Here is a 71,876-nt window from a genome sequence, read left to right as displayed (position 1 = left end):
TTGAAATTCAGAAATCAGACTATCCAACTATGTTGCCATTTCAAATATCCCTTGCTACACTTTGTCATTGAACTGATCACTGATTCTTCATACAATATCAGCTTCACAATAAATAAATCTAAAGTATATCTAATTTTGTTTATACAGTTATATAATTTCAGATAATTTCCCTTCCCAGATTTTACTTAAATTACTTTTGAATAAATTCATTTCATGCCAAGTACTTATCACCTTTACACAACCCATTTTTTTCTGTTCTTAACCTTAATTTTTGTTATAAATATATTTTGTGTGTAATTGTTGATAACTATTTCTTTGTATTATTTAGTAAAGATCCCTCTATTCTCATCAACTACACTGTATTTCTGTTCAACACTGGGGACAGGCGTAAAGCCAGCCATTACCTGGCTCAGTATGAAACTACAGTGGCAATTTTAAGAAGCACAGGAAAAGATGTTGATCAAGATGTTTGTAACTCTTTATATTTATTATATATTTTATTATCTTTAAAATAATAATTTTTTTTTTTAAAGTACATTGTTAGTAACATTTTTTGTGTTATATGTACAGAATTACATTTCAAATTAAATTGATTTCTGACACAACTATCGACAGTTGGCAGAGTTGGCAGCCAAGTTGGGTCCTGCCATCCAAGTTGGGAGACCCCTCACAGAACCCTCTCCTGCAACAGTACAGCCTTCTGCTCCAGCAGAAGATTATGTGTACAGTACAGTGAATAAACAAAGACTCTACACTGATACTTGTAAGCACATTGATACTTGTAGCATACTATGAAATTGTGATAAAAAGTTTGGAAACAAGGTCCAAGGGGCAGGTGAAGTAAAGGTCATTCAAAATGGCCAACTGTCTTTCATAACAATTCTAATTGATCTTATAGGGCTCTACCAGAAAAACTCAGTTTTTTTCACCCACCCAGTCTTATTAACTCTAAATAATATGATTGTAAAATTATTGCAATGAGTAGTATGCTAGTCTTTTTTTATGGTTACTGGTAGCTTGAGTGTAAATCTTATATGCGCTCTGGACCATCGAACAGTGGTCCCAGTTTTAATCCCTGCCCACTGCCCTGCAGGAACGTTGGGCTAGGATGTAATTATCTTTAAATCTAAACAATGTATTTTTTCAATGGGTGATCACTCTGAGTCTTTATCTGTATAAAGATGTTCCAGCTATGAAGGCTCTAATCAAACTGTCAACTATATCATTTATTCTTCTGTCTTGTTAAGTTCAAAGAAGAATTTCATTAATTATATATTGAATAAGAATTTACAATTTATAATCTTGTGACACAGAAAATTTCAGCTTCTAATAAATATATTTGACTAGCTATATTTCAAGTCACAATGATTCAATCCCCTCTTCAGATAAAGAAACTGGTGTTGAATATTTAGACGTAATTTGAATTTTGAATTGTTTGGAAATGTTTGCTTCTATCATTTTATTTTCTTATTGCTCATCTCCTTAGCTTACAGTGCTACAAATACAGAGGATTCAGGTCAGAGGTCGCAACAGAAAATAAAGCCATCTCTACCCTATGAAGAAGAGCCAGATGTGATGAGTGAGTCATCATTAATGCAGTCCACACAAGAGATTAGTCCAGACACAGAGTTGTACCCAACTTCAAAGTTAAATATGTACAGTGAGTTGAATTTCTTTTTTTGCACATGTTTTAAAACAAAATTGTATGATCCAATGATTGTTACTCCAGGTTCATTTGGTTTAGTTCCATTAATTTCAAAAAACTTTATACAATTGTCACTTTGAATGTACATTTGGCCTGACCAATTTTGTGAATATTATTGCTCAAATAAAGTCCTGACAACAAAATCTAGTGGCAAAACACCAACGAAATTAATGTCACATGACTATTTAGTGTTAACCAATCTTACTTACTTAGACTTAGGTCCTCCTGCGCCGTTCGGCACATTGGGCGGCAAGCTGTCTCCATAATGATCTGTCACTGGCAATGTCTGAAGCCTCCTCCCACCTGGTGTCCACTGTTCTGAGGTCCTCCATGAAGGTGTGTCGCCAGGTAATACGAGGACGTCCCTGTTTGCGCTTTCCTCGTTTTGGCTTCCATGTTATCGCAACTCTTGGTGTGCGTAATTCATTTTGACGTAGAACATGTCCCGCAAACCTCATGCGACGCTCAGTCACAACCTCACTAAGTGTTCGACTCCCAGTTCGGCATAGGATTTCCTTGTTTGAGGATTAAGTAGTGACCATACCCAATAAAAAACTGCCCATATGCCACACTTTGGGACTTGCCTTTATTTTGTCAAATTTAATTCAACATTTTCAAAAGCAATAAAATATTCTAGTTCACTTATTATATGTATTAGATATGTACATCATTCCTTGTTTCACCACTAACCTTCACATTGTTTTTTTTTATCTAAATGTTGGTGAAACTTGTTTGAAATGAAATAGTTGTATGATTGATTCAATTTCAGAAAATGAAATAAGGGAATCTGAGTCCAGTCATTCTTTGTCAGAAATACACCCAAGAAAACTGGTAAGCATTGACCAGGCTCCACTGCCACCAACACACCTGCCTGAAGATGATGACATACCAGAAGAATTGGAGAGTGCAGCTAGAAGAAACCACAGAGGCAAACTACCACCACTTGCCAGTTAGGTTTAATATACCAGTTTTGTTGTTCTTTTTGCCCCAAGTAGGCATAGCTGTCATTGAATAGGATTGTTGACTACTTCCTGGCAGGAACTACACCTTTGATTGCATAGATCTATCTATGAAGATAAGGTTGATCAAATCAACTCTATTTATATGTATTTCTCTTTATGTTGTTGGATAATAAGATCTGAAGTAATTCTTTAATTTCATATATCACTTGAAATCTATTCTTTGATTTCATACATCATAATTTAGTATAGATATTTAAAAAGTTTAAATTTGAAATAATATTGATTGTAAGGAAATGATCTCCAAAGAAGAAAGTTCAATGTTAATAAAGGATCCACGTGTCCTTCTAGTTTGATATATATATATATATATATATATATAATAAAAGTACTATTCAAATGTATGTCTTTGTAAAAAGATTTTTTTAAACAGATAGTCCTTATCTCTATGTAGTGTTCTCCTTGCAATGTGCATATTGATTCTTGTTTAGTAGGTTTCTGTCACGGCTTTAATTTGATATTTAGTTTGAAATTATCCACTATTAGTTTGAACATGATTTTAAACAAAATAGCTTTGCAAGATAAAATGTTTAATTCAGAGATTAATAAGTAAATGAGAATAAATATATACATTTTATCTACACTTTGCTAGTAATTCTAGAGAAGATATTTTTATTCCCATTTTCGTTTTTTGCATTAATTTTCTAGATGTATACAAATTTGACAAACTGTGATTGAAAAAAGTTTTTAATTTTAAATTTTTCTATTTATGACTACCTGGTTGTGAAATTTGTGCTTGAACTGTCACTTCAATGTTCCTGGGTTTGAAAATAATCTTCATTTAGTAAGGAAAGTCTGAGACATAAAAAAAATTGAAACAAGTTGAAACATTTGTTAAAAAATTGAGATCAAGACTTGTTGAATGAGGCTATAAGAAATGTATGTATGTATGATATTTTCTGTATGCATGATAGCATGTGAGCTTTTGAAAATTTTCTTTCAGTGTTAGAGAGTTTCTTAAAGAAGTTTGCTAGTCAACATTTATTTTGAAGGCACTTTATTTTGTTCATTAATCAATAAATAATTAGTTAGAAAGAAGTCAACAAATAGCCTACCACAGAAGTCAACAAACAGCCTACCACAGAAGTCAACAAACAGCCTACCACAGAAGTAAACAAACAGCCTACCACAGAAGTCAACAAACAGCCTACCACAGAAGTAAACAAACAGCCTACCACAGAAGTCAACAAACAGCCTACACTGTATGCTGGAGTTTCTTTTCATCCTCTTCATTGTACTCCATGAGAGTGAGGCCTTACAGGCTCAAGTCCTCTCTTCCTCTCTAAAAACCTTGCTACTGTGCAGACAGGACAATCTTTTCCTGCACTAGCCTATAAAAGCTTGTTCAGACCTAGTGTGGAGGCCAGTTTGGACACTTTTTATGCACCCAGACTGTGTTGTTTTTTTTGGAACTTATCCCAGAGCTGAAACCATTTCCATGTCTATCCTTTTGTTTGTTGCTGCACCATGATAAAAAGATCACAGCTGCTCCATGGGTGATGTTAGCTCTCCCAGAAACGCCAGATAGTCTGCATCAGTTTTGCCACTAAAACCTATTTAAGTAACCACTACATTCATCATCATCAAACTCCATTTGAGTGAGGGCTCGAGAGGCTTAAATCCTCTCTTGCAAAAGCCCTGGACAGAAACCCTGCTGTCTTGCGTAGTGCATACACGTCACGCCCACTACAGTAGATTTTTATTATGATTTAATATTTTAGTTCTATTCTTTTTGTACTACAAAAATACTTAATGTTAATTAATAGATTTATCTATGTTGCAACCATTGTTTTAATTATGGATTTTTATAATCTACAGATGAAAATCTTTGTGTTATGTGTAGTTATTTTTATTATATTATTAGCTTTGAAACCGTCCATTTCTTGATGCTTTTAGAAATACGATCAAATTATTTATTTGTTATTGATTAATTGGCTTTTGTACAAATCAAATTTAAAAAATGAAATATGTGTTGCCTCCCCTTATTTTGCTGGGTTAGTTTAAGCAATGTTTTACATAGCTAGAACTCTAAGACTTGTCATCTTAAATATATTTAAAAACAATACAGCAAAGAAAATTATCTATGCACGCCAAGGCAGAGAGGACAACCAATAACTATACTAATGGTCTGTTGTAAATTTCACCAAAAAACGTCTGTGTGGTCCTATCCCACAAACAGGGCCGGCCTTAAGAATTGCGGGCACAATTTAATGGATGCTTGCGAGGCCCCTCTTCTAATTTTTTTTTTTACAATAACAATTATTACTATTAATTAGATCATGACATCAACAATTATTATAAGTCATGCACAGGAAGCAACTCCATCGCAATAGGTACCTGTGGGTTAAAGTTACGTCAATCATACTATAGGCCTACACTAAATATGTTAACCCTTTAGATCTTACATCTTTAAAAGCCCGCGGCAAGTGCCATGACTGATGGTGATATGCTTAATGTAAAATGCAGGGCCCTGACAGGCGCGGGGCCCAATTGGAGCAATCTGCCTAAGGGCCGGCCCTGCCCGAAAAAGAGTTAAGTCTGTTATCAATAGTCATGTAATCGGGTCAGGAAGTGTTGCTGTGTTACATTTGGATTTCTTAATTGACTCTTTGTTTCTATTGCTTGAATAAAGAAATGCATAACTTAAATATTGTATCTGCTTTCTTTCTATACATTTAGATCATCCTGTTCTATGAATGTTTTTTGTTCTAGCCCCTAAAGTTTGGGTTACATCGCCCTCTCTCCCACTCCCTCCCTACTCTCTCTCTCTCCTCCCTTCCTTCTCCTCCAGTGGCAGGCTATGTGAGTAACCTAGGAGACCGTGACAATACAAACATGGACTTGGAATCATCTTCTTTGAAGTCACGTCTGTATGTTATAAGATAAGATACCGGGCCGGATTAACGACAGTGCAATAGTCTGACCTGGGTCTTCACTCTTAAAGAGGACCTCATCAAAAATATACCGGTATCGTTTTAAATATGTAAATGAAATATAAAGAAATGAGAATAAATGCACGAGTAGTTAGTTAGCTTCTTTCTCCACAAATATGGCGTACTTTTAGATCGAGTGATACATCTATTAGAAGTATTTCTAGTCGGGTGACCACCAACACGTGAAGGACAAAAGAAAAAAAGAGATACAATGTCTTGAAAAGGAAGACAACGCGAGAAAAGTACACTCACACATTTTGTAGCATTACAGTGAATCGTATGCTCTTCGATGTAGTTCAACTTTTTTTTTTCAATTTGTATATGAGAAGAATGTTTGTCATTGAATCAAGCAAAAGTCTGTCTCTTGTACACCAAGCGTGTTGACCAATGAAAACGCTTGTCTTCATACAGCCCGAAAATACACAAACTAAACTAAATCTCTTGATGAGCTCTGAGTAACAGGCTTCTTTGAAACAGCTTTGTAGAACCTCAAGAAGGTTGTCACAACACAATGGCTCATCTTTCTACTCTAAGTGAACTTCTAGAAGATATGATTATTTCTATGGTTTTATAAATTGGTAAACAACAGAGTAAAAGTCCAGTTTGCTGGACCGAGTACACTACCCCAAAAGGAGGACATTCAGACGTTTAGCATTAGTACACTGAAGCTTGAAGAGGCTGGGCCCTCCACAAAAATCCTGCCTAGACACTCCACGTATTAAAATCTGTTAGTCTATGTAGTTGAGACCAAAATGTAAGTTTTAATTTAAGATGTGCATAAATGTTAATGTATTGAGTTTGGTACTTCCTATTTTTCTGACATGTTTTAGAACAAAGCAAAGATTTTCTTCTTTCTGGCAGTTTCTTAGTTGATGTTTACATGGTAATTGCATTTGGGATGAACTCGAGATTTTGTTTGCCCGAGATAACTTATTTTTTATGTGAATTTTTACACCAAAATTGTTTTTCTTTCATGTCCCCACACATTTCTTATCCTGTTTTGAAAATGTTGGTGGGAGACCGAAGACGTCTGTAAGCAACAAGGACCAAGGTACCTGCGAAGTGTATTCTTAACATTTCTTCCCTTGTTTTGTAGAAAAACAAAACATTTATTCAAGTAAAAATAAGTTGTACTTTTGTAACTGTTGAAATCTGAGAAGCGATCAAGAGATGCACATGAGGTTGGCGAATATCTAGGCGCTACCTTAAGTTACGGACATATTCTCTTTTTTTTTTTTCTTTTTGCAAACCTTATATTAGCTCACTCAAACCGTCTGTCTATCTGTCTGTCTGGGTAGATTCGTTTACACTCTTTTTTTCCACCTGACTACCTTGGATCAAGTTGAAATGTCGCTCGATTATTTCTTGTCGATGGCAATACGTGAATCAATTTAGAAAAAAAAATTAGCTAATTATTTAGTGGTAATTAATTGATGTTGTTTTATATAGAAAAGATGGAGATATTACAATATTGAGATATGGCTCATTAGAACTGTGCCCTTCCCTTCACTCAATATAAGCTTGTTAATAGGAGCACAGGGCCGACCGTAGGCAGTTTGAGCTACTTCACTAGTAGAGACTTAGAGCTTGGCTGGTAGACATAGGGCCGACCGTAGGCAGTTTGAGCTACTCCACTAGTAGAGACTTAGAGCTTGGCTGGTAGACATAGGGCCTTAGAGTTCTGCTATGTTTGAGCTACTCCACTAGTAGAGACTTAGAGCTAGGCTGGTAGACATAGGGCCATAGAGTTCTTCCATGTTTGAGCTACTCCACTAGTAGACACTTAGAGCTAGGCTGGTAGACATAGGGCCATAGAGTTATTCCATGTTTGAGCTACTCCACTAGTAGAGACTTAGAGCTAGGCTGGTAGACACAGGGCCGACCGTAGGCAGTTTGAGCTACTCCACTAGTAGAGACTTAGAGCTTGGCTGGTAGACATAGGGCCTTAGAGTTATTCCATGTTTGAGCTACTCCACTAGTGGAGACTTAGAGCTAGGCTGGTAGACATAGGGCCGACCGTAGGCAGTTTGAGCTACTCCACTAGTGGAGACTTAGAGCTAGGCTGGTAGACATAGGGCCATAGAGTTCTTCCATGTTTGAGCTACTCCACTAGTAGAGACTTAGAGCTTGGCTGGTAGACACAGGGCCGACCGTAGGCAGTTTGAGCTACTCCACTAGTAGAGACTTAGAGCTTGGCTGGTAGACACAGGGCCGACCGTAGGCAGTTTGAGCTACTCCACTAGTAGAGACTTAGAGCTTGGCTGGTAGACACAGGGCCGACCGTAGGCAGTTTGAGCTACTCCACTAGTAGAGACTTAGAGCTTGGCTGGTAGACATAGGGCCTTAGAGTTCTGCCATGTTTGAGCTACTCCACTATTTGAGACTTAGAGCTAGGCTGGTAGACATGGGCCATAGAGTTCTTCCATGTTTGAGCTACTCCACTAGTAGAGACTTAGAGCTAGGCTGGTAGACACAGGGCCGACCGTAGGCAGTTTGAGCTACTCCACTAGTAGAGACTTAGAGCTTGGCTGGTAGACATAGGGCCTTAGAGTTCTGCCATGTTTGAGCTACTCCACTAGTAGAGACTTAGAGCTAGGCTGGTAGACACAGGGCCGACCGTAGGCAGTTTGAGCTACTCCACTAGTAGAGACTTAGAGCTTGGCTAGTAGACATAGGGCCTTAGAGTTCTGCCATGTTTGAGCTACTCCACTAGTAGAGACTTAGAGCTAGGCTGGTAGACACAGGGCCGACCGTAGGCAGTTTGAGCTACTCCACTAGTAGAGACTTAGAGCTTGGCTGGTAGACATAGGGCCTTAGAGTTCTGCCATGTTTGAGCTACTCCACTAGTAGAGACTTAGAGCTAGGCTGGTAGACACAGGGCCTTAGAGTTCTGCCATGTTTGAGCTACTCCACTAGTAGAGACTTAGAGCTAGGCTGGTAGACACAGGGCCTTAGAGTTCTGCTATGTTTTTAGCTACTTCACTAGTAGAGACTTAGAGCTAGGCTGGTAGACACAGGGCCTTAGAGTTCTGCCATGTTTGAGCTACTCCACTAGTAGAGACTTAGAGCTAGGCTGGTAGACATAGGGCCTTAGAGTTCTGCTATGTTTGAGCTACTCCACTAGTAGAGACATAGAGCTAGGCTGGTAGACATAGGGCCTTAGAGTTCTGCCATGTTTGAGCTACTCCACTATTTGAGACTTAGAGCTAGGCTGGTAGACACAGGGCCTTAGAGTTCTGCTATGTTTGAGCTACTCCACTAGTAGAGACTTAGAGCTAGGATGGTAGACACAGGGCCTTAGAGTTCTGCCATGTTTGAGCTACTCCACTAGTAGAGACTTAGAGCTAGGCTGGTAGACACAGGGCCGACCGTAGGCAGTTTGAGCTACTCCACTAGTAGAGACTTAGAGCTTGGCTGGTAGACATAGGGCCTTAGAGTTCTGCTATTTTTGAGCTACTCCACTAGTAGAGACTTAGAGCTAGGCTGGTAGACATAGGGCCATAGAGTTCTTCCATGTTTGAGCTACTCCACTAGTAGACACTTAGAGCTAGGCTGGTAGACATAGGGCCATAGAGTTATTCCATGTTTGAGCTACTCCACTAGTAGAGACTTAGAGCTAGGCTGGTAGACACAGGGCCGACCGTAGGCAGTTTGAGCTACTCCACTAGTAGAGACTTAGAGCTTGGCTGGTAGACATAGGGCCTTAGAGTTATTCCATGTTTGAGCTACTCCACTAGTGGAGACTTAGAGCTAGGCTGGTAGACATAGGGCCGACCGTAGGCAGTTTGAGCTACTCCACTAGTGGAGACTTAGAGCTAGGCTGGTAGACATAGGGCCATAGAGTTCTTCCATGTTTGAGCTACTCCACTAGTAGAGACTTAGAGCTTGGCTGGTAGACACAGGGCCGACCGTAGGCAGTTTGAGCTACTCCACTAGTAGAGACTTAGAGCTTGGCTGGTAGACACAGGGCCGACCGTAGGCAGTTTGAGCTACTCCACTAGTAGAGACTTAGAGCTAGGCTGGTAGACACAGGGCCGACCGTAGGCAGTTTGAGCTACTCCACTAGTAGAGACTTAGAGCTTGGCTGGTAGACATAGGGCCTTAGAGTTCTGCCATGTTTGAGCTACTCCACTAGTAGAGACTTAGAGCTAGGCTGGTAGACACAGGGCCGACCGTAGGCAGTTTGAGCTACTCCACTAGTAGAGACTTAGAGCTAGGCTGGTAGACACAGGGCCGACCGTAGGCAGTTTGAGCTACTCCACTAGTAGAGACTTAGAGCTTGGCTGGTAGACATAGGGCCTTAGAGTTCTGCCATGTTTGAGCTACTCCACTAGTAGAGACTTAGAGCTAGGCTGGTAGACACAGGGCCGACCGTAGGCAGTTTGAGCTACTCCACTAGTAGAGACTTAGAGCTTGGCTAGTAGACATAGGGCCTTAGAGTTCTGCCATGTTTGAGCTACTCCACTAGTAGAGACTTAGAGCTAGGCTGGTAGACACAGGGCCGACCGTAGGCAGTTTGAGCTACTCCACTAGTAGAGACTTGAGCTTGGCTGGTAGACATAGGGCCTTAGAGTTCTGCCATGTTTGAGCTACTCCACTAGTAGAGACTTAGAGCTAGGCTGGTAGACACAGGGCCGACCGTAGGCAGTTTGAGCTACTCCACTAGTAGAGACTTAGAGCTTGGCTGGTAGACATAGGGCCTTAGAGTTCTGCCATGTTTGAGCTACTCCACTAGTAGAGACTTAGAGCTAGGCTGGTAGACACAGGGCCGACCGTAGGCAGTTTGAGCTACTCCACTAGTAGAGACTTAGAGCTTGGCTGGTAGACATAGGGCCTTAGAGTTCTGCCATGTTTGAGCTACTCCACTAGTAGAGACTTAGAGCTAGGCTGGTAGACACAGGGCCTTAGAGTTCTGCTATGTTTTTAGCTACTTCACTAGTAGAGACTTAGAGCTAGGCTGGTAGACACAGGGCCTTAGAGTTCTGCCATGTTTGAGCTACTCCACTAGTAGAGACTTAGAGCTAGGCTGGTAGACATAGGGCCTTAGAGTTCTGCTATGTTTGAGCTAAACCACTAGTAGAGACATAGAGCTAGGCTGGTAGACACAGGGCCTTAGAGTTCTGCCATGTTTGAGCTACTCCACTAGTAGAGACTTAGAGCTAGGATGGTAGACACAGGGCCTTAGAGTTCTGCTATGTTTGACCTACTCCACTAGTAGAGACTTAGAACTAGGCTGGTAGAGGGCCTTAGAGTTCTGCCATGTTTGAGCTACTCCACTAGTAGAGACTTAGAGCTAGGCTGGTAGACACAGGGCCGACCGTAGGCAGTTTGAGCTACTCCACTAGTAGAGACTTAGAGCTTGGCTGGTAGACATAGGGCCTTAGAGTTCTGCTATGTTTGAGCTACTCCACTAGTAGAGACTTAGAGCTAGGCTGGTAGACATAGGGCCATAGAGTTCTTCCATGTTTGAGCTACTCCACTAGTAGACACTTAGAGCTTGGCTGGTAGACATAGGGCCTTAGAGTTCTGCCATGTTTGAGCTACTCCACTAGTAGAGACTTAGAGCTAGGCTGGTAGACACAGGGCCTTAGAGTTCTGCCATGTTTGAGCTACTCCACTAGTAGAGACTTAGAGCTAGGCTGGTAGACACAGGGCCTTAGAGTTCTGCTATGTTTTTAGCTACTTCACTAGTAGAGACTTAGAGCTAGGCTGGTAGACACAGGGCCTTAGAGTTCTGCCATGTTTGAGCTACTCCACTAGTAGAGACTTAGAGCTAGGCTGGTAGACATAGGGCCTTAGAGTTCTGCTATGTTTGAGCTACTCCACTAGTAGAGACATAGAGCTAGGCTGGTAGACACAGGGCCTTAGAGTTCTGCTATGTTTGAGCTACTCCACTAGTAGAGACTTAGAGCTAGGATGGTAGACACAGGGCCTTAGAGTTCTGCTATGTTTGACCTACTCCACTAGTAGAGACTTAGAACTAGGCTGGTAGAGGGCCTTAGAGTTCTGCCATGTTTGAGCTACTCCACTAGTAGAGACTTAGAGCTAGGCTGGTAGACACAGGGCCGACCGTAGGCAGTTTGAGCTACTCCACTAGTAGAGACTTAGAGCTTGGCTGGTAGACATAGGGCCTTAGAGTTCTGCTATGTTTGAGCTACTCCACTAGTAGAGACTTAGAGCTAGGCTGGTAGACATAGGGCCATAGAGTTCTTCCATGTTTGAGCTACTCCACTAGTAGACACTTAGAGCTAGGCTGGTAGACATAGGGCCATAGAGTTATTCCATGTTTGAGCTACTCCACTAGTAGAGACTTAGAGCTAGGCTGGTAGACACAGGGCCGACCGTAGGCAGTTTGAGCTACTCCACTAGTAGAGACTTAGAGCTTGGCTGGTAGACATAGGGCCGACCGTAGGCAGTTTGAGCTACTCCACTAGTAGAGACTTAGAGCTTGGCTGGTAGACATAGGGCCTTAGAGTTCTGCCATGTTTGAGCTACTCCACTATTTGAGACTTAGAGCTAGGCTGGTAGACATGGGCCATAGAATTCTTCCATGTTTGAGCTACTCCACTAGTAGAGACTTAGAGCTAGGCTGGTAGACACAGGGCCGACCGTAGGCAGTTTGAGCTACTCCACTAGTAGAGACTTAGAGCTTGGCTGGTAGACATAGGGCCTTAGAGTTCTGCCATGTTTGAGCTACTCCACTAGTAGAGACTTAGAGCTAGGCTGGTAGACACAGGGCCGACCGTAGGCAGTTTGAGCTACTCCACTAGTAGAGACTTAGAGCTTGGCTAGTAGACATAGAGCCTTAGAGTTCTGCCATGTTTGAGCTACTCCACTAGTAGAGACTTAGAGCTAGGCTGGTAGACACAGGGCCGACCGTAGGCAGTTTGAGCTACTCCACTAGTAGAGACTTGAGCTTGGCTGGTAGACATAGGGCCTTAGAGTTCTGCCATGTTTGAGCTACTCCACTAGTAGAGACTTAGAGCTAGGCTGGTAGACACAGGGCCGACCGTAGGCAGTTTGAGCTACTCCACTAGTAGAGACTTAGAGCTTGGCTGGTAGACATAGGGCCTTAGAGTTCTGCCATGTTTGAGCTACTCCACTAGTAGAGACTTAGAGCTAGGCTGGTAGACACAGGGCCGACCGTAGGCAGTTTGAGCTACTCCACTAGTAGAGACTTAGAGCTTGGCTGGTAGACATAGGGCCTTAGAGTTCTGCCATGTTTGAGCTACTCCACTAGTAGAGACTTAGAGCTAGGCTGGTAGACACAGGGCCTTAGAGTTCTGCCATGTTTGAGCTACTCCACTAGTAGAGACTTAGAGCTAGGCTGGTAGACACAGGGCCTTAGAGTTCTGCTATGTTTGAGCTACTCCACTAGTAGAGACTTAGAGCTAGGCTGGTAGACACAGGGCCTTAGAGTTCTGCTATGTTTTTAGCTACTTCACTAGTAGAGACTTAGAGCTAGGCTGGTAGACACAGGGCCTTAGAGTTCTGCCATGTTTGAGCTACTCCACTAGTAGAGACTTAGAGCTAGGCTGGTAGACATAGGGCCTTAGAGTTCTGCTATGTTTGAGCTACTCCACTAGTAGAGACATAGAGCTAGGCTGGTAGACACAGGGCCTTAGAGTTCTGCTATGTTTGAGCTACTCCACTAGTAGAGACTTAGAGCTAGGAAGGTAGACACAGGGCCTTAGAGTTCTGCCATGTTTGAGCTACTCCACTAGTAGAGACTTAGAGCTAGGCTGGTAGACACAGGGCCGACCGTAGGCAGTTTGAGCTACTCCACTAGTAGAGACTTAGAGCTTGGCTGGTAGACATAGGGCCTTAGAGTTCTGCTATTTTTGAGCTACTCCACTAGTAGAGACTTAGAGCTAGGCTGGTAGACATAGGGCCATAGAGTTCTTCCATGTTTGAGCTACTCCACTAGTAGACACTTAGAGCTAGGCTGGTAGACATAGGGCCATAGAGTTATTCCATGTTTGAGCTACTCCACTAGTAGAGACTTAGAGCTAGGCTGGTAGACACAGGGCCGACCGTAGGCAGTTTGAGCTACTCCACTAGTAGAGACTTAGAGCTTGGCTGGTAGACATAGGGCCTTAGAGTTATTCCATGTTTGAGCTACTCCACTAGTGGAGACTTAGAGCTAGGCTGGTAGACATAGGGCCGACCGTAGGCAGTTTGAGCTACTCCACTAGTGGAGACTTAGAGCTAGGCTGGTAGACATAGGGCCATAGAGTTCTTCCATGTTTGAGCTACTCCACTAGTAGAGACTTAGAGCTTGGCTGGTAGACACAGGGCCGACCGTAGGCAGTTTGAGCTACTCCACTAGTAGAGACTTAGAGCTTGGCTGGTAGACACAGGGCCGACCGTAGGCAGTTTGAGCTACTCCACTAGTAGAGACTTAGAGCTTGGCTGGTAGACACAGTGCCGACCGTAGGCAGTTTGAGCTACTCCACTAGTAGAGACTTAGAGCTTGGCTGGTAGACATAGGGCCTTAGAGTTCTGCCATGTTTGAGCTACTCCACTATTTGAGACTTAGAGCTAGGCTGGTAGACATGGGCCATAGAGTTCTTCCATGTTTGAGCTACTCCACTAGTAGAGACTTAGAGCTAGGCTGGTAGACACAGGGCCGACCGTAGGCAGTTTGAGCTACTCCACTAGTAGAGACTTAGAGCTTGGCTGGTAGACATAGGGCCTTAGAGTTCTGCCATGTTTGAGCTACTCCACTAGTAGAGACTTAGAGCTAGGCTGGTAGACACAGGGCCGACCGTAGGCAGTTTGAGCTACTCCACTAGTAGAGACTTAGAGCTTGGCTAGTAGACATAGGGCCTTAGAGTTCTGCCATGTTTGAGCTACTCCACTAGTAGAGACTTAGAGCTAGGCTGGTAGACACAGGGCCGACCGTAGGCAGTTTGAGCTACTCCACTAGTAGAGACTTGAGCTTGGCTGGTAGACATAGGGCCTTAGAGTTCTGCCATGTTTGAGCTACTCCACTAGTAGAGACTTAGAGCTAGGCTGGTAGACACAGGGCCGACCGTAGGCAGTTTGAGCTACTCCACTAGTAGAGACTTAGAGCTTGGCTGGTAGACATAGGGCCTTAGAGTTCTGCCATGTTTGAGCTACTCCACTAGTAGAGACTTAGAGCTAGGCTGGTAGACACAGGGCCGACCGTAGGCACTTTGAGCTACTTCACTAGTAGAGACTTAGAGCTTGGCTGGTAGACATAGGGCCTTAGAGTTCTGCCATGTTTGAGCTACTCCACTAGTAGAGACTTAGAGCTAGGCTGGTAGACACAGGGCCTTAGAGTTCTGCCATGTTTGAGCTACTCCACTAGTGGAGACTTAGAGCTAGGCTGGTAGACATAGGGCCGACCGTAGGCAGTTTGAGCTACTCCACTAGTGGAGACTTAGAGCTAGGCTGGTAGACATAGGGCCATAGAGTTCTTCCATGTTTGAGCTACTCCACTAGTAGAGACTTAGAGCTTGGCTGGTAGACACAGGGCCGACCGTAGGCAGTTTGAGCTACTCCACTAGTAGAGACTTAGAGCTTGGCTGGTAGACACAGGGCCGACCGTAGGCAGTTTGAGCTACTCCACTAGTAGAGACTTAGAGCTTGGCTGGTAGACATAGGGCCTTAGAGTTCTGCCATGTTTGAGCTACTCCACTATTTGAGACTTAGAGCTAGGCTGGTAGACATGGGCCATAGAGTTCTTCCATGTTTGAGCTACTCCACTAGTAGAGACTTAGAGCTAGGCTGGTAGACACAGGGCCGACCGTAGGCAGTTTGAGCTACTCCACTAGTAGAGACTTAGAGCTTGGCTGGTAGACATAGGGCCTTAGAGTTCTGCCATGTTTGAGCTACTCCACTAGTAGAGACTTAGAGCTAGGCTGGTAGACACAGGGCCGACCGTAGGCAGTTTGAGCTACTCCACTAGTAGAGACTTAGAGCTTGGCTAGTAGACATAGAGCCTTAGAGTTCTGCCATGTTTGAGCTACTCCACTAGTAGAGACTTAGAGCTAGGCTGGTAGACACAGGGCCGACCGTAGGCAGTTTGAGCTACTCCACTAGTAGAGACTTGAGCTTGGCTGGTAGACATAGGGCCTTAGAGTTCTGCCATGTTTGAGCTACTCCACTAGTAGAGACTTAGAGCTAGGCTGGTAGACACAGGGCCGACCGTAGGCAGTTTGAGCTACTCCACTAGTAGAGACTTAGAGCTAGGCTGGTAGACACAGGGCCTTAGAGTTCTGCTATGTTTGAGCTACTCCACTAGTAGAGACTTAGAGCTAGGCTGGTAGACACAGGGCCTTAGAGTTCTGCTATGTTTTTAGCTACTTCACTAGTAGAGACTTAGAGCTAGGCTGGTAGACACAGGGCCTTAGAGTTCTGCCATGTTTGAGCTACTCCACTAGTAGAGACTTAGAGCTAGGCTGGTAGACATAGGGCCTTAGAGTTCTGCTATGTTTGAGCTACTCCACTAGTAGAGACATAGAGCTAGGCTGGTAGACACAGGGCCTTAGAGTTCTGCTATGTTTGAGCTACTCCACTAGTAGAGACTTAGAGCTAGGATGGTAGACACAGGGCCTTAGAGTTCTGCTATGTTTGACCTACTCCACTAGTAGAGACTTAGAACTAGGCTGGTAGAGGGCCTTAGAGTTCTGCCATGTTTGAGCTACTCCACTAGTAGAGACTTAGAGCTAGGCTGGTAGACACAGGGCCGACCGTAGGCAGTTTGAGCTACTCCACTAGTAGAGACTTAGAGCTTGGCTGGTAGACATAGGGCCTTAGAGTTCTGCTATGTTTGAGCTACTCCACTAGTAGAGACTTAGAGCTAGGCTGGTAGACATAGGGCCATAGAGTTCTTCCATGTTTGAGCTACTCCACTAGTAGACACTTAGAGCTAGGCTGGTAGACATAGGGCCATAGAGTTATTCCATGTTTGAGCTACTCCACTAGTAGAGACTTAGAGCTAGGCTGGTAGACACAGGGCCGACCGTAGGCAGTTTGAGCTACTCCACTAGTAGAGACTTAGAGCTTGGCTGGTAGACATAGGGCCTTAGAGTTATTCCATGTTTGAGCTACTCCACTAGTGGAGACTTAGAGCTAGGCTGGTAGACATAGGGCCGACCGTAGGCAGTTTGAGCTACTCCACTAGTGGAGACTTAGAGCTAGGCTGGTAGACATAGGGCCATAGAGTTCTTCCATGTTTGAGCTACTCCACTAGTAGAGACTTAGAGCTTGGCTGGTAGACACAGGGCCGACCGTAGGCAGTTTGAGCTACTCCACTAGTAGAGACTTAGAGCTTGGCTGGTAGACACAGGGCCGACCGTAGGCAGTTTGAGCTACTCCACTAGTAGAGACTTAGAGCTTGGCTGGTAGACATAGGGCCTTAGAGTTCTGCCATGTTTGAGCTACTCCACTATTTGAGACTTAGAGCTAGGCTGGTAGACATGGGCCATAGAGTTCTTCCATGTTTGAGCTACTCCACTAGTAGAGACTTAGAGCTAGGCTGGTAGACACAGGGCCGACCGTAGGCAGTTTGAGCTACTCCACTAGTAGAGACTTAGAGCTTGGCTGGTAGACATAGGGCCTTAGAGTTCTGCCATGTTTGAGCTACTCCACTAGTAGAGACTTAGAGCTAGGCTGGTAGACACAGGGCCGACCGTAGGCAGTTTGAGCTACTCCACTAGTAGAGACTTAGAGCTTGGCTAGTAGACATAGAGCCTTAGAGTTCTGCCATGTTTGAGCTACTCCACTAGTAGAGACTTAGAGCTAGGCTGGTAGACACAGGGCCGACCGTAGGCAGTTTGAGCTACTCCACTAGTAGAGACTTGAGCTTGGCTGGTAGACATAGGGCCTTAGAGTTCTGCCATGTTTGAGCTACTCCACTAGTAGAGACTTAGAGCTAGGCTGGTAGACACAGGGCCGACCGTAGGCAGTTTGAGCTACTCCACTAGTAGAGACTTAGAGCTTGGCTGGTAGACATAGGGCCTTAGAGTTCTGCCATGTTTGAGCTACTCCACTAGTAGAGACTTAGAGCTAGGCTGGTAGACACAGGGCCGACCGTAGGCAGTTTGAGCTACTCCACTAGTAGAGACTTAGAGCTTGGCTGGTAGACATAGGGCCTTAGAGTTCTGCCATGTTTGAGCTACTCCACTAGTAGAGACTTAGAGCTAGGCTGGTAGACACAGGGCCTTAGAGTTCTGCCATGTTTGAGCTACTCCACTAGTAGAGACTTAGAGCTAGGCTGGTAGACACAGGACCTTAGAGTTCTGCTATGTTTGAGCTACTCCACTAGTAGAGACTTAGAGCTAGGCTGGTAGACACAGGGCCTTAGAGTTCTGCTATGTTTTTAGCTACTTCACTAGTAGAGACTTAGAGCTAGGCTGGTAGACACAGGGCCTTAGAGTTCTGCCATGTTTGAGCTACTCCACTAGTAGAGACTTAGAGCTAGGCTGGTAGACATAGGGCCTTAGAGTTCTGCTATGTTTGAGCTACTCCACTAGTAGAGACATAGAGCTAGGCTGGTAGACACAGGGCCTTAGAGTTCTGCTATGTTTGAGCTACTCCACTAGTAGAGACTTAGAGCTAGGATGGTAGACACAGGGCCTTAGAGTTCTGCTATGTTTGACCTACTCCACTAGTAGAGACTTAGAACTAGGCTGGTAGAGGGCCTTAGAGTTCTGCCATGTTTGAGCTACTCCACTAGTAGAGACTTAGAGCTAGGCTGGTAGACACAGGGCCGACCGTAGGCAGTTTGAGCTACTCCACTAGTAGAGACTTAGAGCTTGGCTGGTAGACATAGGGCCTTAGAGTTCTGCCATGTTTGAGCTACTCCACTAGTAGAGACTTAGAGCTAGGCTGGTAGACACAGGGCCGACCGTAGGCAGTTTGAGCTACTCCACTAGTAGAGACTTAGAGCTTGGCTAGTAGACATAGGGCCTTAGAGTTCTGCCATGTTTGAGCTACTCCACTAGTAGAGACTTAGAGCTAGGCTGGTAGACACAGGGCCGACCGTAGGCAGTTTGAGCTATTCCACTAGTAGAGACTTGAGCTTGGCTGGTAGACATAGGGCCTTAGAGTTCTGCCATGTTTGAGCTACTCCACTAGTAGAGACTTAGAGCTAGGCTGGTAGACACAGGGCCGACCGTAGGCAGTTTGAGCTACTCCACTAGTAGAGACTTAGAGCTTGGCTGGTAGACATAGGGCCTTAGAGTTCTGCCATGTTTGAGCTACTCCACTAGTAGAGACTTAGAGCTAGGCTGGTAGACACAGGGCCGACCGTAGGCAGTTTGAGCTATTCCACTAGTAGAGACTTGAGCTTGGCTGGTAGACATAGGGCCTTAGAGTTCTGCCATGTTTGAGCTACTCCACTAGTAGAGACTTAGAGCTAGGCTGGTAGACACAGGGCCGACCGTAGGCAGTTTGAGCTACTCCACTAGTAGAGACTTAGAGCTTGGCTGGTAGACACAGGGCCGACCGTAGGCAGTTTGAGCTACTCCACTAGTAGAGACTTAGAGCTTGGCTGGTAGACATAGGGCCTTAGAGTTCTGCCATGTTTGAGCTACTCCACTAGTAGAGACTTAGAGCTAGGCTGGTAGACACAGGGCCGACCGTAGGCAGTTTGAGCTACTCCACTAGTAGAGACTTAGAGCTTGGCTGGTAGACATAGGGCCTTAGAGTTATTCCATGTTTGAGCTACTCCACTAGTGGAGACTTAGAGCTAGGCTGGTAGACATAGGGCCGACCGTAGGCAGTTTGAGCTACTCCACTAGTGGAGACTTAGAGCTAGGCTGGTAGACATAGGGCCATAGAGTTCTTCCATGTTTGAGCTACTCCACTAGTAGAGACTTAGAGCTTGGCTGGTAGACACAGGGCCGACCGTAGGCAGTTTGAGCTACTCCACTAGTAGAGACTTAGAGCTTGGCTGGTAGACACAGGGCCGACCGTAGGCAGTTTGAGCTACTCCACTAGTAGAGACTTAGAGCTTGGCTGGTAGACACAGCGCCGACCGTAGGCAGTTTGAGCTACTCCACTAGTAGAGACTTAGAGCTTGGCTGGTAGACATAGGGCCTTAGAGTTCTGCCATGTTTGAGCTACTCCACTAGTAGAGACTTAGAGCTAGGCTGGTAGACACAGGGCCGACCGTAGGCAGTTTGAGCTACTCCACTAGTAGAGACTTGAGCTTGGCTGGTAGACATAGGGCCTTAGAGTTCTGCCATGTTTGAGCTACTCCACTAGTAGAGACTTAGAGCTAGGCTGGTAGACACAGGGCCGACCGTAGGCTGTTTGAGCTACTCCACTAGTAGAGACTTAGAGCTTGGCTGGTAGACATAGGGCCTTAGAGTTCTGCCATGTTTGAGCTACTCCACTAGTAGAGACTTAGAGCTTGGCTGGTAGACACAGGGCCGACCGTAGGCAGTTTGAGCTACTCCACTAGTAGAGACTTAGAGCTTGGCTGGTAGACATAGGGCCTTAGAGTTCTGCCATGTTTGAGCTACTCCACTAGTAGAGACTTAGAGCTAGGCTGGTAGACACAGGGCCTTAGAGTTCTGCCATGTTTGAGCTACTCCACTAGTAGAGACTTAGAGCTAGGCTGGTAGACACAGGGCCTTAGAGTTCTGCTATGTTTGAGCTACTCCACTAGTAGGGACTTAGTGCTAGGCTGGTAGACACAGGGCCTTAGAGTTCTGCTATGTTTTTAGCTACTTCACTAGTAGAGACTTAGAGCTAGGCTGGTAGACACAGGGCCTTAGAGTTCTGCCATGTTTGAGCTACTCCACTAGTAGAGACTTAGAGCTAGGCTGGTAGACATAGGGCCTTAGAGTTCTGCTATGTTTGAGCTACTCCACTAGTAGAGACATAGAGCTAGGCTGGTAGACACAGGGCCTTAGAGTTCTGCTATGTTTGAGCTACTCCACTAGTAGAGACTTAGAGCTAGGATGGTAGACACAGGGCCTTAGAGTTCTGCTATGTTTGACCTACTCCACTAGTAGAGACTTAGAACTAGGCTGGTAGAGGGCCTTAGAGTTCTGCCATGTTTGAGCTATTCCACTAGTAGAGACTTAGAGCTAGGCTGGTAGATACAGGGTCTTAGAGTTCTGCCATATTTGAGCTACTCCACTAGTAGAGACTTAGAGCTAGGCTGGTAGAGGGCCTTAGAGTTCTGCCATGTTTGAGCTACTCCACTAGTAGAGACTTAGAGCTAGGCTGGTAGACACAGGGCCTTAGAGTTCTGCTATGTTTGAGATTCGATCCATGTTTTGCATTTTTTTATGTGACAAACTAAAACAAAAAAGTTTCTTTGACTCCTGTGCAAGGCCACCACCAAACGGAGGCCCAATGTGGATGACTAGTTTGCCTATGCTTAAAGCCGGCCCTGATTAGCATGATCTCGAAAATAAAGATAAGAATTGGGTGGCGGGGGGGGGAATTTTTTAAGTAAAAGTAACTAACTCGACACTGCTCGCCCTACTTCTTGTGTAGGCCTAGATCTATCCTAGCTTTTTCTCTCCGTAATTATTTACCACATTCTGGTGGAATCAACGCTGATATCGTCAGTTAGGAGAGAAAGAGCTAAAGCTATCTTATCTTATCTAATCCTAGACTATATTTGAACATTGCTTGAATAATTTCTAAAAACAACATTTACATAAGCCTTACGAAAACTGTGAGTAGCTGACGTCACTGCATTTCTTAGAAAACAAAATCATTCGTTTGATCTTTTCATAGAAGACCCATAATTTTCAATTGACTTCAAATCCAAGGCACTCTGCCAACTTCGTGTTTGTAACTAGAAGCGAGTTCGACTTTACGGACAGTTTTTGACATAAACGCGAAATGGATTTGTTCAGTGTAATCTATAAATCAATAATTTTCCTTTAAAAAAGATTAGGCAGTCGTTTCTAATGTTACTACATGGCCACGTTCTGTTCTAAATAGTCCTGTTCTTACAAACACACAATAGACTTGGACAACTTTTTCAATTAAGGCTGACATGGGACTTATTTCTGACTAACTATACAATCAGTGTAATGCTTTGTTAATGTGGCCTCAAATCATTGAAATGAACAACAGCGTTATGGGTTTCCCAAACATTTCCAGACAATTCATTATGTAACAGTCTAAAAAAAATGTGGATTGGAAGAAAAAAAGGAAAGGCATTGAAAAGTTGTAAGTCTTTGCATCGAGTTTATGTTTATTTCTTTTCAACAGCATGACATTGAAACAAAACTATTTGACAAAACGCAGTCATCCCAAAGCATTTTTAATTTAAAAAAAAACATACAATAATTTGTTAATAATTGTTATGGATGGAGTATGTGTGTATGTGTGTGTGTTATGGTGACAGTGGGAAGAGGTTGTAAAAGGATGCAAGATAGATGGCATTGTCATCAGCAGTCTTAGAAAGGAGAGACAACTCCAGAACGTGAGACTGAAAAGAAGTGTTAGTGTAGTGAGTTAGATTCTGTTTAAAATACCATTTTATATTATGACTAAAGTCTACTCAATTTATTACATTTCATCAAAGTTCTATTGACTTTTGGTTCACAAAAGAAGTTATTCAAGTTCCACAAGTCTAACTATAAAACGCCTACAGCGGTTTAGTTGTCTACCAGCAGTTTGGTGCTACAAGTCAACACTAATTATAGATACTGACATCAATATGAACAATATGTACATAACAGTCTTTCTCTGCCGCACAATAGGAAGTGACTAGTGTTGACAATTTAAGAATGAATAAATTCTTTCCCAAATGAATCACAAATGAATTTCAATTTTTTTTTACATTTTCTACTTACATCTCATTTACTAAATACAGTGACAGAAAGAACGAGAGTTTTAATATAGCCAGGAGTGGGTCTTATAGAAGGGCTAATGGTTGTTCTATTTCTAATACAATATTCATAAGGCATTGTTAAAAACCAGTGTTTATACTGTCTGGATTTGTAGTTATATCATGTTGCTCTGAACTCATTGGATTCTATTTGTCTTCAAAATGCAAAGAAATAGTTTTTAAAATTAACTTTGTTTGAAGAAAACGTTAATAACACACAAAAACTAATCCTAAAAGAATCTTTATAGGCCTTTATATTATCTTACATGTCAAATGAAACGTATGTTAAATGCAGTTCTAATGACCTATTCATAGTGATGTAGGCCTGTGGAAATTTAATGCTTTGAATATTTTTGTAGACAACTGATAGGACAGGATTTATTTGATAGGATTACAGTAGCCTACAGTGTGGGTCTGTTTTTATCATCAAGTGACTGTCTGGTACAAATCTTATACACGCTATTTCTCCCATTTCCCATTCTCGGATCAAGTTGAGACTTTGCGCAATTATTCATTGTTTAATGAAGCAAAACATTATAATCATTAAGTTAATTAAGTACTGATAATTAAAATATTTTTAATACAGAAAATGGAGATAAATCTTGCAGAATTGAGAGTAATTGTGTGACTCAGCTTTGTTTTTAGAAAAACAATTTTTATTAGGTTTATGTTTGAGTTACAATTTGGCTGTGAATATATTCTAAGCACAACATCTTGGAGTCTAGTTCCGGTTCTAGAAGAATTTCATTAGTTATAATTTACATATTTTTTATCTTTGGTGAGTCACGGAATTAAATGATATTAAAACAATATGTACAAACTATTTTTAATTATTAATATATATATATATATATATTTAAGTGTGTTGACTTTGGTGGAAGTCTCCAAGGTCTGCGTTGCCCTCTGTCTCTATTGCACCCAAAAATTCGATATATTCCCTTGGTAAGGCGTGTTGCCTGGCTCCTTCAATAAGCAGACGCATGTATTGTCTGCCAGGTTTTGGTACAGCTTGTTCTCGGTCTTCAAACCTCTCCTCAAACAGCTTATATAGCCACATCTCTTCGACTACTTCATTTACCAATACTGGGAGGAGCACTCTTTGGTAGCCTTGCTCCAGCCTTTATAAGATAAGATAAGATAATTTTTTACTGGTCCAATCAAATGGAAATTCAGTTTGACTACAATTTTACCACCTCAGCGTAACTACTATAACGATAACAATATAGATGCAAATACGAACCAACATATATGCGAAACACATATACACACTCACAACCAGCGCTTTGTGAATTACACTTCTCTGTACTTCTTGATGAAGAGATATATAGTTTGAACAGAAAGAAATGTGATTGTTTTACCACATCTCAATATGAAGAGAAACAACAGAATAGAATGGGAAAGACACCGATGTCTTTACTGTGCAGTCACCGGTCAAATAGTTGGTTATAACCGATACAAAAATACACAGAAAACTCTTTCAGTATTCTACTAACCTAAACACTGACATTAACTGTAGGCCTATATACGATTGTGAGGTTTAATGTAATATCCAAACTGCTAAAAGCCAAATAACCCCCACTCGAGCCTTTTCTTGTAATTATTTTTAAGTTAGGCCAGTCCTCGCACTTATTTCACATTATTAACTTACTGGCGCCGTTGTAAAGACGGGTCTCAGCATAAGCATCCCAGAGACAAGCGAGACGTCCATAGTGCATTACATCTTCACAACTCTTGACGTTTTGAAAGACTTGATATTGAAAATCCTTCATGACTTAATTGTTATATTATTACCACTCATTGCTACACTTTAACTGGTATTCCCGGGTTTAAAAATCGGCCCGGGAATTACCAATACGATCTGGCCCACAACTTGCTTGCCACATGAAATGTTTCTTTTTTTTTTTTTTCTACCCTCTTAATAATGAAAGTTTTATAATGTACCGAAAATTGAAAGTATGTATGCAAACCTAGGTTTACATAATTTATTGTGTTTCTTCCTATAAATTTACTTAGGCTTAAGGTCTACAAGAATTCTCAAATTATAAAAAAAAAAAAAACACTATGACACAATCACAAAGATTACTATTAAGTTTATTACATTCTTTTAATATAACTAAAAAAGTAAAGCCTAACATTTGATGGCAGCCTACTTAGTGTGTACAGAGAATTGAAAGCATGCGTTACGGGTAGGCTATAAGCTACTCCATTATTTCGGAATTTAAGGCTAGAATTATAAATTGAAGTAGACATAGATCTTTTATACAAGGTAAAGCGAGGGTAATCACCTTTACAGGACTGGCATTTAAAGTGGCCCATTCGGCAGCCCCACCTGCCCACCAGGGCATTTGCCCATATAGCCAGTAGGCCCCTGACTGGTGCCGTTTCTTAAGTTAGCCAAAACAGTTTTATCGGTGTTGATATTATTAGAAATAGCGTTGGGAAAGAAGCTCTAGGCTAATTATATTTTCAATTAGTTTGGTAAATAGTTTTACGCGCATGATTGAACACAACCTCTTTAGTAAGGAGTTCCTAAATAGGAGACGTGCTGGGTTTTAATTTGTAACAAATGTTTTTATTGGTTTAATCGTACTGGCTCTCTAGCTCTATATTTCTCTCTCTCTCGATCATTGTTTATATACTGTAGACCTATTTTATCCATTTATTATAATCACTTTTATATGTGTGAATGTTAACTAAATAAAAATATTTTCTAAACCGTTCGAATAATTGTTTCGTGCCTTTCCGAGTCCATGCTGTTGGTATACTGCACAGGTCATGCACACACCGAAACACACATTTGTCCTAGTGAACGATTTTGGGTGGGGGGGGAGGAGTGTAACTCTTAAATATCTGATTTATTTAATGGGAAAGCAGTCAATAATTAGACTATTTCTTACTTGTCCATTACGCTGAATTGCGTCTCAGCTACATCATAGACCACGCCCCAGACGGACTGTCCTTCCGTAGTATATACGTTGGCTGGAGCTCCGCCCCATTGCCTTCTGAATTCTTCATCTAATGGATCTGTGAATTTTAGACTATGGTCCTGAAAATAAAGAAGTACGCTTTATATGTCTTTAGTTGACCAGTTGGGTACTTGAAGCTCTAGTCAATGAAAAGAGCGAACTCTTTGGTTCGATAGCTGGAACAGGTCAGGGGCAGACAACTTAGGACGCAGACGAAGAGACCAGACCACAAAGATGCATCTTCATATGCAAGAGAACGTGGAGTGTGGCGTGTTTCTACTATGGCCATGTTTTCCACGAGTCTTTTTAATTTTTCGCCTATTAGTATAAACTAGTCGACCGGTGGCGTAGCATACGCCGCTATTTGCAGGGCCAACCTTAGGCCACTGCAACCCATGCGACCGCAGTGGGCCCAGCACTTTTATAGGACCCGCGCTAATTTTAGGTGTATAAGTTAATAGATTAAACCATTTTATAACTTATAACAGATTTCCCGCGGCCTCCTGTCGATTTAACAGGAGGTCCTGGATATCTCCAGAAATTGGAAAATATACGAAAAAGTCCTGGAAATATCAGGAAATTATTAAAATCTTTTGAAAACTCATACCAATCTCCTGAAATATACAGACGAAAATTGTCTTTTTTTTTCACTCTTAAATTACCTAGGATAACTCCCTCCGTCCGAGTTGCAAAAATAAAAGTGTTATCTTCCCATTGTGTCCAAACTCTTGAGCGTGCTCTGTCGCTTCGATAGTTACTACAGAGTAGATTACTCCCCCCCCCCGCGCCCTTTTTTTAACGTGAGATAGAAATAAAATTAAAAAAAAGAGTGATATTACAACGGTCCTGCCCTGCTATTTTGTGGCTACGTGTTCTCTCCCCCCCCCCCCTCCCTTTCTTGTTTTCTCGTGGACTATCTTCATAGTGATCTTTCCTTTACTCCTACTACTCGTTTAAATCGTTGGGGAAGAAGAGAATTGTATATATAGATAGATTAGATACTTTTATCTCACAATGTGACAGCTATTTGTTTTTTTAAAGTAGCTCTATCTCGATTATTATTATTACTATTATTATTTTTACTATCATTTTTTATTACTATTAATGCTTTCACTTAGAGAAAAAAGTTAAACTAAAACTATTAATTGATAATATATTAAAAAAGCAACATCTTACTAAAAGTTGACCAGGTCCAATCGGTTCAGCCTGGGGAATGAACTGCTTCATACGGCGCAAGGCCATATTGCTACCATATGCAAAGTATTTCTTAGACATTTCCTTGACTTTCTTTCTTTGTGTTTGTTGTAGATGTTGTGTATGTACACCAGTCATATAGGCCTATAGCCTATATATACCCTTAGTGCTTCTAATTTGGAATATTAAATAATATTTTGAAAAAGTCATCAATTATAATTTTAGCAATTAAACAAGATGAAAATAAAGGTTACTAAATCATGAAGTTGTAATATTACTGACGCTTATTTTTGTATTACTTTATTATTCTTGTTATAATTCACCGTTTACGATATAAATTAGAAGTGTTAAATTTATTTCAAATTTACATGGAAGTCTATATTATGTAACAGTTATTTTTGGAAATATACTATCTCAAAACTTTGTGTGCGTTCAAAAAATGAGTGAGATTTTTTTTCTTTTTGGTTTAACCTATGGTTCAACTATGATAATTAAAAGACTATTTTTGAATCTCGAGTAGGTAAGAAAAAAAATTAAAATGAAAAGATTTAAATTAATATTACTGAAGGGTGTCATGTGACCAGCACAACGACCAACCGCCTTTACTTTCTCCGACCTAATTAGATCTGGGTGGACTCTGAGATGCCCTTTAGATCCCGAAGTTAAAATCCCGATCTTCACGAGGATTCGAACCCGGGACCCCCCGTTCGGAAGCCAAGCACTTTACGACTCAACCACCTCAACTTCTATTGAAACAATGTGACTTTGTAAATAAAGTGTATGTATTTTGTTTGTTTGTTTGTTGTTGTTTTTTTTTTTTTTTTTTTTTTTTTTTTTTTGTATTTATGTTTTGTCTATTTCTTTGAAAGAGGCGCGGTGGCTAAGTAATTAAGTGAATAGCCTCCGAACCTGGATTTTGAATTTCGGGATTTTTAGGGCGCCCCTGAGTCCACCCAACTCTAAAGGGTTACTGATTTTAGTTGGGGAAAGTAATAGTGGTAGGGCCTTGTGCTGGCCCGCTCGTTAACCGTTGGCCAAAGAAACAGATGACCGTAACATCATCTGCGCTATCGATTGCAAGATCTGAAAGGGGAACTTTACTTTCTACTTGACTGTTTTTTTTAAAGTTTCATGTGTTAAAAACGTCTTCCTTTTGTCCCTCTCCTCTTCCTTATACCCCTCTCCTCTTCCTTTTGTCCCTCTCCTCTTCCTTATACCCCTCTCCTCTTCCTTTTGTCCCTCTCCTCTTCCTTATACCCCTCTCCTCTTCCTTTTGTCCCTCTCCTCTTCCTTTTGTCCCTCTCCTCTTCCTTTTGTCCCTCTCCTCTTCCTTATACCCCTCTCCTCTTCCTTATACCCCTCTCCTCTTTCTTTTGTCCCTCTCCTCTTCCTTTTGTCCCTCTCCTCTTCCTTATACCCCTCTCCTCTTCCTTTTGTCCCTCTCCTCTTCCTTATACCCCTCTCCTCTCCCTTATACCTCTCTCCTCTTTCTTATACCCCTCTCCTCTCCCTTTTGTCCCTCTCCTCTTTCTTTTGTCCCTCTCCTCTTCCTTTTGTCCCTCTCCTCTTTCTTTTGTCCCTCTCCTCTTCCTTTTGTCCCTCTCCTCTTCCTTTTGTCCCTCTCCTCTTCCTTTTGTCCCTCTCCTCTTCCTTTTGTCCCTCTCCTCTTCCTTTTGTCCCTCTCCTCTTCCTTTTGTCCCTCTCCTCTTCCTTTTGTCTCTCTCCTATTCCTTATACCCCTCTCCTCTTCCTTATACCCCTCTCCTCTTCCTTTTGTCCCTCTCCTCTTTCTTTTGTCCCTCTCCTCTTCCTTTTGTCTCTCTCCTCTTCCTTTTGTCCCTCTCCTCTTTCTTTTGTCCCTCTCCTCTTCCTTTTGTCCCTCTCCTCTTCCTTTTGTCCCTCTCCTCTTCCTTTTGTCCCTCTCCTCTTCCTTTTGTCTCTCTCCTATTCCTTATACCCCTCTCCTCTTCCTTATACCCCTCTCCTCTTCCTTTTGTCCCTCTCCTCTTTCTTTTGTCCCTCTCCTCTTCCTTTTGTCTCTCTCCTCTTCCTTTTGTCCCTCTCCTCTTTCTTTTGTCCCTCTCCTCTTCCTTTTGTCCCTCTCCTCTTCCTTTTGTCCCTCTCCTCTTCCTTTTGTCCCTCTCCTCTTCCTTTTGTCCCTCTCCTCTTCCTTATGCACCTCTCCTCTTCCTTATGCCCCTCTCCGTGGAAGATGTAAGTCGGGGAATAAACCTTTAAAAAAGATACGTTTTTTAAAGAATTTTTTTATTACTACCTAAGTTTCACTAAATTAAAAATTATTGAAATAATAGAATTAGAAAAAAAAACTCCACTGAACTTAAGTGGTGTAAATCACTTTCTATCTATCTAAATGTCTATCGTTTTTTAAATGTATGCATTTATTTTTTGCAATTTGTTTTTAAAGTAAGAAGTTAGTATGTGGCGGTTTTTTTTTAGGACTTTAACTTGGGTTTTACGCCTCAGAGGTTTCCTCAGAAATAGGGAGGATAGGGTTGAGGAGGTAGGAAGGGTTAATTGTCACGGCAGTCCAGAGCGTATGCCACATGCGATCAGTCATCATGCTTACTGTGTATGTATTATTTGTCTATGTATAACTATTACTCCAGGGTTTAAAAATATAAAGCATTTTAAGACCGACAACTAGGTACTGCCTGACGTAAGGGGCTGACTGCATTGGGGGCATGTCTGCTTTTTAAAATGGAATTTTTTCATAATCTTTTACAAAATTGAAATAACGTAATCCGATATTTGTTTACATGTGACATTTTGTTTTACGGGTATTCAAAAGAATGATTGCATCATGGTGGCATTGTTAGTTGGCATAAAACGGCCTTCGAAAAGGGAAAAGTCTCTTCTAGCTTTGTGTCATCTATCTGTCTGTCCGTCACGTTTAGAAATCTGAAAATAGATATTAAATTAGATTGCATATAATTTTAAAATTAGCAAATTCTGGTGCAACGGCTACTTTTTACCTTCAGAAGGCGACCCTTTCAGTTTTTTTATTCAATATTTTAAGACCTGTTTTTCCACACACACACGAAATTAAACTACTAAATTGTAATAGTAAAAAACATGCAAATGGTATAAGACCTAAAAAAGTAATGGAGAGGGGTTTTTTTTTCATTATATTTTATAACATTTATGAAAATGGTTTCGTTATTACCCAAATAATGTTATGAAATATTTATATGTTGTTACTAAACGATGTGTTTTCTGTAATACAAACGACTGACGATACAAAATAAAATTTGTCGTTTTCAAAAGAAAGAATACATTAATAGTCCACTCGATTGAATTATGTTTGAATAAGCAGTGTTTTTGTTATCTACCTCTAGTGCCCCAAACTCTGTATTGATAATATATTTTCTAGACACTTGAGAACTAGACTTACAATATATTTTTATCAAATTTAGAGTCCTTACAACTTCAGCTACAATATTAAAGAGCAAACAGAGCGACTAGTTCATCATTTGCACGGACATTAATTACATGTGGCACTCCATGCATGACATTTCCTTCGGATAGTTCTTGGTGGTGAAAGAAAAAGCCTCTCAATGAGTCAAAGGTGAGTCCATTTTCTCTTGTGTCCACTCATTAGCGAAAACACACTTTCGACTTCAGCATTATACACAGAAATGCAAACACACACACACACACAAAAAGAGGTTTGTTTTGTAAAAATGTTTGTAAAATGTTTTACATGTTTCGGATGTTCCTTCAGAGTTGAAGATAATTACTTCCTAGTCCAAACCTCCCGCAGGACGGCGGGGGATGGTAGCGGGCAGGGTTTGAACCCTGGACCCATCGATAAATTTGAACGACAGCCCAGCGCGCAAACCGCACGACCAGGCAGCAATCTCTTAACACCTGTTAAAGTATGAGAATTAAAAATAAATCATTTTTCTTTAATGTTTGTTTGCTTTAACTACAAGATATGAAGGGTTGCTGAATAATATGCCTCTGCTGTAAACCACAAAGTAAAAGCAGGAAATTTTCCCATTTAAGGCCGATGCCTGCCGGGCGAAGGACAATTTAACCTACCAGACGTCTGATAGCGGTGACCGGTCAATTCATCCTTGGTCACTTCATCCCCGGTCATATCATTTTCTTAGTCATAGTGTAATTGTGCTGTTCAGACTTTGCCTTTAAGCCCTCATTTCATCTAATATATAAATGTGTTTATTTAGAATACTTTTAGATATTTTGACATCTTATTATAGTGTTTATAGTCATGTTATTATAGTGTTTATAGTCATGTTATTATAGTGTTTATAGTCATGTTATTATAGTGTTTATAGTCATGTTATTATAGTGTTTATAGTCGTGTTATTATAGTGTTATAGTGGTGTTATTATAGTGTTATAGTCGTGTTATTATAGTGTTTATAGTCGTGTTATTATAGTGTTTATAGTCGTGTTATTATAGTGTTATAGTCGTGTTATTATAGTGTTTATAGTGTTCCCCTTACACTTTCTGTACTTGTTGAGAAACAAAAGAATATACTTCAATAAGTAGATTTATTATTATTATCCTGCCATATTGCGTGATGTAATGATCAAAGGCCAAGGCGTGGTGTGGATTAAGGCTGAAATGACCGGGGATGAAGTGAGAGGGGGTGAAATGACCGAGAACCCTGGTGACCCTATACAATGTCAGTTACTAGGGAAATTAAAAAGTGGCGGGCAAAAGAAAACATTGAACGTAAGAAATGGATGGACAGTACGTTTGATCAGACACAAACGATTGCAATCAACCGATCTCTTGCAGTGCCCCAAATGATTCAAGACAATTCAACAAGTAGACACTATAACATAAAAACCAAATCTATTAACTACGCCTATTATAAATAGCGCTTATAATTTCGTTCTGTTGCACTACAGGTGCAGAGATTATTTGTGTAGGCCCTACTACATTTCTCAGAAATTGTCAGCTTTATATAAAACCTTCACCACTTCCGCTTCTCTAATAGCGAGTTTGTAATAACAAAGTAAACATTCTGGATAGATCTACGTGTATGTCACATTATTCAAAGGGATCTATTTCTTCGTTTAAAAAAAAATAACTTGTGATAAATTGAATAATAAAGACAATAGCATACTTGGAGTCCTAGGACTAGATCTAGATCTTAAAGCGTTGAACAAGATTAGCTATAACCAATATCTATAATCAATATATTAGATTTTGATTGATTCTATTTCCATCCTCATCCATGTCTTGAAATCTGAAGTAGACCAAGGCTCTAAAATGTCTAAAGATCTAAAATATATAGATTAATATGGTATATCTGATTTTTTTTAAAAATAAGATCCTATAACTAGATTTTAGGTAGATTATCCTAGATTACATCGTCTAGCTGGGTTGATTTGATTTTAGGGCTGCGTCTAGAATTCTAGAATGGACATTATCATATATATGTATCTTGTATATTACAGTTTTTAGTTCAAAACAGAAGATACTTTACGTGCATGTGTTAGTCTTGTCGTGCATGTTAATTAGAGACTTAAACTCTGCTAAGTCATTACTTGACCTGGCTGATCCAGGCAACCCTTTTCATGCTCCAATGATTTCCTAGGTGAGGGTTAGCATAGAGAACAAGAAAAATATAAAAAGAAATACTTTTAAAAAATACAAAGCTTATAAAGATAAAAGGACTGAACATTTACAGCCATATCTCTCAATACTTTAATATTTTTCCCTTTTCTTGATCAAACAAAATTAATCTATAACCACTAATTAATTTATTAATTGGTTAAGTTTTTGATGGATTCATGTTATGTTAGGGACAATGAATAATTGTGCAAAGTTACTACTTGATCTAAAAATAGGAAGTGGGAGAATGTACAAAATGTGTACCAGACAGACAGTCGGAGTGAGTTTTTTAGAAGCTTTCTTATAAGAGTCGTATAATGATCTAGATCTAGTTTTTATATATGAGTTTTCAAAATAGATTCCAATTTTAGACGTTAGACAAATGCATTCCTGCATTTCCGTCAACATTTTTTCAATTTCTATATAAATAAGTTTCTGGCGTCACTTCCAAAGATATGGTTATTACACCCTAGTGCAAACTTTCTTCAGGGTGGCTGGGAATGGAAGTGGGCAAGGTTTGAACTCGGGACCATCGGGGCAGTCCGAAGCGCATACAAGACAATCATTCAGTTATTAAAAGGGTGACTGTCGGGGAGGAGAGGCTAAGATAGTCCCGACAGAGGGTGGGGAGACCAGAAGTGTAACCAAAAAAAAAAAATTTTGCAAAAAGCCAACGTTTGTTTTACAAAATGGCGGTAACAACTAGGTTTGTTATGTATAGAAACTTTTTAAAATCATTTTGTGTGAATTTTTTTTTAGTGTCCAGTACACCGTACTTTATATCAATACTTTTCAAACTGAGATACGGTAACACTGGGGGGGGGGGTACCACTGGGGGGTGTACCACTGGGGGGGTGTAACACTGGGGGGGGGGGTACCACTGGGGGGGGTGTACCACTGGGGGGGGGTGTACCACTGGGGGGGGGTGTACCACTGGGGGGGGTGTAACAAAGGGGGGGGGGGTGTAACACTGGGGGGGGGGGTGTAACACTGGGGGGTGTGTACCACTGGGTGTACTTCAAGCCACGCCAGGCGATACTCGATTGATACTTCAAGCCACGTCAGGCGATACTCGATTGATACTTCAAGCCACGCCAGGCGATACTCGATTGATACTTCAAGTCACGCCAGGCGATACTCGATTGATACTTCAAGTCACGCCAGGCGATACTCGATTGATACTTCAAGCCACGCCAGGCGATACTCGATTGATACTTCAAGTCACGCCAGGCGATACTCGATTGATACTTCAAGCCACGCCAGGCGATACTCGATTGATACTTCAAGCCACGCCAGGCGATACTCGATTGATACTTCAAGTCACGCCAGGCGATACTCGATTGATACTTCAAGACACGCCAGGCGATACTCGATTGATACTTCAAGTCACGCCAGGCGATACTCGATTGATACTTCAAGCCACGCCAGGCGATACTCGATTGATAATTCAAGCCACGCCAGGCGATACTCGATTGATACTTCAAGCCACGCCAGGCGATACTCGATTGATACTTCAAGCCACGCCAGGCGATACTCGATTGATACTCCAAGCCACGTCAGGCGATACTCGATTGATACTTCAAGCCACGTCAGGCGATACTCGATTGATACTTCAAGCCACACCAGGCAATACTCGATTGATACTTCAAGCCACACCAGGCAATACTCGATTGATACTTCAAGCCACACCAGGCAATACTCGATTGATACTTCAAGCCACACCAGGCAATACTCGATTGGTACGCACAGCTCTACAAGACAATTTCAGATGGTGGTACATGTGTGGTACTTCAAGCCACGCCAGATGGTACTCGTGTGGTACTTCAAGCCACGCCAGATGGTACTCGTGTGGTACTTCAAGCCACGCCAGATGGTACTCGTGTGGTACTTCAAGCCACGCCAGATGGTACTCGTGTAGTACTTCAAGCCACGCCAGATGGTACTTGTGTAGTTTTTTAACCACGCCAGATGGTACTCGTGTAGTACTTCAAACCACGCCAGATGGTACTCGTGTGGTACTTCAAACCACGCCAGATGGTACTCGTGTAGTACTTCAAACCACGCCAGATGGTACTCGTGTGGTACTTCAAGCCACGTCAGATGTTACTCGTGTGGTACTTCAAGCCACGCCAGAAGGTACTCGTGTAGTACTTCAAACCACGCCAGATGGTACTCGTGTAGTACTTCAAGCCACGCCAGATGGTACTTGTGTAGTTCTTTAAGCCACGCCAGATGGTACTCGTGAAGTACTTCAAACCACGCCAGATGGTACTCGTGTGGTACTTCAAGTGCTGGTATTGGTTTTTAAAAAAAGTTTGAAAAACATTATTTTATATCATGTGCAAAACGTGAAACAATCAGTTCTCAAACTGTGATGTGTGGATCTCATAGGGATGGGAAGTGTTGATAAAAAAAAGGGAGATGCAGCGAAGGCGACCTTTTCATTCAAGGTCAAAAATCTTTTGTATTTGCATAGTACTTCCTACAAAATGATGTACCTAGGCTTAGTTAAAAAGAACAGCAATCTTTTGTTTATTTATATTTTTTTTCTTGAACAGACGTAAAACGCTAATGCAAAGTATGGTAGCGGATTCGAGAGTATTTCTCCGGATCTGGAACATGGAGAGTATTATGGTAGCAGTGCTGAAGCTAAAAGTGGTTCTAATATTTTTAGGTATTACATTTAAGTTTCTCATTTTTTGTTGCTTTGAATTATCAATTCTACGTGCAAGTGTTGTTTATAGATACATTGAAAGCTTCAGTGATAATCGATACTTTCAAGATCTAGATGTGCTCTTTGTATCGATACTACTTAGCTGGTTAGACATCGAAACAAATCACCCGTGGAACCTTTAAAGTTGCTTTTATCCCAATAGGAATGATAGATTGGGTCCTCATTCCGACTTAAGGGCTGGAAACTCGTTTACCCACAAAGTTTTGAGACATTGAGTCTACTCTAGTTTTCCCCATCTGGTGCAAGTTTTGACAATAATAGATAATCAATGTGGTGATGTAGGTGTGCTGATCAACTTATTTCAATATGCACCGAACATTTGGGGGTTTATACGTTCAGTTCTGTTGTTGTTGTTTTTTTTTTGCTACATTGGCTGCTGTGAATTGGAAGCCTTAAAGAGAAGTTAGTGGTTTAACGTCATATATTTAATTAATTGTCAGATTTAATGTTTTGTTATGGCACGATTAGAAATTAGTTATTTGTTTCGTAAATAAGGGAAGTTTTTACTCAGAGACACTGATACGACTTTTAAAAACAAGAATAAGATTTGAGGGGACATATCGAAATATCAACCGATGTAAACATCATACTTTTGGACTGCTTTAGAGAGGAGCTTTTTATGAACGTTGAGATTTAGCTTGACCACATTCGACGGTTCTCTTTGTTATTATTAAACTTATTTGACATTCGCTATCAGCGTCGATTATCTTTTATTGTTAGCTTTTACCTTGTTATTGAATTTCGTAATCTTCGTGTTACCTGCGTTGGACTTAGCTGCATTAGACACGTCGCGGACGAGCCTAACAGTTGGCACGATACATTTAGATATATACACAAAATCTGTATGAGTTGATCATCAAAGTCTTTTTGATTGGAACTTCTATCGAATAAGATAATATATCTCAGAAATTAAGATAATCGGTTGGTTAATCCAGAAACCTCTAACAAGACTCATAATTTCTCTCCCCCCACCCCACCTGTATTCCAACCTGTATTCCAACCTGTATTTTGTTTTCAGCCGTACCCAGCAACACATGGCCCACAGACGTAGTCAAAGTTTACGCCATTGAAGGAAAGGAAGTGGAACTCTTCTTTGACTTGGGTACGGATGTAAACCAAGACGTGCTGAACATCAAGCACAAGCAGCAGCTCAACTCAACTTTTGTCGACGTCATTTCCGTGAAAGATCTCAAAACTATACCTGTGGCTTCTCTCTTCGAGGACTACAAGAGCAAAGTCACTGACCTACAAGTTCAGAATAAAACCATTACAATGAAGTTAAGCAACGTAAACACGTCTGACGCTGGTCTTTATCGCTGCATCCACACAACGGACGTTGAGTTAGTCAGCTGTGGAACCTTACTTATAGTTGTTGGTAATCACGTTGATGTGACATTTTCTTTTACCTTTTAGGTACGCCCCTGGTAGCTCCATTTTTAGATGATATCATTAGCCATATTTTCAACCCATATCTCAACACACACACACACACACACACACATATAAAGGCATATAAACTTATTCATAGATTTACACACACGGTTGCCTGATCAATGTTCTCGGGTTTAACTTTTAAACTGCAAGCTAACAACCCTTGTCGTCCTGCTGGAGGTTTGGGCTTGGATGTAATAATCAACAAATCTGAAAGAATATCAGAAACATGTAAAACATTTGACAAAAAGACAAATACACAAACACACAAATACACACATCGTTACATTTTCTTCATTAGAAAACATTAGTCCTAACTTTCTTTCTCCATCCGCAACCACTCCGCCAAGGTGACGCCGGGGTCAACATAAGATAAGGAAAGACTGACATGTTTCATGCATTATTTTAAATACCAAACAAAAATAAATAACAAAACAAGAAAAACATTTAAAAAAATACTTTTTTAAACAAAACATATACAAAGTGTAATTGTAGCAATTAGTTTGGATCAGTTATGTAAATACATTTGTAATAGATCAAGACCAACAACTATAAATCTGTGCGATTATAAATATTTTTATCAATTGTTTTTTGTTAGCTGTATTTCATGCTTTTGGCTTTCATAATATGCTATGATCCTATCCCTTTATCTGGACCAGTTGGAAAAATGTGGGAGGGGGGGGGGTAAAGAAAGAAATGTATATCTAGATGAATTTTACCTTTAAAAAAAAAGGGGCGGGGGGAATAACCTGAATTCGAACTCATGGCTCACGGCTCCTCAAGCTGACTTACAAGCCAGTCTGCTAGTGAGGTGCTTATTGTGTAGTTAAGTATTGTTTGTTTCAAACTTACTTTTAAGCGGCAACCTGTAAAGGGGATTAATTCGGCTAATACGATCACTTCAGTCAAGCACAATTTTGTTACCTTCTTTGAGATACCAAACAAAATAATTAATTACCAATAGTTAGTTAACTAATTGTTTTTTTTGTATTGATTCTTGTGTTGTCAGGTAAAAGAAATACTTATGCAAAATTTCAGCTTAATCCGAGATTGGGTGTCGGAGAAATAATTGTTTACCAGACAGATAGACAGATTGAGCTGACATATGCTATGTAATAAGATCGTTGGGACTAAAGTTTTTATAAATTAAGTTCTTTTTATTGATTTGTTTCTTTATGTCTGTGAACAACAGCAAAACCTCCACCACCTGATTTGAAGATTGTGAGTGGACTGGACAGTGACCAGAGAATCCCGTTAGGGTCTAATGTTACGCTGAACTGCTTCTACCGTTCACGGACCAGCCCGGCTGACATCCCTCGTTGTTACAAGACGAAATTTTATGATGAAAGAAATCGAGGTCTTCCAGTTCCTGAGGGTTTTAAAGTTGGTAGACGTTGTCTTCATGTCTAGATGTGTCTCCTCTATGTCTCTTTTCTGTGAATGTGTCTTTCACCTTTACCTGTCTTTGTGTGTGTGTGTGTCTCGTATGTTTGTAGGGATTATAAAGAGAATCTTTTACAAATCCAATATAAACATAAAACTAAAATGTTATTTAACCTTGGTTTGGCCAATATTAGAATATGCGTCATCTGTTTGAGCTGCCTCAACTCGGTAAAACATAAAGTAACTAGAACAGATGCAAAATAGACCCATGTGTTATATAACAAATGAATATTTACATTCGACTAGAGTAACGCCATTAGTAAAATCACAAAATTTAGAGACACTTCAGGACAGAAGACTAAAATGTGAAGTAGTAATAATACCATAAACACTACAAACACTAAACCATAACTTATGGATACAAAAACCTAATAAAATTATCTGAAAGTCAAAAAGATAAAAAGACACATTTCTTATTCGATATGATAGAACGAATTGCGTTTTCTTCAATTCTGCCATGAGAGCATGGAACGGGTTGCCTGAATGAATCAGCCAGGAAAAATAATTTAGTAGAGTCTAAGTCTCAAATTTACACCCATCCCAGATTGACACATGAAAAGCGTAGTATAGAATTGTCTTCTTTGAATTTACGTCTGTCATTGTATAAGATAAGATGATGAAACGATGAGACTTGTTGTCACACTTTCAACAAACGGAGACAATTACCATTTGATTTACTCAACGATTTATCTGCTGATAAAATGAACAATGTGAGCGTGTCTTTTTAAAAATAAACCCAAGTTGTAGATCCTCAAATTAACACAGATTCACAAACGCAGACGAACTTATGTATTTATTTTTTTTTATCTCTCTTTGCTGTATCTTTATTGACATTTCAGTTTGGCTACACTAACTTGACTCAACTTGTTGTCAGAAACATCCAGAAGTCTGACAACATTTCCATAACATGCAAGGCAGCAGATATTTTAGAGAACTTTAATGGGACCATACTCTATTCTGAGCCGAGTCTCAAGGTTGATATCACCCCCACATGTAAGTATAAAAAAAACAACAGATAACTCTGATCTAGATCTAACACAGTCTGACAGGAAGAGATGAGGTCTAGTAGACTTGGAGGAATACATGAAGGTCTAGTAGACTTGGAGGAATACATGAAGGTCTAGTAGACTTGGAGGAAGAGATGAAGGTCTAGTAGACTTGGAGGAAGAGATGAAGGTCTCGTAGACTTGGTGGAAGAGATGAAGGTCTAGTAGACTTGGTGGAAGAGATGAAGGTCTAGTAGACTTGGAGGAAGAGATGAAGGTCTAGTAGACTTGGTGGAAGAGATGAAGGTCTAGTAGACTTGGAGGAAGACATGAAGGTCTAGTAGACTTGGTGGAAGAGATGAAGGTCTAGTAGACTTGTTGGAAGAGATGAAGGTCTAGTAGACTTGGAGGAAGACATGAAGGTCTAGTAGACTTGGTGGAAGAGATGAAGGTCTAGTAGACTTGGAGGAAGACATGAAGGTCTAGTAGACTTGGTGGAAGAGATGAAGGTCTAGTAGACTTGGAGGAAGACATGAAGGTCTCGTAGACTTGGAGGAAGACATGAAGGTCTCGTAGACTTGGAGGAAGAGATGAAGGTCTAGTAGACTTGGAGGAAGACATGAAGGTCTAGTAGACTTGGAGGAAGAGATGAAGGTCTAGTAGACTTGGTGGAAGAGATGAAGTTCTAGTAGACTTGGTGGAAGAGATGAAGGTCTAGTAGACTTGGAGGAAGAGATGAAGTTCTAGTAGACTTGGTGGAAGAGATGAAGGTCTAGTAGACTTGGAGGAAGAGATGAAGGTCTAGTAGACTTGGTGGAAGAGATGAAGGTCTAGTAGACTTGGAGGAAGACATGAAGGTCTAGTAGACTTGGTGGAAGAGATGAAGGTCTAGTAGACTTGGAGGAAGACATGAAGGTCTCGTAGACTTGGAGGAAGACATGAAGGTCTCGTAGACTTGGAGGAAGAGATGAAGGTCTAGTAGACTTGGAGGAAGACATGAAGGTCTAGTAGACTTGGAGGAAGAGATGAAGGTCTAGTAGACTTGGTGGAAGAGATGAAGTTCTAGTAGACTTGGTGGAAGAGATGAAGGTCTAGTAGACTTGGAGGAAGAGATGAAGTTCTAGTAGACTTGGTGGAAGAGATGAAGGTCTAGTAGACTTGGAGGAAGAGATGAAGGTCTAGTAGACTTATTGGAAGAGATGAAGGTCTAATAGACTTGCAGAAAGAGATGAATGTCTCGTAGACTTGGAGGAAGAGATGAAGGTCTAGTAGACTTGTTGGAAGAGATGAAGGTCTAGTAGACTTGCAGGAAGAGATGAAGTTCTAGTAGACTTGCAGGAAGAGATGAAGGTCTAGTAGACTTGGAGGAAAAGATGAAGGTCTAGTAGACTTGGAGGAAGAGATGAAGGTCTACTAGACTTGGAGGAAGACATGAAGGTCTAGTAGACTTGGAGGAAGAGATGAAGGTCTAGTAGACGGTGGAAGAGATGAAGGTCTAGTAGACTTGGAGGAAGAGATGAAGGTCTAGTAGACTTGGAGGAAGAGATGAAGGTCTAGTAGACTTGGTGGAAGAGATGAAGGTCTTGTAGACTTGCAGGAAGAGATGAAGGTCTAGTAGACTTGGTGGAAGAGATGAAGGTCTAGTAGACTTGTTGGAAGAGATGAAGGTCTAGTAGACTTGCAGGAAGAGATGAAGGTCTAGTAGACTTGGAGGAAGACATGAAGGTCTAGTAGACTTGTTGGAAGAGATGAAGGTCTAGTAGACTTGCAGGAAGAGATGAAGGTCTAGTAGACTTGGAGGAAGACATGAAGGTCTAGTAGACTTGTTGGAAGAGATGAAGGTCTAGTAGACTTGCAGGAAGAGATGCAGTTCTAGTAGACTTGGTGGAAGAGATGAAGTTCTAGTAGACTTGCAGGAAGAGATGAAGGTCTAGTAGACTTGGAGGCACATCAACAAATCATCATCAGCATATTACATGTAAAAAAATGATGCAAAAAAAAAAGGATTACATTTGACCAACAGACTACAGCGCTTTACCGCTGATCAACAGTCAACATGGTTTCGTCACTGATAAACAGTGTAAAGGGATAAACTTCCGATGAACAGTATATACAAAATAGGATTTCATCTTTAACTACCAATGTAAAAAGCTTCAACATAATGACTATGTGCTGCTGTAAATGATATGTCTCTACTCCGTAGACGCTGCTATAAATGATATGTCTCTACTCTGTAGACGCTGCTATATATAAATGATATGTCTATACTCTGTAGACGCTGCTATATATAAATGATATGTCTATACTCTGTAGACGCTGCTATATATAAATATGATATGTCTATACTCCGTAGACGCTGCTATACATAAATGATATGTCTATACTCCGTAGACGCTGCTATACATAAATGATATGTCTATACTCCGTAGACGCTGCTATACATAAATGATATGTCTATACTCCGTAGACGCTGCTTTACGTTTCATATCTATCGTAAGTCTGGAGTAGAATAGATTCAGCATTTTGGAACAGAAAAGGACCTTCCCCCTGTTACTTTGACTACACCTGGGGAAAATCCTTAACTTAGAAAATGTCATTGTTGAAGACACAATCTTTGACTTGAGCGTATATCTCTAGGTTGTAGACACTAAAACTTCACTGTGTGTCGCTGACACGAGTTCCATTTACTTACATCTAACAGTACTGACTGGAACTCTGTTGTCAATGTTTCAGACGGTCCTGATGAAGGTTCCATCAAGTTTGATCCCCCTGAAACAAGTGTAACTAAGGACGAACATGATCTGCTGGTGTACACTTGTGATGCAGATTGTCGACCACCATGTACTGTTAGCTGGCACCTAGTTCAGCGAAACGGGTTGGTAGTCATTTTTTGTTGTTGAGAGGGGGGGGGGTTGGGTGGAGGGGGGGGGGGTTAGTGGAGGCTAGTCGATAATGACTTTGGAGATAATATTTGAATAACAAGTTGCACCACCAACATTGGCATAAATCATGTGTCACCAGAAAAGATTTTGTTAATCTCATTGAGCGATCGTTTCATATACTGCTATCTGATCCAGAACATGCTTATATTTTGTACACCACAAATAATGATACTGCCGATATCGCTTCAGTTTATCTTGTTTGACGCCAATTTCATAATTACCTTTTGTATCTAGATCAGGTTTAGGATATTTTGAAATCCATATTTACAAAGCTGATATCAACTCACTCTGTCTGGTAAAGAGTTTGTACACGTTATTTTTCCCACACCCATTCTCAGATCAAGTTGATACTTTACACAAATATTCATTGGCATAGACAAGAAATGAATCAATTTTTTTTAAATAACCAATTAGGCAATTCATTACCGGTTAATAATTATTTTGTTTGAGACTAACAAGGGAAATTAATCCTTCAGTATTCACAGATATGGCTAAATATTTAGGGTTTTGTCCAGTTAGATATTTGTACTCATAATTTCTCCAACATCCATTCTCGGATCAAATTGATACTTTAAAGAATTATTTATTGTATTGAAAATTGCATTAATCAATAAAACAACACCACTGTTACGATCATCAATAGTGCTAGATGTTACAATCAAACTTGATGCCAAGATGTCACGTTGAAGCACAATCAATGATCGTAATTGCCGAGGATTCAGAAATCGTCAGTTGATAAGATGATCATCTAGAAGTTGCTAGTTGATAAGAGGATCATCTAGAATTTACTAGTTGACAAGACGATCTAAGTATATTATTATATATTCAATGAAGTAACTTCTCTTCGTCTAAAACAATTACTTTAATTCAAAACTTGGAAAAGCATTTCACAAATAATTACAATGGTTAAATGTACTTGAATAGAATAACTGATCTACACAATAATATAATTGAGTTCTAACACTAGACTCTCGTATGTGATGTTGCTTATTCAGGCTGTCTTGAAGTCAACCAATTACTCTGCAGGCGTTTGGGTGTAATTGTTCGGGTGTATTCCGTGTAGTTGAACAACAATACATATAGAATAAAACAACATCTGTTTTAACGAGTGAAGAGATGTAGTCAACTCCGATGAACAAGTTTACATGGATTTATTCTGATAAAAGGCCACAGTAGAAGTCTCTGTCACTAAACACGTCGTTACCCTGGAATATTCTATCGCTAACTGATTTTCCGGTCTCTAACCCAACATATCCCAAACGTCACTAGTCCCGTTCAATATGCGTCTTCTATGGTGCGTCGCTAAATAACTAACCTATATAAATAAGGTGTCTAACAGATTCCTCCCCCCCTTGAAAAAAAAATATGTCAATATTTTTCCACTACTGTCAAGTCTTACAAGGGCATTTTCAATTTAAGGGGAAGACAACAAACATAAAATCTTGACATCTTCATCTTGACTTGACAGTTCCTCATATTCATGTCAATGTTCATAACATTCCAGAATCATCTTCATTAGTACACAGTTCATCATGAAAGAAAATGTGGCATCTTATGGGCACGTCATACACTCACAAATGTTCTTCACTGGCAGTAATCTGATAAAATACAATATTTCAAAAAACAATTATAGACTTTATTTCCACATTCAATAAATTTTTCCTTACCACCCTTTTATACGCTTTTGTCCATTTTTCTTTTATACTCACCCTTTTCCATAGAACTAACTTTCGTCAATGATATATGAAATGATTCACACAAAAAAAATATCCATACTTACTTTCAAATGCTTAACATCAAATTTACTTATCTCCCTTTTCCATAACATATAAATTGTGTCAATATATTAATATATATTACATACTCAATATAATCATAGTTTATTTACAAAATTATTTCATTTCAATGTCATTCTAGACAATAGATCAGCTACAATATTCACAGATCCACTAATAGCTTTCACTTCAAATTTATATTCCTGTAGTGATAAGAACCATCTATAAACACGACTGTTTTTCATGCTCTTTTGCTGTATATACTGAATAGGTTTATGATCAGTTAATAATATAAATTTCCTTCCTATTAGATAACTCTCTAGCTTAGTAATTACCCGTATTACAGCTAAAGCTTCTCTTTCAATGACACTATATTTTTTCTCTGCCTCTGACAATTTTCTACTTAGATATAATATAGGATGTAAGTTATCATAGTTCTGCATTAGACAACCACCAATAGCATTACCAGATGCATCAGTTGTGACATAAAATATTTTGTCTTTATCAGGTAGTCTTAATATTAATTCATGACTAAAAACATCTTTAATTCTGTCAATAGCTTTCATACATTCCTCATTACAGACTACTTTTTGAGGTTTTCCTTTTTTAAGTAAGTCATTTAATGGATTCACTATTTCTGCTAAGTTCTTTATAAACTTTCTGTAATAATTTACTATTCCCAATATGCTTTTAATTTGTCTTTTTGTTGTAGGTATTTCAATATTAAGTACTTTCTTTATGTTATCTTCAATAGGGCTAATCATGTTGTTATTTACTTTATGTCCTAAAAAAATTATTTCCTCCAATCCTATTTCTACTTTTTCTGCCTGAATTGTAAGTCCACTTTCTTTTATTATTTTGAACACTTCTTTTACATCTACCAAATGTTCCTCCCAACTATTATTAAAAATACATATATCATCCAAATAGCAAATAACATTTTCTTTGTTTCCAATTATCATGTTCATCATTCTATTAAATGTGGCAGGTGCATTTACTAATCCAAAACTCATATAATTCCATTGAAAAATACCATATGGTGTTACAAATGCTGTGTAAGGTTTTGCATCTTCTGTTAAAGGTATTTGCCAATAACCTTTAGTTAAATCCAATTTAGTAAAAAATTTTGCTCCATTTAATTTATGTAAAATATCCTCTATATTTGGCATTGGATATGGGTCAAATTCTGTGATGTTGTTAAGTTTCCTATAATCAATACATAACCGTATATCTCCATTCTTCTTTTTGGCTATCACAATTGGTGAAGCATAAGGAGATGTTGATGGTTCAATTATACCTGATTCTAGTAAATTGTCTATTTCTTTCTTTACTTTGTCTTGTAAATGTAGCGGTATTCTATATGGCTTAAGCTTGATAGGTTTTGGATCTGTTACTTTAATGTCATGTTTAATAATATTAGTTTTTCCTGGTATGCTGGAAAAAATTTCTTTGTATTCCTGTATTATTTTAGTTATATCTTTTGACTTTTCCTTAGTTAAATTATTAAGATTAATCTTTTGCCAAGTTTGATTCTCTTTTGTTTCTATTACAGGTATTTCCTTAATATCATTTTCATTGCGATTTTCATTTGTTATTATCATCAAGCATTCTTCTCTTTCTGAAAATTTATTTTCTATTTTCTCCTGAATGTTTTGTATCAACTCATCTTCTCTATCATGATATAGTTTCAAATTATTTATGTGATATGTTTTAATTTTCCCATTTATTTCAATTTGATAATTCACATCATTAATTTGTTTTATCACCTTGAATGGACCTTTCCATTGTTTACCAATTTTATTTTTCAGGTCATTTATCAATATTAATACATTGTTTCCTACTTCTAGTGTTTTCGATTGTCTTTTCTTATTTATATTCTCATGAGCACTTTGTTTGTACTTCTTATTGTTGTTATATGCTTGAGTCCATATTTCTTTCAATTCTGTTGTGATTGTTGTTTCACTGTCATTATTTAATTTATTCTCATTGCCTATTAGATTTTCTTTAAAAACATCTAATTCATCTCTGGGTTTTCTTCCATGTATTATTTCATATGGTGAAAATTGTGTTGCTTCATGGATGTTGTTTCTATGAGCAAATAGTACATAGTTAATGTAATGATCCCATTTGTTCTGATTATTCTGAATTATTTTTGTTAATGATCTTTTTAATGAACCACCATACCGTTCACATAAACCGTTACTCTCTGGGTGGTAAACCGAAGAGTATATGTGTTGTATATTATATTGTTTAGTCCATTTCTTAAATTGTTCTGACTTAAACTGAGATCCCTGATCACTCAATATAATTTTAGGTATACCATGTCTTGTAATTACTTTTTGAGTTATGGCATTAATGATATTTTCTGCACTTGTATTTGATAATGGGATTGCCTCTGGGTATCTACTAAACATGTCTATTACTGTTAGAATGTATTTGTTATTATTTTCAGTTTGAATTAAAGGACCTATTAAATCAATAGATACTTTCTGAAATGGTTCTGTAGGTTCATCCATTTCTTGAATGGGTGCTTTATTCACTAGGCTTTTGTTAGATCTCTTTTGACATATGTCACATGAGTTTATGTATTTGTTTATTGTTGCTTTCATTTTGGGCCAAAATACTTGTTTTGACAAATTCCTATAACATTTCTTTACTCCCCTATGTGCTGCTAAATTATTATCATGTGTCATGATTAAAACATCTTTCCAATATTTCTGTGGTAAGACAAGTTGTTTTATTTTCTTGTTATCATTACTTGTTTGTCTAAATAATATTTTATTCTCTATACAAAATTTCTCCATTGGATTATTATTGTTTTTATCTGATATTCTTGAATAAATTTTCCCAATAATATTGTCATTCATTTGTTCTAATGCAAATGTGGGTGTTGTTTCTTTTTCACTTTGAGATATTTGTGTTTCAAGACTATTTTGTGTTTCATTTTCTATCTCTCTTTCCTTAACATCTGTATTTTCTATTTGTATTACATTACTGGTTTCTTTTTCTTCATCATTACTTACTACATTTATTGTATTTTCCTGTTTCTCATCTTGTTTATTCATTGATCTTGTTATTACCATACTTGTTATATTTTGTGTTTCTATGTTTTCATGATTTTGTCTTATGTTTTTGTATTTGTTTTGCCAGTCTTCTAATTCTTTTCTTGAACATTCTTTAACTCCTTTTATGTTTCCTACTAACATATCATATCTCATTTCTGGTATTGCAATGCCATCACAATAACCAGTGAAAAATGGAGTTTCAATGTATACCCTTATAGCTTTAAATTCCCTTACGGTGCCATCTGCTAATTCTACTTTCTTAGTAAACCCTTTATACCAATGAGGTTTGACAAATTTATTTTTTACTGCCAAAGTGTTACAACCTGAATCCCTGATTAATTCCACCGGAATTCTATCTATAAACCCTGGGTATACTGCAAAATTGTTCCTATTTCCTTCCATGAAATATACCCTATCTGTACCTTTATTTTTGCATTCCCTACTGTAACTCCTATTTCTATAATTTCCCCTGTCATTCCTATCTCTACTCCTATATCTACTGTTATTTTGTTCATGGTATCTATTTCTACTTCCAGACCTACTATTCCCTCTTCTACAGTTAGCTGCTATATGACCTTTTCCTTGACATTTAAAACAGGTTATTTCACTATATTTTCTATTTCCACTATTTGATCTGTTTCTATTTCTACTTCTATCAACATTTTCTTTGGTGTATCCTATTAAATCTACTTTGCTCTTATCCCTATCAGAAAATGGTTTATTTGGATAGGCATTTTTGTATACTCTCATTATCTCTGTTATTTCATCTATAGTTTTTGGGTTTCTTTCTCTAATAAAAGATTGTAACTGAGGATCACATTTATTTACAAAGTTGTCCACTAGAATAAAATTTTTTAATCCCTCATAAGAGTTTATCACTTTTTCTAATTTTACCCACTTATTGAAAAAATCCTTTTCCATATTAATAGTAGTTTGGGGTTCTATTCCTAATGATGGTATATTGTCAAAGTATTTCTTTCTGAAAGTTGTAGCATTATGACCATAGGCATTCAATAACTCTCTTTTCAAAACCTGATAGCTATCATCACTATGATGGTCATGATTTTGACATATTGTTAGAGCTTGACCATGAACAAAGTCTATCAGTATTTCAGACCACTGTTCTTCAGGCATATTAAATGTAGACATTTTTGCCTCATATCATTTCAGAAAATCACCAATGTCATCCTTCTGTTCATCAAAACTTTGTATCTTTCTCTTTAGCCATGTTTGCGAATTAGGGTTGTCTCTTTGTGTGGTAATATTATTTGAGTTATTTGTGTTATTTCCTTGTTCAATTTGAGCTCTGGCTTGTGCTGCATCCAATCTCATCTTCTCCATTTTAGCTTCATGCTCTCTAATTTTTTCTCTCTCTTTGTCTTGCCTTTCTTGTTCCTCTTTTTGCTTCTCATATTCTTCCTTTCTGATCCTTTCTTGTCTTTGACGTTCTGTTTCTTCCCTCACAACTTGCTGTACATAAGCTGCTAAGTCCTTTCCTTTTAACTCCATGGCCTTTCCATCCTGCATAGCTGTTTCCTTAACCTCCTTAAGGTCCACATATGATGATGTAGCCATTGTATTTTATTTTCACCCAAATTTATATATTTTTACTTAGCCTATATTAGTTATGGCTATACTTTAAACTTATTTTATATTTAAGTTTTTACACACTTTTATACAAGTTTTAAATGTTATGTCTCTATTTCTATCTATAGATTTAGTAAATGTGTAAATCTAGTCTGAGTTATATTCAAATCTGTATATTAGATCTAGTATCACACAAATTTAAATCTAGTATATTATAGTATGTACAATAATACCATTTAGAATAATTAGATCTATAGTTATCAAGAGCACTATGACAATTAGTATGAATAACTATGATCAATTTTAAAATTTGGTATGACTGAAGTGTCTAGAGTAAATTCAACGACTGTCTAGACTAGAGTCTAGATCTAGAGTAGATTATGGTTCTATTTAACCATATGAAACAAATATGTTTATACAATGTCAAATATATCTTCAACAAGATATATATATCTAGAATGTACTACCTTCATTCATCTTTCAATTAATAATATTCCCAAATTAGAGTCTAGATGATTTAATGTACTAACGTCAACGAGGTGTACAAAAATTTGTAGATCTAAATTTAGCCAGACGACAGTGTTTGACTACATAGCCAGTTTCGGCATTATTCTCATGGCAAAATCATATTTGATTTTAACCGCTCAAACTAAAATTATTTTAGTCTGATTCACAATAAAAGAATCCTACCCGTACTTTCTATCATTAAGTGAAAAAAAATTACAGATCTAATTAAATTAATAAAAATAAATAATTTAAAATAATATAAACAAATGAAATAATTAAATGAGACTATCGCTATGGGTTGGGATATGACAATATGGCACACAATGATAACGTCACGAAGTAACTAAGCAACAACGGATATGACGTTTACACAAACGAAACAATCACAACCCTAAACGTATAATATAGCTTTTCATCTAAATTATGTCTTCTACCCCGAACGGGTTTTAAGGCTTCAGCACCACCTGAATTTTACTCAGGCTAACATACCAAATTTAGACAAAATCTATTTCTAAGGGCAATCTAAACATATACTAATAAGAAAAATGGCACTTAGCTTTTGATAAGAAAGATCCCTTTGTTCGGACTCCCGAATATGCTAGATCACAACAAATTCCACTGCCTCTCTTCCAGTTCTGACTCTGTTCTCCGGTGCTACCAGTGGATACCATCCGTGTCGAGTATCCCACGTAATGCCACAGATGTCTTGATATGCCACAGCAAAATGTTTCAGTTTCTTCAACGACTGTTGATGACCGTATGTGTAGTTTCGACGACTTTGTGTACACCGTTACTGACGAATAGGTTAACGGTTCTCCTGGCGACGACTTGATTTGTGTAGACGACTACTGACAAATAACAGTCTCTTGACGGCAACTTGATCTGGACGACTGACGAATAACGAATTTCTTGACGATGACTTGATCTGGGCTGACGAATAACGACTTTCTTGACGATGACTTGATCTGGGCTGACGAATAACGGTTCTCTAAAATAGTTCACTGCTTCTGCTGCTACTCTGGTAGTACGACGAAGTTCGCTGTTGTACTCTGCTTCACTAGACCAAACTGTCCAATGTAGACTAGGTGAGACCAAGGTCACCTCCGACGACGTTCCGTTACACGATTAACGGTTTTCAACGAAATTAAGTGGATGTAGCTGTTTCCACAACTTCAATATCAACAAGTCTAGATATGGTCTAGACCAACGAATACTAAATAGATCAATGTTCAGTAATGATAGATACGATTCCACTAACCTTCCAAAGGTTAAACACAGTGACCGTTATAAAAGTGGCAAGCAACCGGTTCAATGAGCAAACTGCTCCACAAGAATCTCTCAAAGGGTAAGACGACAGAGCGATTTCGATTTAGTTAGCTACCAAACTTGTAGTACTCACAATACTTCTGACAGCGGGCAAACTGTCCTTCTCGAAACTGACGAGGTAAAACTTGATACTCGATGTGGCTCCTATGACGAAGAAAAAATATGTCCAACAGGTTCATTAACGATCTCTCACCCGTTATGAATGAACGGTTTCTCTGGTTGTAGGTCGATTCAGCATATGAAGATCAGGCTTTGATAATATACTGGTTAAGTAGACCAGACGTTGCGATGATTACGGTCCTGACGAAGGTCACCCTGAGTTAACGGCTCGTTGAACGTACGATCAAGAACATGTAAATCTAGAACAAAGTCACTCTGCGATGATGCTGTGTTCAGCCGTACTCCGATAAAACTTTATATCTTCGAGTGCACGACCCTCACCTGAGTAAACGTTCAGCTTCGAGGTCCGGTTCGATGTTCGGGCGTCGGGGGTCGCCACTGTGATGTTGCTTATTCAGGCTGTCTTGAAGTCAACCAATTACTCTGCAGGCGTTTGGGTGTAATTGTTCGGGTGTATTCCGTGTAGTTGAACAACAATACATATAGAATAAAACAACATCTGTTTTAACGAGTGAAGAGATGTAGTCAACTCCGATGAACAAGTTTACATGGATTTATTCTGATAAAAGGCCACAGTAGAAGTCTCTGTCACTAAACACGTCGTTACCCTGGAATATTCTATCGCTAACTGATTTTCCGGTCTCTAACCCAACATATCCCAAACGTCACTAGTCCCGTTCAATATGCGTCTTCTATGGTGCGTCGCTAAATAACTAACCTATATAAATAAGGTGTCTAACACGTACATGTTATCTCTAACACGTTCCACACAAGACTGCCGCAATCTAGAATCCTCCCGGGCTCTAGAGCGTTATCACGTGACCAACATCTCTTCTCTGCAAGGCCAACCAATAAATGCAGCTCAAAGTACAATAATTAATACTTTAAACCAATCATATTTATTTCAAAACATTATTTAGTTGCGTGATAGAAAATCCCGAGGTAGCTAAAATTCTGCCGACAAGCTAAATATAGACTATGGCTAAATACGTGACAAACACTAAGTAAATTGGTGAAAAATGACTAACTTATGGTTTGCAGATGACATGGACTCGTAAGATCAAAAGACGAACTAAGGGACTTGGTGATAGGTATAGACAGAACCTCCGCACCATATGACAAGCAAAATAAAATTTCCAAAATAAAAAAAATTGACATCGAAAGCAACACTTGCGATTTTTTCTAAGGGGTGACTCCCAAAGCCTTTCCCATGTTTGGGTATAGCTACAAGGCAGCAGAGGTTTGAATTCATAGTTTTCCTTCTCCTAGGTGGGTAGCCATCTAAGGCTAACGAGCCCCCACTACCAGAAGTGAATTGGTTTAGGCGCCAGTTACTCGCCTTTGCTCCTTCCCTTGCTTGTGAAAACAGTCCCTCCGGACCCAGGAGTTTAGTCCGAATTAAACAAGGCACAGTAAAGTGAACCGATCACTGAATATTTGAATCCTTCTACCCAAAGGAATAAGTAATTCTAAAGGGTAATTTTATTAGTTCTATTTAGAGCTAAATATAGCTTATAGTTTAAATAAAACGATTTTATTGTAATGTTTTATTTATGAATGAAATTATTCTTAAATTAATGAGTTAATATTGCTGTCAATTAGTTCCGCCCTTGAACTCATCACCTCAACCAATACGCTGAAGCTCAACGTATCCAGACTCTACCACGGAACATTGAAATGTGTCGCCTCAGCTAAGACCGCCATTGCCTCTAGATCGCACAATGTCTCTAAAGAGTTGCAGCTTGTTGTACAATGTGAGTTGAGAATGTCGCAGGTGTTTATAAAATCAAAGAATCGAGACTGATTCTAGATCTGAGTTTCTTGGGGCTCAACGTAAGAATCTAAAGCAATAGAACAGACATCGTAGAAAGAGGGTACTCTCCCCCTCCCCTTTTTTTTCGTCATTCATTACGAATTAATCAAACTATTAATGTGTAGTTTTTAAGCAGTTCTGTATATATGAAATGTTGAAGTGCAAAAGATGTGCGTTATATGCTGCATACACAGTTTGAGAACTAGTCTATATATTTATAAGAAGTCAGGGGATTGTGTCTGATATTAGGTGAAGTGTCCAAATCTTTTGAGAGAATTATTTTCTTACTTTATCACTACATGTTCTTTGTGTGTACCATCCGGACTGTCCATCTTTATATTACAAGTGTAATGTAATGTGTAGCTAGATATATGTTTTATAATAGGTATCAATGTGTAGTTTTTTTTTTTAAGAATATATATATATCACTGATCTATTTATTTCTCATGTTAGACGTGGAGTCCCCCAAGGTGACGGTAGATTCCTTGGAGACCAATCAAGTTGAAATGATGGAAGAAAGTGTTGGAACACTGACTTGTCAAGTAAACGCCCTACCAGCTCCAAACATAACGTAGTAGTTTTATTCTTGTTTCTTACTTGGCTTTTTAAAACCTATTCTGTCCTGCAGTCTTTGAGCTGTTGGGGCACCATACATGATCCGAGTATCGCTTTTCTCCATTCCTGTCTGTTGTTTTCCCAGGATTAGAGTCTCTTTCATTGACAGGTCGTTCATTGATGTTGTCTTCCAATGGCTTTTAATTTTATTTGCCTCGCATGGAACTGTTCCCTGCCTAAAAGTCTTTGCCAACCCTGGTGATCTTGTGATGTGTCCATACAGTCTTAGCTTGCGTGTTTGCTTTTTAACAATACTCAGAAGATCATAATTTTTTAAACCCATGACTCTAAATACCAGGCACCTCCTTACCCCCCCCCCCAGGCTATTCCTATATTTATACTCTAACTTTGTCACTTCCTATCCTCCTCTCCAGACTTTGTTCCCTTCATACTTTCATTAAACGTCAACGAGTTGCCAAACCTTTTTTTTTTTTTTTTGTGGTCATAGAAATTCCCGAGACATTTCATCAGAAACTTGTGGAATCTAAAGGAACCAAAACTCTGCGGCTTCATTGGGCACTGTGGGCACAAGTTCCGATGGGTCGGATTCCACCATTTATCAGGGCCGGATACCACCATTTATCAGGCCGGATGCCACCATTTATCAGGGCCGGATACCACCATTTATCAGGCCGGATATCCCCCCACGTGACTTAGTCTGAACATCCTTGTGTTAAGCCAGTATATTGCGTTCTTACCATTTTATTTAGTTCCATCCCATCCAGTTCAACACTTATGTGCTTATTGCTATCTAGTTCGACATCCTTCTCATGAACAGCAATCCACCAAGTAATCATCTAATCCAACAAATTGTTTCCCTTTGACAATCAGCTTGAGAACTTTAGACAACGACCTGATGACAGTGGAGGGCAGAAATCCTACAGTCACCGTGTCTGAAAGGGGCTACACTAATCACCGATACACAGCTAGTACCACTTTCAAAGCCCCCAACTGCACATCGCGTATGATATTGACTTGTACTGTGACTCACAATCTCGCCAGAGTGCAGGGAAATCAAATTATATTGAAGTTATTATGTAAGTAGGTGAAGTTTGGCAAACCTTACGTTCATATCAGTATAATAATTAACGCAGTCATTACTATGTTAAAGTGATGCATGTAGCAGGTCAGCGCGACATTAGTAGCATCCCATACTAGCAATGTAACTGAAAAGTGTGAAGTTGTTGCCCTTTATGTCTGAAAACTCTGTACTATAACTCTTTGGGGACATTTTGAAACGGTTCCAACCAAACATGGTCTAAAGATGAAATTATGACCCTATTTTTTACTAATTATTAAATTTTTACTACCTTTACTATTTTAACTGTGAATAGAATTTGTTTTTAATGATTTAACTGTATGGAATTTAGCTCTTGTAAAGGAGAGTAATCCTTGAAGGATTACGGGCACGACATGGCCAATTATTGTGCCGATGTGCCAAAACTCAAAAACTCATCAAACTCTGTACCATTGCCAAATGGTTCGTTCACTAACTAATATGAAATAAAAAAAAAAAAGGTTAACCACCATTGACAATTAATACGACTTTAACTGAATCTCTGGATGGTGGAATATTATGTGGGCCTAGTTGTTATTGTAATTTATGAATATTATGTGGGCCTAGTTGCTATTGTAATGTAGGAATACTGTGTGGGCCTAGTTGTTATTGTAATGTAGGAATACTATGTGGGCCTAGTTGTTATTGTAATGTAGGAATATTATGTGGGCCTAGTTGTTATTGTAATGTAGGAATATTATGTGGGCCTAGTTGTTATTGTAATGATGAATTTCTTTTTCAATTAAATTATGAATGAACAGACAGTGTTCATGTAGTGCTAGCTCGGTGAACTTTGAACTTTTGGCTTCCCTACAGTGAATACGAGATAGATCTTCGTCTTGTTTCTGATGTAAACAACAACATTGTAACTCTTGCTCTTAAAACCAAAGTCAGGCCAGAATACTTGAACAGAGAAAAAAAATCATTTGTAAAATGGGATTCTTCTAATTAAAGAAGAAAATCTGTCCAGGCTGAGAAGATCGCCAGGAAATTGATTGATTAATCTATCACTTTAAAAAAAAATCATTTGTCCCCAAAGTTTTGCTAAAGGCCTTTATAGAGATGGTTTCTTCTAAGAATACAAATTTAAAAAATGAAACGTGTATCACTGTAATTACAGGCCCTCCCAGGAGAGCAACGATCGAAGGATTGGAACTCCTGGATGATTATGAATATTACAAAGGTGATCAATTGAATTTCTCGTTTGTACTCATCGCTATTCCTGATCCAGATGTATACAATGTGACCTCTGAACTTAATGGGAGGTAATGAATGCTACTAAAAAAAAATGCACATAGTAATATGTTAACTTTTAGCAAGAATGTTATTATTAGCAGAGTGATGTTACTGAGTCAAAGAATATAGATATAATCTTGATGTGCCAGTCGAAGCTTTGATGTTGATAAACCCGTCAGATAGAAATTGAAACAGTACTGAGCTCATTATAAATGTAACATAGAGATGCTGATACACATGTCAAAGATGGATTGCAGGACTGGATTTAGAATCTACATCTAGACTTGATAAGAGTAAAGCCATGTGAGCATGGGCGCAGCCAGGATTTTTGTATGTATGTATATCTGTATATGTGTGTGTATGCATAATTATTCTTTAGTACATTCTGACCCTTCATTCTTTCGAAAAACGTTTATTGTACCCTAGAAAAGGTTCTTGGTGGAAAAACTGTAGACACCACTCCCTTGTCAGCAAAGGGTTCTGGGAGAGTACTATGAGCTCCCACAGCGGTGTTCGGGGCGGATCCCCGCCGCCAAGCACTATTTCCGTATTTAAAACAAAAAAAAGGATATTCTGAGGTAGCTACAGTGCATTATCCTACTATTAAAACATTTTAGTTCAAAAACCGAATCTGCTTTTCTTACTTACTTAGGACTTAGATCAGTGGTTCCCAAACTTTTTTGTCTCGTAGACCCCTTGCCATGTTTTCTGATTTTCGGTAGACCCCCTGCTTAACTTATATTGCATTTTTGCACATTCATAAACTAATTTTTTAAACTAATTTCTAACTGCAGTGTACAAACTAATTAATTTGCCTTATGTATTATTGTAAAAGTTCGCAAAGAGCTGTTTCTCGTGTATTTCTTGAGCTTTCACATTTGGCTCAAATATTAGTCCTGCGGAGCTGTATTTACTAATAGGAGAAGAGGCAAAGGCGAGTTTGTGGCGCCTAAACCAGTAAGCTTCGGGCAGGAGGGACTCATTAGCCTTGGCTTGCAGCCCACCTAGCCGAAGGCAAATAGAATTCAAACCTCTGCTGCTTTGCAGCTATACACCTAAACATGGGATAGGTTTCGTGGGTCAGCCCTGGGGAAAAATATGGAGCTGAAGACCATTAGGTAGTTTGCAGCTTTAATGCTCATCCCACCGATGTGCCCTTGAACTGTAGTGTTACTCAAAGAAATTCGTTTCATAATATCAGATGAAGGTTTGTGTAAAACAGTTTTTAAAACTACTTCAAGGACTGGTAAAAATCAATGTTTTGTCTACAGTGTTTTCCGTATTTGGCTATAGGTATAGAGATCTTGTAAGACGCTCACAAACCACCATCTTTTCTATATGATGTTGAAGAAAGATTTTGTGGATCTATTCTGACATTTTTTCTCACTTTTCTCTTTTTATCAGGGTGGCACCGTCTCAAATAATGCTCAAGTTTAATTGATTTCATATAAAGACTCTTATTATAGACAATCGCTTATTTAACAAGGAAATAAATAATCAACGCTTTAAAATCAAGATTTCTTTTTGTTAAATATTAGTTACATGTAGACAAAATTAACTATTTAGATTAGTATTTTAATTATATATGACTATTTTACTTTTGAATTTATGATTATAAATTAAATATATATAACTAAGGTACAAATCATTTATAAGTGTTTGAAATAGTTACATTAATGGGGTGTGAAAATTAAAGTCATAGACCCCCATGGATAGCTCATAGACCCCCAATTTACTTTTTCACTTTCGTAGACCCATTGGAAGTCTTCGTAGACCCCAGGGGGTCTATATAGACCACTTTGGGAATCACTGACTTAGATCTTCATTAGCCGTTCGGTGCATCGAGCGGCTAGCTGTCTCCACAAAAATCTGTCACCGGCAATGTCTGAAGCCTCTTCCCACCTAGTGTCCACCGCTCTGAGGTCCTTCATGAAAGTGTGGCGCGAAGTTCCCATTTGCAATTTCCTCATAATGGCATCCATTTCATTGCAACTCTTGGTATGCGTAATTCATTTTGTCGGAGAACATGGCCCGCAAACCTCATGCGACGCTCTGTCACAACCTCACTAAGTGGTCGACTCCCAATTCGGCATAGAATTTCCTTGATTTAGACCTGATCTCTATAACTGACTCTTAGCAATCTTTGTTGAGCCATATTTAGTCTTTTTTTCAATTTCGGCAGATGACTTACATACTTTAGTAATGGAGCCCAGTGACTGGTAGAAATTTGTAACCTCTCTTGGCTGCGCTCTTGGAATTTGGTGACTGTAGTTTGCTTTAGATTTTATTTCGAAAACGGAGGTTTTATCGTCAAAACCATCTGTTAGGGGGGGGGGAATTAAACTAAAAAACAAATTCTAAACCCCTTTAGTTACGCGCATAGAATTTTGTGACTGTAGTTTGCTTTAGAATCATTTTGAAGAGAGGGTTTTCAACCTCAAAACTATCTGTAGGGGGATTTTAAACTTTTAACCATCTAGAGAGGGTTTTAAACTTAAAGCCCTCTGGAGGAGGCAGGGTTAAAGTCAAAACCCTCCTTGGCTACACTCATGGATTTTTGAGTGTGTAATTTGCTTTTTTTTATATTGAAGAGATGATTTTTAGCTTCAAATCCCTTGAAGAGGGGTTAAAACTCAAAACCCTCCTTGGCTACACTCAAAGAATTTTGAGTGTCTAATTTTTTTTCTACGAAAGAGGTGGTTTTTAGCTTCAAGCCCGATGGAGGGGGGTTTTAAACTCAAAACCATCTGGAGGGTTTGTAAAATTAAAGCCCTCTGGAGGAAGGGGGTTTAAACTCACCCCCCCCCCACCTTGCATACGCTCATAGAACTTTGAATATGTAATTTGCTTTTTTTTTAAAGATTGAAGAGGTGGTTTGTAGCTTCAAACCGCTCTGGAGGGGGGTTTTAAACACAAAACCCCTCTTGGATACGATATAGAATCTGAAGGGGTTTTAAAGTCAAAATCCCCCATAAGCTTTGCTCTTGGAATTTGGGGATTGTCGTTTGCATTTTTTTTTTTGGTTTTATAGAAGAGGGTGGGGTAACTGCAAATCCCATGGAAGGGGATTTTAAACTGAGCTGGGGCAAGGGATGGTTTAAATTAATATTAAAATCTCACCTAAAATAAACAAAATCAAAGTCCAAAAATTAGTCACAAAATACCACTACCTCCCCCCCCCCCCGCAAGGAAGGAATTTCATCTCAGGAGGGGGGTTTGAACCCCGACCCCCCCTCTTCGGCACGCCCATGCATGAGATATGGGTTCCAGTATGAGGCCAAAAATTTTTTACCTATGTCAGTGCAAAATAGAATTTTTGCATACCTAGCGGGTTAAACTGATATACAGTTGTGAAGAATGTAGTTAGTAAAATAATACATCTTTAAATCTTTAACATAAAATCACTGTTATTCAAAACACGGATAGTATTGGAGAAGGGCAGTGTCCCCTAAGAAAGTGGGTGTTTGGTCTTGTCTAATGATAGGTCTCACAAATGTCAATCGAAGTTCTGTCGCCACTTTAGACGGCTAATAACTGTGCGGGAAAAGAATTCTCTATTGATAACATTATCTTGGCATGTTATTCTTATGATCCTTCTAAGCCATCACTGCTCAGCCTCTTTTCAGCTTCCCACGTCTCGAAGTTAGGTGGCCGTTCATCTAACTTCGTCTTGTAATTATTAGTTCATCTAGCTTCCTTCTGTAGTTATTAGTTCATCTAGCTTCCTTCTGTAGTTATTAGTTCATCTAGCTTCCTTCTGTAGTTATTAGTTCATCTAGCTTCCTTCTGTAGTTATTAGTTCATCTAGCTTCCTTCTGTAGTTATTAGTTCATCTAGCTTCCTTCTGTAGTTATTAGTTCATCTAGCTTCCTTCTGTAGTTATTAGTTCATCTAGCTTCCTTCTGTGGTTATTAGTTCATCTAACTTCCTTCTGTAGTTATTAGTTCATCTAGCTTCCTTCTGTAGTTATTAGTTCATCTAGCTTCCTTCTGTAGTTATTAGTTCATCTAACTTACTTCTGTAGTTATTAGTTCATCTAACTTCCTTCTGTAGTTATTAGTTCATCTAGCTTCCTTCTGTAGTTATTAGTTCATCTAGCTTCCTTCTGTAGTTATTAGTTCATCTAGCTTCCTTCTGTAGTTATTAGTTCATCTAACTTACTTCTGTAGTTATTAGTTCATCTAGCTTCCTTCTGTAGTTATTAGTTCATCTAGCTTCCTTCTGTAGTTATTAGTTCATCTAGCTTCCTTCTGTAGTTATTAGTTCATCTAACTTACTTCTGTAGTTATTAGTTCATCTAGCTTCCTTCTGTAGTTATTAGTTCATCTAGCTTCCTTCTGTAGTTATTAGTTCATCTAGCTTCCTTCTGTAGTTATTAGTTCATCTAGCTTCCTTCTGTAGTTATTAGTTCATCTAACTTACTTCTGTAGTTATTAGTTCATCTAACTTCCTTCTGTAGTTATTAGTTCATCTAGCTTCCTTCTGTAGTTATTAGTTCATCTAACTTACTTCTGTAGTTATTAGTTCATCTAACTTCCTTCTGTAGTTATTAGTTCATCTAGCTTCCTTCTGTAGTTATTAGTTCATCTAGCTTCCTTCTGTAGTTATTAGTTCATCTAACTTACTTCTGTAGTTATTAGTTCATCTAGCTTCCTTCTGTAGTTATTAGTTCATCTAGCTTCCTTCTGTAGTTATTAGTTCATCTAGCTTCCTTCTGTAGTTATTAGTTCATCTAACTTCCTTCTGTAGTTATTAGTTCATCTAACTTCCTTCTGTAGTTATTAGTTCATCTAGCTTCCTTCTGTAGTTATTAGTTCATCTAGCTTCCTTCTGTAGTTATTAGTTCATCTAGCTTCCTTCTGTAGTTATTAGTTCATCTAGCTTCCTTCTGTAGTTATTAGTTCATCTAGCTTCCTTCTGTAGTTATTAGTTCATCTAGCTTCCTTCTGTAGTTATTAGTTCATCTAGCTTCCTTCTGTAGTTATTAGTTCATCTAACTTCCTTCTGTAGTTATTAGTTTATCTAGCTTCCTTCTGTAGTTATTAGTTCATCTAGCTTCCTTCTGTAGTTATTAGTTCATCTAGCTTCCTTCTGTAGTTATTAGTTCATCTAGCTTCCTTCTGTAGTTATTAGTTCATCTAGCTTCCTTCTGTAGTTATTAGTTCATCTAACTTCCTTCTGTAGTTATTAGTTCATCTAGCTTCCTTCTGTAGTTATTAGTTCATCTAACTTACTTCTGTAGTTATTAGTTCATCTAACTTCCTTCTGTAGTTATTAGTTCATCTAGCTTCCTTCTGTAGTTATTAGTTCATCTAGCTTCCTTCTGTAGTTATTAGTTCATCTAACTTACTTCTGTAGTTATTAGTTCATCTAGCTTCCTTCTGTAGTTATTAGTTCATCTAGCTTCCTTCTGTAGTTATTAGTTCATCTAGCTTCCTTCTGTAGTTATTAGTTCATCTAACTTCCTTCTGTAGTTATTAGTTCATCTAACTTCCTTCTGTAGTTATTAGTTCATCTAGCTTCCTTCTGTAGTTATTAGTTCATCTAGCTTCCTTCTGTAGTTATTAGTTCATCTAGCTTCCTTCTGTAGTTATTAGTTCATCTAGCTTCCTTCTGTAGTTATTAGTTCATCTAGCTTCCTTCTGTAGTTATTAGTTCATCTAGCTTCCTTCTGTAGTTATTAGTTCATCTAGCTTCCTTCTGTAGTTATTAGTTCATCTAACTTCCTTCTGTAGTTATTAGTTTATCTAGCTTCCTTCTGTAGTTATTAGTTCATCTAGCTTCCTTCTGTAGTTATTAGTTCATCTAGCTTCCTTCTGTAGTTATTAGTTCATCTAGCTTCCTTCTGTAGTTATTAGTTCATCTAGCTTCCTTCTGTAGTTATTAGTTCATCTAGCTTCCTTCTGTAGTTATTAGTTCATCTAGCTTCCTTCTGTAGTTATTAGTTCATCTAGCTTTCTTCTGTAGTTATTAGTTCATCTAGCTTCCTTCTGTAGTTATTAGTTCATCTAACTTCCTTCTGTAGTTATTAGTTCATCTAGCTTCATTCTGTAGTTATTAGTTCATCTAGCTTCCTTCTGTAGTTATTAGTTCATCTAGCTTCCTTCTGTGGTTATTAGTTCATCTAACTTACTTCTGTAGTTATTAGTTCATCTAGCTTCCTTCTGTAGTTATTAGTTCATCTAGCTTCCTTCTGTAGTTATTAGTTCATCTAGCTTCCTTCTGTAGTTATTAGTTCATCTAGCTTCCTTCTGTAGTTATTAGTTCATCTAGCTTCCTTCTGTAGTTATTAGTTCATCTAGCTTCCTTCTGTAGTTATTAGTTCATCTAGCTTCCTTCTGTAGTTATTAGTTCATCTAGCTTCCTTCTGTAGTTATTAGTTCATCTAGCTTCCTTCTGTAGTTATTAGTTCATCTAGCTTTCTTCTGTAGTTATTAGTTCATCTAGCTTTCTTCTGTAGTTATTAGTTCATCTAGCTTCCTTCTGTAGTTATTAGTTCATCTAGCTTCCTTCTGTAGTTATTAGTTCCTCTAGCTTCCTTCTGTAGTTATTAGTTCATCTAGCTTCCTTCTGTAGTTATTAGTTCCTCTAGCTTCCTTCTGTAGTTATTAGTTCATCTAGCTTCCTTCTGTAGTTATTAGTTCATCTAGCTTCCTTCTGTAGTTATTAGTTCATCTAGCTTCCTTCTGTAGTTATTAGTTCATCTAGCTTCCTTCTGTGGTTATTAGTTCATCTAGCTTCCTTCTGTGGTTATTAGTTCATCTAGCTTCCTTCTGTGGTTATTAGTTCATCTAGCTTCCTTCTGTGGTTATTAGTTCATCTAACTTACTTCTGTAGTTATTAGTTCATCTAGCTTCCTTCTGTAGTTATTAGTTCATCTAGCTTTCTTCTGTAGTTATTAGTTCATCTAGCTTCCTTCTGTAGTTATTAGTTCATCTAACTTCCTTCTGTAGTTATTAGTTCATCTAGCTTCCTTCTGTAGTTATTAGTTCATCTAGCTTCCTTCTGTAGTTATTAGTTCATCTAGCTTCCTTCTGTAGTTATTAGTTCATCTAGCTTCCTTCTGTAGTTATTAGTTCATCTAACTTCCTTCTGTAGTTATTAGTTCATCTAGCTTCCTTCTGTAGTTATTAGTTCATCTAGCTTCCTTCTGTAGTTATTAGTTCATCTAGCTTCCTTCTGTGGTTATTAGTTCATCTAACTTACTTCTGTAGTTATTAGTTCATCTAGCTTCCTTCTGTAGTTATTAGTTCATCTAGCTTTCTTCTGTAGTTATTAGTTCATCTAGCTTCCTTCTGTAGTTATTAGTTCATCTAACTTCCTTCTGTAGTTATTAGTTCATCTAGCTTCCTTCTGTAGTTATTAGTTCATCTAGCTTCCTTCTGTAGTTATTAGTTCATCTAGCTTCCTTCTGTAGTTATTAGTTCATCTAACTTACTTCTGTAGTTATTAGTTCATCTAGCTTCCTTCTGTAGTTATTAGTTCATCTAGCTTCCTTCTGTAGTTATTAGTTCATCTAGCTTCCTTCTGTAGTTATTAGTTCATCTAGCTTCCTTCTGTAGTTATTAGTTCATCTAGCTTCCTTCTGTAGTTATTAGTTCATCCAGCTTCCTTCTGTAGTTATTAGTTCATCCAGCTTCCTTCTGTAGTTATTAGTTCATCTAGCTTCCTTCTGTAGTTATTAGTTCATCTAGCTTCCTTCTGTAGTTATTAGTTCATCTAGCTTCCTTCTGTAGTTATTAGTTCATCTAGCTTCCTTCTGTAGTTATTAGTTCATCTAACTTACTTCTGTAGTTATTAGTTCATCTAACTTACTTCTGTAGTTATTAGTTCATCTAGCTTCCTTCTGTAGTTATTAGTTCACCTAGCTTCCTTCTGTAGTTATTAGTTCATCTAGCTTCCTTCTGTAGTTATTAGTTCATCTAGCTTCCTTCTGTAGTTATTAGTTCATCTAACTTCCTTCTGTAGTTATTAGTTCATCTAGCTTCCTTCTGTAGTTATTAGTTCATCTAGCTTCCTTCTGTAGTTATTAGTTCATCTAGCTTCCTTCTGTAGTTATTAGTTCATCTAACTTACTTCTGTAGTTATTAGTCCATCTAACTTACTTCTGTAGTTATTAGTCCATCTAGCTTCCTTCTGTAGTTATTAGTTCATCTAGCTTCCTTCTGTAGTTATTAGTTCATCTAGCTTCCTTCTGTAGTTATTAGTTCATCTAGCTTCCTTCTGTAGTTATTAGTTCATCTAGCTTCCTTCTGTAGTTATTAGTTCATCTAGCTTCCTTCTGTAGTTATTAGTTCATCTAGCTTCCTTCTGTAGTTATTAGTTCATCTAGCTTCCTTCTGTAGTTATTAGTTCATCTAGCTTCCTTCTGTAGTTATTAGTTCATCTAGCTTCCTTCTGTAGTTATTAGTTCATCTAGCTTCCTTCTGTAGTTATTAGTTCATCTAGCTTCCTTCTGTAGTTATTAGTCCATCTAGCTTCCTTCTGTGGTTATTAGTCCATCTAGCTTCCTTCTGTGGTTATTAGTTCATCTAGCTTCCTTCTGTAGTTATTAGTTCATCTAGCTTCCTTCTGTAGTTATTAGTTCATCTAGCTTCCTTCTGTAGTTATTAGTTCATCTAACTTCCTTCTGTAGTTATTAGTGCATCTAGCTTCCTTCTGTAGTTATTAGTTCATCTAGCTTTCTTCTGTAGTTATTAGTTCATCTAACTTCCTTCTGTAGTTATTAGTTCATCTAACTTCGTCCTGTAGTTATTAGTTCATCTAATTTCCTTCTGTAGTTATTAGTTCATCTAACTTCCTTCTGTAGTTATAAGTTCATCTAGCTTCCTTCTGTAGTTATTAGTTCATCTAGCTTCCTTTTGTAGTTATTAGTTCATCTAACTTCCTTCTGTAGTTATTAGTTCATCTAACTTCCTTCTGTAGTTATTAGTTCATCTAACTTCCTTCTGTAGTTATTAGTTCATCTAACTTCCTTCTGTAGTTATTAGTTCATCTAACTTCCTTCTGTAGTTATTAGTTCATCTAGCTTCCTTCTGTAGTTATTAGTTCATCTAACTTCGTTCTAAACGGACGAAACATTTTATTCTATTCTTAATTAGTTTCAAAATAGAGCAAATGCCATCAGACGTTGAAATTTCCAAAGAGACCAACTACGAAGGCAATTCTGCTCAGATAAAGTACACGTTCGTCTGCCACAGAGTGTTGACGTCTGCTGACTCTGGCACTAATTTTACTCTCCATTTCAAGTCTGATCATTTCACGAACCAGTTCAGCTTTTCGGTGTGGGCTACAGGTAAAAGAGATGAATGCTTGAAATGAACGAAAAAATAAACAAGAGAACATAGATAGTCGGTCAAGAAGTAATATCCTGTGAGAGTTGGTTGGTCTAGAAGTAATATCATGTCTAGTCTAGTTTTTTTTTCTAGTTCCCCTTTCAGACCTTGTGGTCTATAGGGCAGATGATGTAATGTTCATCTGTTTCTGTGGCCTGCACAACGACCCACCGCTTTTTCTTTTCCCCAACTAAAATCCGTGGGCACCAGCTGTGAAGAGGCTGTGTGAGTCGCCTATGACCGATCTCTATGGAGAGAGCTTGCCAACCTTTGCACCAAACTGCGCTGGAGGACCTCAGTCTAAGTAATTTAGTTCGTCAAGAAGTATTATGTGGGAGTTGGTTATTCAAAATGTATTACGCGCAACGTCACTAGACATGTATGGAAGGTATTAGGCTCAGCGCTGCCCACAATGTTCTTGCTATGATATCTTTAAATGTTCTTTCTCTAATTGTTGTATTCCATATTTTACTAATAATGTTGCTTCGATTTTAAACAACTAAAATTGTGTAAATTAGCCTACATTTTCTTAGAGCAGCGCTTCTCAGCCTGGTTCGCAACCCCTTTGGGAGTTCGCCTAAGACTATCTGAAGTTTTGTTGTTGTTGTTGTTTTTTACTATTCTAACGAATAATAATATTATGTATAGTTTTTCCCTTGACGTTTCCATTTTTTTTTATAACTATTCATTCGAGAAGAGCTGCTCCAAACAACTGCCTGGTCGTGCGGTTTGCGCGCTGGACTGTCGTTCGGGTTTATCGATGGTCTCGGGTTAAAACCCTGCCCGCTCCCATTCCCCGTCGTCCTGCGGGAGGTTTGGACTAGGAAGTAAACTATCTTCAACTCTGAAGGAACATCCGAAACATGTAAACCATTTTACAAAACAAACTGAATTAGAAAAAGTTTCTAAGATTTTAATTGTCGTAGTATAAACATTAATAACAGTTTACCTGAGGTATGTCAATGATGGCCACATTAAAGACCAATATCTCTTTTCTTGCCAATTGTAACGTCAATATCGCTAAACGTCAAATGTAAAGCTGTTGGGAAAATATTTGTGGTGTCTGTGCAGATGATATCTTTGGTATTCTTCGATGTTCTTGATTTCGAAGCCACCAGAAGTCTTTGGAACTCACGGTATGAATCATTGAGGAATATAAGCCACGAAGACACTTCCACGAGAATTACAAGAAGTCATGAAAAACGTAGTTATTCAATTTGGTGAAAGCTGTTTTCAAAGCTTGATAGTGAGTTTAAAGCGTCCAACAACAGTCTGCGTTTTCATTGAACACATATCTGGTTGTATTTTTAAACTCATTAACACCGAAAATGAGTTCTCCTCAATGTCTGTAACACAATTCTGGATCAAGTGTTTGCAGACGTATCTTTTTCTGTCTGCATTGTTTTGCCATTTTCCTTTATTTCTAACCTCATATCGTTTGCGAAGAAAATGGTTCTCCAGCCTATGAGTTATCTAGTCGAAACACTGAAGCAGACTTGATGCTGAAGATGACATTCTTTGCGCTCTTACAAAGACTGCCCAAAGAGTTCCTGATCGGTGAAAAAAGGTAACAAATCGACCTTCACGACGACTTTGGCTTTCAGTCATAACAGTTTTGTAACAATGTAGTTTAATGAAGCCGTAACAATTGTCCGCCATGCTTGTCAAAAATGTTGCTAAGTATGCAAAATAAATAAGGTGATAACGCAGCAGAAAACAAATGCAAGTCGTGATAATAAAATCTGATTTATTTGTTATTAAATTCTAAGCAGAAACTTATTTTACACTTAATATAATCACATAATTCGCAATTTTCAGTTTCTAACAATAAAATAAATCATGCCTGTAAGTTTCGAAATTATAATTACGATATTATAACACCACAGTTACTTAGGCCTAGGAAACTGAAATAATTTTATGGTTGGGGAAGTTAGCTTCAAGTTGGGGCCCCGTACTGCGATTTCAAAGGGGTCACAGAACTAAAAAGATCGCGAACCGCTGCCTTAAATGTTAATTACATTAGGTTGTAAAAACAATCATGACTCTTGTAGACCTTTGATCTGGAGATCCTCAGTTTTAAACGTTGTTACTACTTCAACACCCAGAAAAAAATCTAACACTATTTGTTCTGCATCTTTTTTTTTTCAAGAGATAACCGCATTAACTACAATATCGATAACCATAGATACTGTCGATGTCACCTCACCAACGACTTACGTAGAGTACAAGACAAAGCCTCCCAAGAAGAAGAGTAAGCCCACGTATGTAGAGACGACATTCAACACGATATGGATCGTCATCATTGTCTTAGTCGTGACGGTTTTGACCGCTCTGGTCACCCCTGTGACTTACATTATCTACAAGATAAAACAGGGTAAGCTGCACGCTGACACTCAGTAGTGATCTCATGCCGAGTCATTAGGAGCTACGTTTAATTGACTTGGAACAGTTTCAACTTCATAGCCGATCACATAGCACGAAGGCATTGATAAACACACACACACACAGATGGATGGATAGATTGATGGATGAATAGATAGATAGATAGATAAACAGACACAGACAGACAGAATCATATACAGTGCCTTTTGTAAAAAAAAAAAAAATAGGTGCGGTACTCAGTGATGGATCGCTTAACTTTTAACTACTAATAAATTAATAATAAAGGTTCCTCTTCTTCTTTTTGAAACTGTCAGGTAGAGTTGAGCCTTCGGCTCTTGGAACTCTAAGCCAGCAAAAGTGAACAAGAGCTCCCTTTCACCGGCCTGAATGAGAACATTGTACACTGTTCTGTCTGACGGGGTGTCAGACTCGCGGCCAGAGACCGCGTGCACCGGGACCCCTGCCATTTTCCTTTTCTATACCAGGCTAACCGTGCAGGACATGCCATTTATGTAACGGCCCCTTGAGGAAAGGCGCGCTGGATTGTGACAAGGTTGTGGGAGCTTTTTTACAACTCCGCACAGTGCAATGAGGATGCTCTCGCACCCCCTTAGGCACCCCCACGGGAGTCTTGTTTTGCTACCCTTTAGCCTAATCGTTTCCTCTTACGATCGTTTCCACCCGGGCGCCACTATGAGGCAGGGTAGCATGCCCGGGTATAAAGGTTAAAATGCAAGAAAAGTGATAATTTTTTACCAACATTTCGCCGTACCGATGCGTACCGTCAGAAAAAAAAGCATTGGTTATGTACATAATAGTATATAAGCATTGCATATGTTACTAATTCTCCCTCTAGTAATTAAAAAAAAACGAAACTTGAATCTGGTTTTATTTACAAAGCATATAGAACAACTAATCAATTTTAAAGTTTGAAATCGCAAAACAACTCCTTGGGGCAGCATCCAAACTTTTAAATTGTTTGAAGCCAACATGAACTGAATACGTGTTTTGTGTGCAAAAAGTTGTAAGAACAATTGAAATGCAGGTATAATTATATTTTTTTAAATTCTTGGGTGAGAGAGCGCTACGACTCCAGAGTTATAAAAAAAAGGGGGGGGGGGATGTCCGACCAAAGAGCATCATAGAGCTTATTAAATATTTTAATATTGAATTAAGAATCCGAAGGAAAGTCAGTGATTGTATAGTACAAATTGTTGGTGGGGGGTGGGGTGACGGGGGGCGGAGGGAGTAAAGTGATACTAGAATTCTCAGGCCAGAAGTATGTGTGGGAGGTCGATACAAGCGGGCCGTTCTAATTGAATGGGAAGAGGCCTACTAGAATTCATAGCCAAAAACGATGTTAGGGGAACGTTAAAATGGCTGTGAGTGACTGCTCGGCCAAAATATTATTTCAGCGTTCGATACGTAGAATTGAGTCATGTAAAATAAGGTTCTGGCACCACAGATAAAGAGCTGGAAAGTCGTAGAGTAATCACAGATTGTATGTAGGAATAGTTTCCAAGGGGTATGGAGACGCGGCATACACGTGATAAGCCTTTAGCTAATCGAATTCAAGAGCTAAATGTTTGGGAAGGGGGGGGGCGATATAAAGCGGGCCTTTCATATAAGACGTAACAGTTACTAACATTCAAGCTTTTTTTTTCTGGGGGGGGGGGGAGCAAACTAAGTGATACTACACTTCTTAGGCAAGAAGTAATTATATTTGTGAGGGCGTTTTAAAGCTGGCCGTTCCAATTCAAAGCAGCGTATACTAAAATTCACGGACCAAAAGGGGAATAGTTGAAATGCTAGTAGTTTATTGAAAGTGCCCACCCCATCCCCTAAAACATGAAAAAAAAAGGGGGGGGGGGGTCCGGGGGGTCCTGGTTAGGGTCAGCGTTGCGATATGCAGGGTGAAAAAGGCCATGGCCAAAACAATATCATCGAATCTATACAGGGGTTCGTTTTTACTTCTTTTTGTTTTGCTAGTTAAGTTATGCTTTTATGTTTGTAATTGAGCTCGTGACTCTAGTACTGAAGAGTTACCTCTCAAACGAAATGTTTTGTTCATTTTAATTTCCTTCCTTTCTAAATGTATTTTTCATTGCAGTTTTCTCTCTAACTAAATGTATTGTTCTTTTTTTAGTTTACTTCCTTCGTTGTTTTAAAAATGTAATATCTGCCATTCGAGCTTAAAGTTGTGCTTATCCTTTAAGTTCTTGATTAAATAACTAACGTTGCCATCACAAGCCTATACATTGTTTTGTTTGTAATTAGCAGGCAATGTAACCTGTTGCATTGAATTTGTTTGATTCGCAGGTGCTAAGCAATCGTCTTTCTTTATCACGAGACTGTCTGAAGTGACAAAGTCTTCGCATGAATTACCAAGTAAACCTTTTCATGCCAGTGAAACAAGTCTTTAGGTGACAAGCGGGTAAGATAGAACGCCGATTTGTCTTTGACTGACGCACAATAAAATGGGACGCAGTCCAGTTTGTCTAAGGATGTAAATCTAATTAAATATGTTGCTAGCTATATTTTAATTATTCACTTAACACTGGATGTGAAAAACGCATTACCATGAGTTCGCAATCAGAAACGAGGCTTTACCCAAAAGGAGGCTCCATTTGCATTTTAGTGTAGTTTTCTCTAGTGGATGCGAGATAGTTGTACAAAGCTTCTATCAACTCACTCACTCTGTCTGTTTGTCTGTTTGGTACACGTTATTTCTCCCACCTTCCTTTCTAGGATCAAGTTGAAACTATGCACAATTATTCATTGCCTCTAGTAACACATGAAGGCTCGGAGGCTGAGCTGTAAAGCGCTTGGCTTCCGAAGGGGGCGTCCCGCGTTCGAATCCTGGTGAAGACTGGGATTTTCAATTTCGGGATCTTTGGGCGCCTCTGAGTCCACCCCGCTCTAATGGGTACCTGACATCAGTTGGGGAAAAGTAAAGGCGGCTGGTCGTTGTGCTGGCCACATGAGTTAACCATAGACCACAGAAACAGATGACCTTTGCATCATCTGCATCACGAGGTCTGAAAGGAGGGGGGGCTTTATTTATTCCTATGTATTTTTTTCTAGCAACACATTAATCAATTTAAAAAAAAGATTAATTGGTTAATTTGTGGTAATTTAGTTTGGTATAGAAAAATGCAAATAAATCTTACAATATTGAGTATATGGTTGTACATGTGTAGTTCTTTCCCTTATATAATCTTTGTTTTTTTAATGGTTTTTTTTTTTTTTTTTGCTTGCTTGGACGTTGGTGATTGTGCTGGTAACGTGATTCGTGATCCATTCAAGTCCACAGTGTCCTCTATATGCAAAAAAAAACGCGTTTGTTTGTTTGTTTGTTTTTTGGAAGAGCGACCGGTACACAAACATTAATTTAACTTCTTTTTATTTTCAACTACTAATGTAAGTCATTTCTAATGACAGATGCTGACAAATCTTTGATTAGTACGGACTTTGGAGCCATCTTACAGTTTTCACAGATGATGGTCCATGACTGACAGAGTGGGACATGAAGGAGATTGCTGTTAAAGATTAAACATCCGAGAAAAACAAAACAAATCAAGGCTTCCTGGTTATAAATTTGTTTCACTTGTGTGTATCTGTGTGTTATTATGTAAATACATATTTAGTATCTAAACCAGTGATTCCCAAAGTGGTCTATATAGACCCCCAGGGGTCTACGAAGACTTTCAAGGGGTCTACAAGTGTGAAAAAATAAATTGGGGGTCTATGAGATGTCCATGGGGGTCTACGATAATAGATTTCATTTAAAAAGATCGTGACTTAAAATAATTTTTACATCCCATTTATGTAATTCTTTCCTACATTAATCTATGATTTGTTCCTTTGTTAATCTTTTAAATATTTATACTGCTATTCCAACTAAAAACTATTGTATTTAATTTCAACACTTATTTAAATACCTTGATTTTGTCTACATGTAACTAATGTTTAACAAAAAGAAATGTAATTTTAAAGATTGGATTATTTAAAATGTTTAATTCCTTCCTTATCAAACAAACTGTTGCCTGAGTTTTTTATGATGATATGAAACCAATTACGCTGGAGGATCATCCAAGACAATGCCACACTGACAAAAATAGATATCAAGATTTGAAAAACTTTCGAACACTCAACGATTTTAAGTTCAGAATTAGACCCACAAAATCTCAGTTCGACATCCTATAGAGAAGTTGATGGTTTGTGAGCATCTTACAATAGCTCTTTGATCATCATTAACATCTCTTTACTTATAGCAAAATATGTAAAACAGTATAGATAAAAACATTAATTTTACCAGCCATTGTTGTTTTAAAAACTGTTTAACACAAACCTACATCTGATAGTATTAAAAGAATTTCTTTAAGCAACAATACATTTCAAGGTCACTTTGTGCTAAATGAGTTATAACATTAAAAACTTCTTAAATAACTCTTTGGAAAACGCCATATCTACAGTTTGGGAACTGCGGCGTCATAGGTTCTGACAGGGTGTAGCGCTGAGTGCTGTAAACTGCCTAAGGGTCGTCTGCTCCTTAGTTTTCCTCAGGGTTGACCCACAAAACCTTTCCTATGTTTAGGTTTAGTTGCAAGGCAGCAGACGTTTGAAGTCAGTTTTCCTTTTGCTAGGTGGGTAGCTAGCTAAGACTAATGAACCTTTCCTGCTCGAAGCTGACAGGCGACAGTTACTCGCCTTCGCCCCTTCTCCTGTTTGTGAAAAAAATTGTGAAAAAAGCTCCGCAGACCCAATATTTGAGCCACACGTTAAAGATCAAGAAATAGACGTGAAACTGATCTTTGTGAAAACTTTTACAAATTAATTAATGAATTACTTAATATTTAAGTTTTGAAGGACTACTTCATAGAACAACAAATTCCTATATGAAACATAATATCCATAGCAACGGATGATACACCCACAAAAAGAAAAAAATATTTAATTGGTTTAAATTTGATTTTTTTTTTCAATAAAAACGTTATATCTCTAACTACATATGTAGCTTTGGATTACTTTTTCACTATTCAACTCACTACAGTTAGAAATTTGCTTTAAAAAATGTTTTGATGAATTTGCAAAAATTTGCAAGTTAAGCAGGGAGTCTACCGAAAACCAGAAAACATGGAAAGGGGTCTACGAGACAAAAAAGTTTGGGAACCACTGATCTAAACGCTACTTAAAGACAGTAAGGCAGTTCAATTCGATTAAAATAAAATGCTCTCACCAAAACAGGCGTTTTAAAATAT

At 38.8% G+C, this 71,876-nt stretch overlaps 3 protein-coding genes across 15 annotated transcripts in view; 2 read left to right on the top strand and 1 right to left on the bottom strand.

The window, feature by feature from the left end:
* The window catches only part of LOC106069319 (Bardet-Biedl syndrome 4 protein-like), a 21,452-nt gene extending 16,080 nt beyond the window's left edge, over positions 1 to 5,372 (top strand). The window contains exons 13-16 of the mRNA XM_056035438.1: positions 329 to 467; positions 616 to 763; positions 1,487 to 1,660; positions 2,475 to 5,372. Coding sequence (XP_055891413.1) covers positions 329 to 467; positions 616 to 763; positions 1,487 to 1,660; positions 2,475 to 2,659 — 646 coding nt within the window. The 3' untranslated portion in view covers positions 2,660 to 5,372. The remainder of the gene's footprint in view (positions 1 to 328; positions 468 to 615; positions 764 to 1,486; positions 1,661 to 2,474) is intronic.
* A 15,896-nt stretch (positions 5,373 to 21,268) lies between these two features.
* On the top strand, positions 21,269 to 71,625 carry LOC106069356 (neural cell adhesion molecule 1-like). 13 transcript variants are annotated; one of them, XM_056035430.1, is made up of 15 exons: positions 21,269 to 21,827; positions 30,086 to 30,237; positions 34,820 to 34,935; positions 36,014 to 36,370; positions 37,619 to 37,809; positions 38,709 to 38,862; positions 41,589 to 41,730; positions 51,780 to 51,931; positions 52,444 to 52,561; positions 53,437 to 53,642; positions 54,783 to 54,927; positions 64,000 to 64,193; positions 66,383 to 66,607; positions 68,935 to 69,049; positions 70,057 to 71,625. In XM_056035430.1, the coding sequence occupies exons 2-14, from the start codon at positions 30,227 to 30,229 to the stop codon at positions 69,036 to 69,038; spliced, it is 2,115 nt and encodes a 704-aa protein (XP_055891405.1). In that variant the 5' UTR covers positions 21,269 to 21,827; positions 30,086 to 30,226; the 3' UTR covers positions 69,039 to 69,049; positions 70,057 to 71,625. The 13 variants fall into 13 exon arrangements, 11 of the variants coding, with proteins under 11 accessions (XP_055891405.1, XP_055891406.1, XP_055891404.1 ...); XM_056035431.1 differs by lacking the exon at positions 21,269 to 21,827 and adding an exon at positions 29,496 to 29,551; XM_056035429.1 differs by lacking the exon at positions 21,269 to 21,827 and adding an exon at positions 29,510 to 29,753.
* LOC106062447 (uncharacterized) lies at positions 21,832 to 26,793 on the bottom strand. Its single transcript, XM_056035440.1, has 3 exons — positions 26,634 to 26,793; positions 25,389 to 25,537; positions 21,832 to 23,609 (listed from the first exon to the last, which is right to left on the bottom strand). The coding sequence occupies exons 1-3, from the start codon at positions 26,787 to 26,789 to the stop codon at positions 23,348 to 23,350; spliced, it is 567 nt and encodes a 188-aa protein (XP_055891415.1). The 5' UTR covers positions 26,790 to 26,793; the 3' UTR covers positions 21,832 to 23,347.
* Positions 71,626 to 71,876: the final 251 nt, after the last annotated feature.

Source organism: Biomphalaria glabrata, chromosome 7, assembly GCF_947242115.1.
Source record: "Biomphalaria glabrata chromosome 7, xgBioGlab47.1, whole genome shotgun sequence".
NCBI classification, from domain to species: Eukaryota; Metazoa; Mollusca; class Gastropoda; family Planorbidae; genus Biomphalaria; species Biomphalaria glabrata.
The sequence above is the reverse complement of the archived record's forward strand: the minus strand, read 5'-3'. Positions and strand labels throughout refer to the sequence as shown.

What these genes read in the sequence shown, in the direction of transcription:
- LOC106062447 (XM_056035440.1), bottom strand. Translation starts at nt 26,789, where the DNA reads ATGACTGGTGTACATACACAACATCTACAACAAACACAAAGAAAGAAA. An exon ending in TTGGACCTGGTCAACTTTTA is followed by an intron (nt 25,538 to 26,633) that starts GTAAGATGTTGC and finishes CTTTATTTTCAG; the next exon opens with GACCATAGTCTAAAATTCAC. An exon ending in CAATTCAGCGTAATGGACAA is followed by an intron (nt 23,610 to 25,388) that starts GTAAGAAATAGT and finishes TATCTTATAAAG; the next exon opens with GCTGGAGCAAGGCTACCAAA.
- LOC106069356 (XM_056035425.1), top strand. Translation starts at nt 34,683, where the DNA reads ATGCAGCGAAGGCGACCTTTTCATTCAAG. An exon ending in AACCTTACTTATAGTTGTTG is followed by an intron (nt 36,371 to 37,618) that starts GTAATCACGTTG and finishes TGTGAACAACAG; the next exon opens with CAAAACCTCCACCACCTGAT. An exon ending in ACCTCTGAACTTAATGGGAG is followed by an intron (nt 54,928 to 63,999) that starts GTAATGAATGCT and finishes ATTCTTAATTAG; the next exon opens with TTTCAAAATAGAGCAAATGC.